The sequence below is a fragment of the Lampris incognitus genome, unplaced genomic scaffold (assembly GCF_029633865.1).
Source record: "Lampris incognitus isolate fLamInc1 unplaced genomic scaffold, fLamInc1.hap2 scaffold_82, whole genome shotgun sequence".
Classification (NCBI taxonomy): domain Eukaryota; kingdom Metazoa; phylum Chordata; class Actinopteri; order Lampriformes; family Lampridae; genus Lampris; species Lampris incognitus.
Genome location: NW_026611582.1, coordinates 432,043 through 504,131, shown reverse-complemented (window position 1 = coordinate 504,131; position 72,089 = coordinate 432,043). Strand labels below are relative to the sequence as shown.

The following is a 72,089-nucleotide window of genomic DNA, read 5'->3' as shown; positions in this document are numbered from 1 at the left end:
AGACCGATTTGTCCTGCTCCCCCATTACCCCCTCAGACCTTTAGGCCAGTGCACCTAAACATCAGCGATGAACCCAAAACACAAACGCTAACCCTAACACCTATACCAGCCAGAGCCACTGGTCTGACCCCGGGGGTCCCTTCACCCTAAACGCGAACCCGCGCCGAAAAGCCTAACCCAGGCTGACACCCTAAACCTAACCCTGATCATAACCCACACCGAAAGCCTAACCCAGGCTGACACCCTAAACCTAACCCTGATCATAACCCACACCGAAAGCCTAATCCAGGCCAGGACTAAACCGACCCGTTTTCCCTAACACTAAAACCCCCCCCCCTCCCCCGTTTTTTACTCATGTTCACCGTCCAAGTGTGCACATTCGCCCTGCTCATCGTCCGGCATTAGATCCCCACCTTTAGTTATTTTTTATTTTTTTCTGTTTCTCTCTCTTTCGTTTTTTTCCACCTAAGAAACACACAGCGGTGTTACCCCCCCCCCCCTCCTCTCTCCTCCCTGTGGCGTCTCTCGCTGCTGCGATGGCATTAGCGAGGGACGCCACCATTTCCATAGGAAGCGCCCGCCGACCGGAAATGTCTATTTTAACAGCTTAAACCGGAGTGCCCGGAAGCTTGTGTTACCCGCGGTTCGGTGAGATGGACTTGGTGTTATCCATGCTCACCGTCCGACCTTAGATTTTCCTTTTTTCCCCCCTTTGTTTTATCTATTTTTCGGTTTTTTCCAATTGAGGAGAGGAGAAAACACACACCTTTTTTTTCTCTCTCTCCTGATCCCACCTCCTCTTTCCTACGGCGTCCCTCACTGATACGAAGAGTGCAGTGGGGGACGCCTACCATTTTCATGGGGCAGGGCCCGCCCACCGGAGATGGCATCCATTTTGTGGCTTGAACCGGCGCCCCGTTCCCTCTTTCCGACGGAGTCCGGCAGAGAGCCGTTTCACCCGCTGGCCGTTGAGTTGGACTAATGGTGGCTACACACTTTTTTTTGATGGACGATTATATGGTGGACAATTATATTATTTTTTGATTTTTATATTATTTTTTGAATTTTAAAGCGTAGCCCACGCCTGATGAAGGTAAGACATACCGAAACGTCGCGACAATGGGCTACATCATAGACCGCCCTCCCCGTCTTAAGGTCTAGCAGACCGATTTGTCCTGCTCCCCCATTACCCCCTCAGACCTTTAGGCCAGTGCACCTAAACATCAGCGATGAACCCAAAACACAAACGCTAACCCTAACACCTAACCCTAACCCTAACCCTAACCCCCAACCCTAACCCCCAACCCTAACCCTAACCCTAACCCCAACCCTAACCCTAACCCTAACCCCAACCCTAACCCTAACCCTAACCCTAACCCTAACACCAGAAATAGACAATCGGCTCCCCACACACCCGCCATCCCCTACCACACCGTTTGCCCGGGTGCTGGGCACACCCCCCCTCCGCCAATCTCCATTCAGACCCACCTGCCACATAGCGAGAGCGCACCTTAAAATAACAGCCTGGCATTTTAAACCCCGTAGACCCATCATTATCCTTGGTGATTCAAACATCAATAGGATCCCCCCTCACCACAACCCCGACATACAACTCGACAGTTATCCGGGAGCCACGCTGTATACTTTTCTGAAAGTATGCGAAAAGGCACCGATTTACCCGGACACCAAAATCGCGGTATTCTCAATTGGCCTCAACAACAGGGACCGGGACGCAAAACAAACCTCCATAAAACAGCTCAGAGCACTTTATAGACAGGCCAAAATCACCTTCCCAAATGCAGACATTTACTTCCCCATTATAAATTACTCCTCACGGCTCCCGCCAACCCACCAGGACAATTTGAAAATCATTAACAACACCATAGCCACACACCTCCCCTTCCTGGCAGAAATCCCACATGACACCTTCACCACGGAAAAAGATAACCTCCACTGGACAGCGTCCACAGCCCGCAATATCTTCCAACATTGGTGCAAACAATTAAATTTAACGTCGGCCTGAAGCCTAACCGGGCACGGGACGAGCACACCCCAGAACCACGACCGGACACACACCGCAATCGGGACCTGGTCTGGAATTCAGAATCACAAATCTGTAATCTGGCAACATTGTTCACTCCCACCACACCACAACGCCATCTCCTGGAGAGGGGGCTCACCTTCATCCCACGCCCCACCAACTTTGACTGGGAGCAACTTCAAAGGGACCTACACAATTACCACAGACGATTAAAACTCAAAAATTATTTCCATCCCGACTCCCAACAACAACGACAACACAAACAATTCAGCCACCCGTCCACCTGGGAACCGGACAACACCACCCTAGACCCGGAAACACAACACCTCATCCTCCAAGATAGACTGACTCTACGCCGCTACCGTCCCCCGGCGGATGTCCCAGACAACCTACCGGGGGCCGAACGCGCAGCGCTCAAACAACTAATCCATCACCCCAACATCATTATCAAACCGGCAGACAAAGGCAGCAAAATTGTAATCATGGACAGACAACAATACTCACTGGAGGCGAACAGACAGCTAAACAACACCACCTACTATAGACCCCTGGACGATACAATACAACCCCAGACCCAAATTCAAATCCGGACCATTATTCAATCGCTACATAACAAAAAATACATTTCGGCCAAACAAAAACACTATCTATTTGGACCACAGAACCCACGACCCCGCTATTTTTATCTCCTACCAAAAATCCACAAAGAGCCACAAACTTGGACCGTTCCCTTTGAGGTTCCTCCCGGCCGCCCTATAGTCTCGGACTGCAATAGCGCCACCTACCACATTAGCCAATACATCGACCACTTCTTGGGCCCTCTCTCCACCCGACACCCCAGCTACATTAAAGACACATACCACTTCCTGGAAATCATCCGCTCCATGGCCGTCCCCGCCAACGCGTATTTATTCACAATTGACGTTGATAGCCTGTATACCAATATTAACACACAACTGGGTTTACAAGTCATCTCATCCGTTTTTTCTCGCAACCCGGACGACACACGACCGGATGCGGAAATCCTTCAACTCCTAGAGTTGTGCCTGAAAAACAACGACTTCCTATTCAATAATCAATATTATCTCCAGGTGACCGGGACGGCCATGGGCCAGAGATTCGCACCATCCTATGCCAACCTCTACATGAGTGAATGGGAGCGAGAGGCCTTGGACAAATGCCCCCTAAAACCCACCCTCTACCTTCGGTTTTTAGACGACATTTTCGGAATCTGGCCACACGACCTGGCACAATTCTCAGACTTTATCCACATTCTCAATAATCATCACCCCTCCATCAAAATCAAACACACCATAGAATCGGAACAAATCAACTTCCTGGACACCACAGTCTATTTCAGGCCACTCGACTCCACACAGAAAACACTCCAGACCAAAGTTTATTTCAAACCAACGGACACACACTCACTATTACACAAATATAGTTACCATCCAAGACACACGTTCAAAGGCATAGTCAAATCACAACTCATCCGTTTCCATCGCATTTGCTCAGACATCTCAGATTTCCACTCAGCCACCCACATTCTGTTCAAAAGCCTCCGTAAACGAGGCTACTCCAAACGCTTCCTCCGCACCATTAAAAGCAACACCTTGGCTCCTCCCGTTCCCATTCGCTCACCCCCCCATCGGCCCCAGCCCCCGCCAACCCAGGTTCCCAGATCCGAGCTGCCTCCACCCTCTTCCCCCTACCTGAACCAAGGCCGGGATCCTCTAAACCCCAGCCCTGACACCCCCTCCCACCCTTATCCTGATCTTAACCACCCCCAACCCCATCCTTATCCTAACCATAACCCCAACCCTAACCATAACCCCAACCCTAACCCTAACCATAACCCCAACCCTAACCATAACCCCAACCCTAACCCTAACCACGACCCTAACCCTAAACTTAACCATGACCCTACCCCCAGTCCTTATCCTGAACCTAACTCTTCCCCCTTCCCCAATGAAGGCCTGCATCCCAACCCCCCTGTAGCGAGAGGCAGCTCGGGCCCACAACACACCGCCACAATTAGTTCACACCTCAACCCTACCCCGCCGCGGCACTTCATACCTCTCATCTCCACCTTTTCACACAAAATAACCGGTCTCCACCATGCCATAAAGAACAGTTTCTCCAGTCTACAGTCCCAGCACCCGGCTTTCCACAACAATAAAATCATATCCGCTTACAGAAAAAACAAGAGCCTCCACAACATACTGGTCAAATCACAATTCTCCGATCACAGACCCACACCCCAATTACAATATGCACACCACTACAGAAACAGAAAATACATCCACAACCCACACACCAACACAGCTATGCCCACCTTGGGCTCATTCTCCGTCAACACCACAAACGTCGTTTACATCATCACATGCACCCTCTGCGACAAACACTACATTGGGGAAACCCGACACTCGATACATACACGACTCTCACAACACATACACAACATCATGGTAGGCAAACTTCGTACCCCCCTAATCACACACTTCCAAACGCACCCCTCCTCCCACCTCATCATCTCTGGCCTTGAAAACAACGATCACTGGACCGTGGGGCAGAGGAAGAGAGCGGAAAAACAGTGGATCCACAAGCTCCGGACGACCGCACCGGGAGGCCTCAATGATGACGTTTAATTACGCCGGCCCCTGTTTGCTCATGTCCATGCACCCGCCAACAACCATCTTTATCCATTGGGGGGACTAGTTCAGACACCGTAGGCCAGTGCAAATAAAGTCAATTACCGACACCCCAAACCCTAACCATAACCCCAACCCTAACCCTAACCACGACCCTAACCCTAAACTTAACCATGACCCTACCCCCGGTCCTTATCCTGAACCTAACTCTTCCCCCTTCCCCAATGAAGGCCTGCATCCCAACCCCCCTGTAGCGAGAGGCAGCTCGGGCCCACAACACACCGCCACAATTAGTTCACACCTCAACCCTACCCCGCCGCGGCACTTCATACCTCTCATCTCCACCTTTTCACACAAAATAACCGGTCTCCACCATGCCATAAAGAACAGTTTCTCCAGTCTACAGTCCCAGCACCCGGCTTTCCACAACAATAAAATCATATCCGCTTACAGAAAAAACAAGAGCCTCCACAACATACTGGTCAAATCACAATTCTCCGATCACAGACCCACACCCCAATTACAATATGCACACCACTACAGAAACAGAAAATACATCCACAACCCACACACCAACACAGCTATGCCCACCTTGGGCTCATTCTCCGTCAACACCACAAACGTCGTTTACATCATCACATGCACCCTCTGCGACAAACACTACATTGGGGAAACCCGACACTCGATACATACACGACTCTCACAACACATACACAACATCATGGTAGGCAAACTTCGTACCCCCCTAATCACACACTTCCAAACGCACCCCTCCTCCCACCTCATCATCTCTGGCCTTGAAAACAACGATCACTGGACCGTGGGGCAGAGGAAGAGAGCGGAAAAACAGTGGATCCACAAGCTCCGGACGACCGCACCGGGAGGCCTCAATGATGACGTTTAATTACGCCGGCCCCTGTTTGCTCATGTCCATGCACCCGCCAACAACCATCTTTATCCATTGGGGGGACTAGTTCAGACACCGTAGGCCAGTGCAAATAAAGTCAATTACCGACACCCCAAACCCCAACCCTAACCCAACCCTAAACCCTAACCGTAAACCCTAACCCCCAACCCTAACCCTAACCCTAACCCCCTAACCCTAACCCAACCCCATCCTTATCCTAACCATAACCCTAACCATAACCCCAACCCTAACCATAACCCCAACCCTAACCCTAACCACGACCCTAACCCTAAACTTAACCATGACCCTACCCCCGGTCCTTATCCTGAACCTAACTCTTCCCCCTTCCCCAATGAAGGCCTGCATCCCAACCCCCCTGTAGCGAGAGGCAGCTCGGGCCCACAACACACCGCCACAATTAGTTCACACCTCAACCCTACCCCGCCGCGGCACTTCATACCTCTCATCTCCACCTTTTCACACAAAATAACCGGTCTCCACCATGCCATAAAGAACAGTTTCTCCAGTCTACAGTCCCAGCACCCGGCTTTCCACAACAATAAAATCATATCCGCTTACAGAAAAAACAAGAGCCTCCACAACATACTGGTCAAATCACAATTCTCCGATCACAGACCCACACCCCAATTACAATATGCCCACCACTACAGAAACAGAAAATACATCCACAACCCACACACCAACACAGCTATGCCCACCTTGGGCTCATTCTCCGTCAACACCACAAACGTCGTTTACATCATCACATGCACCCTCTGCGACAAACACTACATTGGGGAAACCCGACACTCGATACATACACGACTCTCACAACACATACACAACATCAGGGAAGGCAAACTTCGTACCCCCCTAATCACACACTTCCAAACGCACTCCTCCTCCCACCTCATCATCTCTGGCCTTGAAAACAACGATCACTGGACCGTGGGACAGAGGAAGAGAGCTGAAAAACAGTGGATCCACAAGCTCCGGACGACCGCACCGGGAGGCCTCAATGATGACGTTTAATTACGCCGGCCCCTGTTTGCTCATGTCCATGCATCTGCGAGCAACCATCTTTATCCGTCGGGGGGACTAGTTCAGACACCGTAGGCCAGTGCAAATGAAGTCAATTATCGACACCCCAAACCCCAACCCTAACCCAACCCTAATCCAGCCAGTGCCACGGATCCGGACTCCCCCCTGCAATTCAGATAATCCGGAAACCGCACGTAGAAACTACCTCCACAATCTCTCGCCATATCACATCCCTTCTGTATTCATTCTCTTTCCCCACTCCATTCCACCCCACACACACATACACACACACACGAAAAAAAAAAAAAAAATTATAATATTTAATTAATACATAAATAAAAAAAATAAAAATAAGAGGGAGGGGGGGCGCTCCGTTTGCTGCCGCCTGCGGGACTCGAGCGTGGGCCGCTGGGCTGGCGGGCGGGCGCGCTGCCCATTACACCACATGGGCGTGGGAGTTCGCTCGCACACATAGTTATACATATCTAGTTTGCCCCTCTGTCCTTCCGGGATCAAGGACCAACCAGAGAGCTACATCTCGTGCCCCGCCAGAATTCAAAATACGAAGTATTGTATGATGTTGGCGCAATGGTACTGCGACCGGGCTGATTGGACACGTTTATCCCGGAAGGGGGAGGGGGCTCCCGCGTCCACACACACTATATATACACCTTGGCTCGTCCTTTCTAACTGTTCACCTCTGATGAAGCAACGACTAGTTGCGAAACGTTGGGTGTTTAACTTCAATGCGTTCTAATCTCGCTCCTGAGTTTAAATTTTTTCTGATTAAAGTTGTGCTTTCACTTCTTTGATCGGATAATTGGCTTTCAGACCCGCAACATAGTTAATTTTAAAACGACGGTGGAGGACTCTTCCCCTCGGCCACTTGCCCGGCCCGAGACATACTGTGCCGCTCACCCGGAGACATCTACGCACTCGGAGGCTTCGACGAAAGCCGGGGGACGCGACTTTGGCAGCGGGCAGGCCCAAGACGGCGACCGGGGCGCCGGGCCGACACATGCTGAGGTAAGAGCCTAACACCGGTCTAATTCCTCTTTTTTTCAGGGGCAGAACGACGCATTGGAGTTAACAGGTATGAACGGACAGCCAACACACAGAACCCACACATACGACTTCCATCCACGACCACACATGTCAATCACCACACACCCAACATATAGATCACGACGTGCGCGCGTGCACACGCACACATCGTCCCATATACAGACCAGATACCCTTACACACGCACACAATCTCTGCAACCACTCACCTACAGACCCACCCAACCATCGACCCCAGAAACTAGACACAACAGTAAACGGTATTACAGGCTCATTCAGGCCACATACCACAAACGTGTCATGGATGAGGCCATAGCCACGAAAACATTTCCCCCTGGTATGATGAGACAAGTCAACAAACTCACTGCCTTCATCAAACCAGCAGCTCCCACACAACACACACACAACAGAGTCGCAGAAAACACAATCACCTGGATGGAAAACAACATGGCCATTTTACAAGAGCATAACCGGGCCACTATTGCATCCTTCACTGACACACCCAAAGATGCCTTAGCCCTCCGGATTGCTATTGGTTGGGCTAGGAAGAAATATGGCCAAAAGCTCAAACAGGACACCATTCACACAGTAGAACACATGTTAGACATTCACCCACACAATCGTACACCAGCCGATCCACAACCCTCCCCCCCTCCTCCTCCCGTTCATCACACAATCTCGGCCACTCATCCAAGGGGGGAAAGAAGAAGACTTTCCACCCCTACCGAGGGCAACAGCCCCATACAAACTTTCACTTTACCTAGGTCCACGCAGTTCCCTCTCCGAAGAAATCGCCCGCCCCACATCAATTGCCCCAACAAACCGACACTCACCACTCACACAGACGACGGCAACCTGCCAGACAGCAGACTAGCCAAAGAAGTCGTCACAGCCCTCCTCAGTCCCACTACCCATCACAACACACACAACACCCCAAGTAACCCCAACACCCACCACCCAACCCCGTAGCGGACCGCTAAAACCACTGACCGCCCTGCGGGACATCGACGCTCAGGTCCATGCGCCACTCCAGACAATAACACCACCACACACCACCCCGGACTTTGCGACTACCACTTTGGACAGACCCCTCGGCAAGTCTAACGTGGCCTTGACGACGGAGGACTCAATTCTTCCCCTCTCTTTATCCCCCACAGGTCTCCCCGGCGGGCGGACCGGCTTGGTTGGGCAGCGAACCTCTCCCAGCCATCTCAAAAAAACACAGGGTGAAAAGGGTAAAACCACCATGATGAGCGGGACTCAGAAGGTCGATATGGCCGCAAAAAGAGCCCATTCTGAACCCTCCACCCAACAAGATGGTGGGGCCTTGCTGCCTGACCACCCCGGTCCGCGACACCAGAAATAGACAATCAACTTCCCACACACCCGCCATCCCCTACCACACCGTTTGCCCGGGTGCTGGGCACACCCCTCCGCCAGTCTCAATTCAAACCCACCTACCACATAGCGAGATCGTGCCGTAAAATAACAGACTGGAATTTTAAACCCCGTAAACCCATCATTATCCTTGGTGACTCAAACATCAGTAAGATCCCCCCTCACCACAACTCGACAGTTATCCGGGAGCCACTCTGTATAATTTTCTGAAAGTATGCGAAAAGGCACCGATTTACCCATCCACCAAAATCGCGGTATTCTCAATTGGCCTCAACAACAAGGACCAGGACCCAAAACAAACCTCAATAAAACAGCTCAGAGCACTCTACAGACAGGCCAAAATCACCTTCCCAAATGCTGACATTTACTTCCCCATTATAAACTACTCCTTAAGTCTCACGCCAATCCAGCAGGACAATTTGAAACTCATTAACAACACCATAGCCATACACTTCCCCTTCCTGGCAGAAATCCCACATGACACCTTCACCACGGAAACAGATAATATCGACTGGACAGCATCCACAGCCCGCAATATCTTCAACCATTGGTGCAAACAATTAAATTTAACATCGGCCTGAACCCTAACCGGGCACGGGACGAGTATACCCCAGAACCACGACCGGACACACACCGCAATCGGGACCTGGTCTGGAATTCAGAATCACAAATCTGTAATCTGGCAACATTGTTCACTCCCGCCACACCACAACGCCATCTCTTGGAGAGGGGGCTCACCTTCATCCCATGCCCCACCAACTTTGACTGGGAGGAATTTCAAAGGGACCTACACAATTACTACAGACGAATAAAACTCAAAAATTATTTCCATCCCGACTCCGAACAACGACAACACAAACAATTAAGCCACCCGTCCACCTGGGAATGGACAAGACCACCTTGGACCAGAAAACACAACACCTCATCCTCCAAGATAGACTGACTCTACGCTGCTACCGTCCCCCGGCGGCTGTCCCGGACAACCTACCGGGGGCCGAACGCGCAGCGCTCAAACAACTAATCCATCACCCCAACATCATTATTAAACCGGCAGACAAAGGCAGCAAAATTGTAATCATGGACAGACAACAATATTCAATGGAGGCTAACAGACAACTAAACAACACCACCTATTATAGACCCCTGGACGATACAATACAACCCCAGACCCAAATTCAAATCCGGACCATTATTCAATTACTATATGACAAAAAATACATTTCGGCCAAACAAAAATACTTTCTATTTGGACCACAGAACCCACGACCCCGCTATTTTTATCTCCTACCAAATATCCACAAAGAGCCACAAACTTGGACCGTTCCCTTTGAGGTTCCTCCCGGTCGCCCTATAGTCTCAGACTGCAATAGCGCCACCTACCACATTAGCCAATACATCGACCACTTCTTGGGCCCTCTCTTCACCCGACACCCCAGCTACGTTAAAGACACATACCACTTCCTGGAAATCATCCGTTCCATGGCTTTGCCCGCCAACGCTTATTTATTCACAATAGACGTTGACAGCCTGTACACCAACATTAACACACAACTGGGTCTACAAGTCATCTCATCCGTTTTTTCTGGCAACTCGGACGATACACGACCGGATGGAGAAATCCTTCAACTCCTCGAATTGTGCCTCAAAAACAATGATTTCCTCTTCAACAATCAGTTTTATCTCCAGGTGACCGGGACAGCCATGGGCCAGAGATTCGCACCATCCTATACATGAGTGAATGGGAGCGAGAGGCCTTGGATAAATGCCCCCTAAAACCCACCCTCTACCTCCGCTTTTTAGACGATATTTTTGGAATCTGGCCACATCACCTGACAAAATTCTCAGACTTCATCCATATTCTTAATAGTCATCATCCCTCAATCAAAGTCAAACATATCATAGAATCAGAACAAAATCAACTTCCTCGACACTACAGTTTATTTCAGGCCACTCAACACTACACAGAAAACACTCCAGACCAAAGTTTATTTCAAACCAACGGACACACACTCATTATTACATAAATATAGTTACCATCCAAGACACACTTTCAAAGGCATAGTCAAATCACAACTTATCCGTTTCCATCGCATTTGCTCCGACATCTCAGATTTTCACTCAGCCACCAATATCCTATTCATAAGCCTCCGTAAACGAGGCTATTCCAAACGCTTCCTCCGCACCATTAAAAATAACACCTTGGCTTCTCTCGTTCCCATTCGCTCACCCCCCCCACCAGCCCAGGTTCCCAGATCCGAGCTGCCTCCACCCCCTTCCCCCTACCTGAACCAAGGTCTGGATCCTCTAAACCCCAATCCTGACATCCCCTCCCACCCTCACCCTGATCTTAACCACCGTCCTGACCCCCAACCCCATCCTTATCCTAACCCTAACCCCAACCCCGGTCCTTACCCTAAACCTAACTCCTCCCCCTACCCGAATGAGGGTCTGTATCCCAACCCCCCTGTAGCGAGAGGCAGCTCGGACCCACAACACACCGCCATAATTAATTCACACCTCAACCATACCCCACCGCTGCATCTCATACCTCTCATCTCCACCTTTTCACATAAAATAACTGGTCTCCACCATGCCATAAAGAACAATTTCTCCAGTTTACAGTCTCAGCACCTGGCTTTCCACAACAACAAAATCCTCTCAGCTTACAGAAAGAACAAGAGACTCCACAACATACTTGTCAAATCCCAATTCTCAGATCCATACCTCAACCACAGTACAGTCAGCACTACAGAAACAGAAAATACATCCACAACCCACACACCAACACAGCTATGCCCACCTTAGGCTCATTCTCCAACACCACAAACGTCATCTACATCATTACATGCACCCTCTGCAATAAACACTATATTGGAGAATCTCAACACTCTATTCACACCCGACTCTCAACACATGCGCAACATTGGGGAAGACAAACTTCGGACCCCCCTAATCACACACACTTCCAAACGCACCCCTCCACCCACCTCATCATCTCTGGCCTTGAAAATAACGATCACTGGACCGTGGGGCAGAGGAAGAGAGCCAAAAAACAGTGGATCCACAAGCTTGGGACGACCTCACCGGGACGCCTCAATAATGATGATTAATTATGCCGGCCCCTGTTTGGTCATATCCATGCATCTGCGAGTATATGTAGATATATGTATGCATATATGTGTGTGTGTGTTTCTATGTATATGTGCTCAACCATCTTTACCCATTGGGGTGACTCGTTGATACTGTAGGCCAGTGCAAACAGTCATTTATTGACACCCTGAACCCCAACCCAACCCTAACCCCATAAACCCTAATCCCCTAACCCTAACCCATTGGGGGCACTAGTTCAGACACCGTAGGCCAGTGCAAACTAAGTAATTTATTGACACCCTGAACCCCAACCCTAACCCCCATGCCTAATCCCAACCCCCACCTGAACCAAGGTTTGTATCCCAACCCCCAACCCCTTGAGGATGGAGGCGGCTCAGGCCCACCACACACACACACACACACACACACACAGAATATACCATAACCCACCACAACTCATACCCCTTGTTTCCACCTTTTCACATAAGATTACAGCACTTCATGGTACAATCAAACACAACTTTGCCATATTACAGTCTCAACACCCAGCATGTTATCTGGCTGCACTGATCCCCCTTTCTTAAGATCTTAATCTTGTCTAAATCTTGGTGCAAGATGACAACCCCATAATTATTTATTTATTTATTTATTCATTCATCGATTCACCCTTTTAATTAACTGTTATTTATTGTGTCTTATTCATAAAATTTTAGGTTATTTTATTAGACTGGTTGGAGGGGATAACTTATTTTTGGTTGCTGTGGTTTTATTAGAGCACTTAACACATGGCTTTTTGAGTTATTTTATTTTTACTCTTATTTATTATTGTTATTTTTACTATGTTAGTTTGTCTTATAATAGCACTTTATCTTAATTTTTAGCACTTATAATTTTACACCTAGCACTTACTCCTCCTCCAGTTTTTAGATTTTACTCTAGTATTTAACTTTAAAACTAATAATTTTACCCGGGAGGGCCATCTCGTCCAGGGATCCGTGCAGCTCCCCCTTTTTAATCTAACTCTATTGAACCGCTCCTTCCTCTGCCCTTGTACTCTGTCTGGGGATTGAACCTTCGTCACCGGCGGGAGGGACCGCAGCCTTCTCCATCACACCATCCCTCAGATCAGTAGGCCAGTGCTAAATAAATATAATTTATAACCCACAACCCCAACCCTTACCCAAAACCTAACCCTAACGCTAAACCCTAACCCTAACCACAAACGTCATCTACATCATTACATGCACCCTCTGTAATAAACACTATATTGGAGAAACTCAACATTCTATTCACACCCGACTCTCACAACACATGCGCAACATAGGGGAAGGCAAACTTCGGACCCCCCTAGTCAAACACTTCCAAACGCACCCCTCCACCCACCTCATCATCTCTGGCCTTGAAAATAACGATCACTGGACCGTGGGGCAGAGGAAGAGAGCCCAAAAACAGTGGATCCACAAGCTCGGGACGACCACGCCGGGAGGCCTCAATGATGATTAATTGTGCCGGCCCCCGGTGTGGTCGTCCTGGACCCCACACCATAGACTTGTTGCACAGCTCTCCCTCCTTTTTAACTCTATTGTGTGTTTATTTACCTATATATACATATATACAAACACACACACATTTTTTTTTCCCTTTCCCCAATTTATTACCCATTTATCTATCCTCCCTTGAATCTACTCCTTTTATGACTGGAGGGCCGCCATGTAACCAAAATTACTCCTTTTTACTATGATATGAATGTTATTATGAATGCAGGATTTTAGAACAGAGCGTCAGGAGCCAGGCTATTTTATGGCACGGTTTTTTAATAAAAAAATTCAATATTTTTTACCAACCCTTGGTTTTATGCATTTGATTGTTTGTGTGGCACTTGTTTTCAAGCACTTATTGATATGAGCACTTACCTGCCATCCTGACCCCTCTGTTTCTTAATTATTTATAGATTTATAAGTGTAAATTTATGGCTGTGTGGGAGTGTGCATGTGTAAGTAGGTATATACACACACACACACATATATATATATATATATATATATATATATATGTGTGTGTGTGTGTGTATGTGGATGTATGTACATATATGTATGTATGTGGTTGTTGGTGTGTGTGTGTATGTATATGGGCGTGTGCGCGTGTGTCTGCATTATATGTGCATGTATACAAATGCATTTATGGCGACAGCAGTTTGTGTGCATGTATGCTTGCCCACATCCAAGGCGGCTCTCCTTACGGGAGGCCTGTGCAAACCAAACCGAGGTGGATCCCTAGACCCGTAAGATAAAAATAAATGGTGGGTGGACTGGGGTGCCTGGAGCGGGACTTGAGCCCTGGTCTACCGTGTCTGGGCCTAGCGGACTGAGCTAGACAGTCTTGCCACGGTACGGACACAACCGCCATTCCAAGTCAATCAACCATCTTTACCCATTGGGGGGCTAGTTCAGACACCCTCGGCCAGTGCAACCCAAGTCATTAATTGACACCCTGAACCCTAACCCACCGTAACCAACCCTGTCACTAACCCACCCTAACCCCGACCCTCACCCAAACCTAGAAAACCACAGCAACAACAAAATGGCGGGAGAAAAATGGCTGACCCGAAACCGAACCCTAACTAGAACCCCAATCCCAACCCGATGATGCGATGTAGCCGAACTGAGGAAACTTTAGTAGCTGCCATTGACTTAACCCTAACTAGAATCCGAACTTGATGATGCGATGGAGCCCAACTGAGGGAACATTAGCTGCCTTTGACTTAACCCTAACTCGATGATGCGATGGAGCCCAACTGCCATTGACTTAACCCTAACTAAAACCCGAACCCGATGATGCGATGGAGCCCAACTGAGAGAACATTATTAGCTGCCATTGACTTAACCTTAACCCGATGGAGCCGAACTGAGGGAACATTATTAGCTGCCATTGACTTAACCTTAACCCGATGGAGCCGAACTGAGGGAACATTATTAGCTGCCATTGACTTAACTAGCACCCGATGGAGCCGAACTGAGGGAACATTATTAGCTGCCATTGACTTAATCATAACCTGATTATGCGATGGAGCCGAACTGAGGGAACATTATTAGCTGCCATTGACTTAATCCTAACTAGAACCCGAACCCTATGACGCGATGGAGCCGAACTGAGGGAACATTAGCTGCCATTGACTTAACCCCAACGCATTTTCTCCTCAAGAGAAACATGATTTCATTAAAAACGTTGTAACTTAAAAATACCTGTTGTACATTAATTTACTTTTGTAGCTTGGTCTATAGCGGTGAATATCAGTGTCTATAACAGTCTTAAGCAGTGAATGTTATTTAATCTTGTTCTTTCACAATTTCCAACCATTTCACATTTTCTAATCATCTAACGCTTCAGAAATTAGATGATTAGAAATTGTGACATAAGATTAGGAAGGGAGTCGTTTTTATTGCTTTAAACGCATTTTCTCCTCAAGAGAATCATGATTTCATTAAAAACGTTATAATTTAAAAATACTTGTTGTACATGTCTGCAAAGACTCAGAGCCTTAAAATAAGTTTTTCAACCATGCGTTTTTTCACAATTTCGAAACATTATTTACTTTACAGACCCACGGACTTGGAGAAGAAGGGTAAGATGAGCGAGCGGGAGCGAGAGATGCCAGGGTGGTGTTTTTGATGGAGCGGAGGAAACGTTTAGAATAGCCTCTGGACCGGAGGTTGTGAAATAGAATTTTGGTGGCGGTCGTGAAAGTCTGTAACGTCGGAGCAAATGCGGTAGAAACGGATGAGTTGTGATTTGATAATTCCTTTGAATGTGTGTTTGGGGTGATCGCTGCATCTATGGAGTAAGGCGTGTGTATCAGCAGGTTTGAAGTAAACTTTAGTCTGTCGTGTTTTATGTGTTGTATGGCCTAAAAAAACTGTAGTGTCCAGGAAGTTGATGTGTTTTGAGTCTATGGTGTGTTTGACTTTGATAGAAGGGTGGTGGTTATTAAGAATATTGATAAATTCAGGAAAGTGTGAGATGTCATGGGGCCCAATACCAAAAATGTCATCCAGATATCTGAGGTAGAGGGACGGTTGTAGGGGGCATTTGGCCAAGACTTCTCGCTCCCACTCGCTCATATAAAGGTTGGCGTAGGAGGAGGCAAATCTCTGACCCATGGCTGTCCCATTGACCTGGAGGTAATATTGATTATTAAAAAGAAAGTCGTTGTTGTTGAGGCAAAGTTCTATTAGTTGTAGCAGTTCTTCATCTGGTCTGTTCTGGGTTACTATTGAATATATTTCTGAATATTTTTAGGCCTAATTGGGTGTTGATGTTTGTGTAGAGGCTGTCAATGTCTGTTGTGAAGAGATACGATTGGTTGGGGACTGCCATGGGTCCGATGATTTCTATAAAGTGGCATGTATCTCTAATGTAACTGGAGTGTTGGGTGGAGAGGGGCCCCAAAAAGTGGTCAATGTATTGTGAGACGCGATAGGTGGCGCTGTTGCAATGAGACAATCGGTCTTCCGGGAGGGACCTCAAAAGGGGATAGTCCAGGTTTGTGGTTGTTTGTGTATTTTGGGAAGTAGGTAAAAATAACGGGGTCGTGGATTGTCCGGTCCGAATAGATAGTCTTTTTGTTTAGCTGTGATGTACTTTTTGTTGTGTAATTTTTGAACAATGGTCATAACTTTGCTTTGGGTTGGTGGTTGAATTGAGTAGTCCAGTAGTTTATAGTATGTGTTGTTATTGAGTTGTCTATTGCAGGGGGTGTCAAACTCCAGGCCTCGAGGGCCGCAATGTCTACAGGTATTTGTTGCAACCATGCACTACACCACCTGATTTCACTAATTAGCTCACCTCCTGGATCAAGGAGGGAAAGCAACTAGTTTAATCAGGTGGTGTAGTGCATGGTTGCAACAAATACCTGCAGACACTGCGGCCCTCGAGGCCTGGAGTTTGACACCCCTGGTATTGGCTTCCATGAGATATTGGTGGCGAGCCATGGTAACTATTTTAGAGCCTTTATCTGCTGGTTTGATGATATTGGGGTTGTGGGTAAGTTCGGTTAGGGCCCTGCGCTCAGTCCCCGACAGGTTGTCCGAGATGTCTGCCGGGGGCCATGGTGGTGGAGGACTCTTACCTTATTGCCGCAGATGGTTGTTTTGCTGGGGGGTTCTGATCTCGGCTGTCCGGGAGTGGATGGATGATTTTCCCGGGGCCGGGGCCCAGTTCGGCACTGGCTTGTTGCCGCAGACGGTTGTTTTTTTGCTGGGTGGTTCCAATCTCGGCTGTCCGGGAGTGGATGGATGATTTTCCCGGGGCCGATCCTCCGTTCGGCACTGGCTATTCGGGCGGCTGCGGCGAAGAGCAGATGATCAGATCCTGACATTTCGCAGTCTTGCTGCTTCCTCAGGGGATACTGAGAACAGCCAACATTTGACCGTTGGGGGAGGGAGGATTAGTCCCTCCCCCAAGAGTCCATCATCCTATCCTGTGGTCATGAAATGGTGTGGTGGTGTGTTCTGATTGGGTGTGCACTTAATTTTTGGAGGGAAACTAGTTTTAGAAATCTGATTGGCTATTCTGGGTGGCGAGTGTAGATCCGTATGATGTCTGGAGGCTACTGCTATGGATGAGAGTGTGTAGCTCACTTGGGTCGGCCGGGCGCTCCCGACACGAGGGTGCCAGTTTGAATCCCAATGGCCCCAGGCAGAGGAGTCAAAACTGTCCATGGGGTCGGGGCTTTTTTTTTGTGTGTGTTCTAGGTTGTGATTGAAATAGCGGATTTAGATCAGTGGCATGGGCTGGGTTAGGTTTTGGGTAAGTTGGGGTTATAAATTATATTTCTTTAGCACTGGCCTACTGATCTGAGGGATGGTATGATGGAGAAGGCTGCGGTCCCTCCCGCCAGGAACAAGGGTTCAATCCCCAGACAGAGTACAAGGGCAGAGGAAGGAGCGGTCAAATGGGGTTAGATTAAAAGAGAAGCTGCACGGATCCCTGGACGAGAAGGCCACCCAGGGTTAAAATATAAGTTTTTAGGTTAAATAATAAGGTAAAATCTAGAAGCTGGAGGAGGAGTAAGTGCTAAAATAAAAAAGTGCTATTAAAGGACACACCAGCATAGTTAAAATAATAAAAATAAGACTAAAAACCATAAATAACTCAAAAAACCATGTCGGTGAATGTTCTGATTCATCCAGGTCATGGTTATCCACAGGAGTTGAATCAAGTGCAACTGGACTTGGTATATATCCGTGAAGACGTTAAGCCTCTCATCCAAGAGGTTTCTTCCGTTCGTGCCTTTCTGACTAGACCAAGCTAGTCTGACTGGCTGCTGATGAGACTCAGAATTTATCCTCTTGGAGTCGTTGTCAGAGCTATTGATATGCGTGGCTCTTTGTGATCCGATGTTTACCAACGCCCGTCGCCAACAGAGCCATAGATATGAGTGGCTCTTCTGTGTACCGATGTTTTGCCGCGCCCGTCGTTATCGGAGCTATTGATATTGTAGTGGGAAATGCCTGGGGATGTACTTGGAATGTTGCACTGGGCTCGTGCAGCTAGAGGACCAATCACAGGTTAGCTCGCGCTGTCACAGATGCAACTATATTAGACACCGCGGGAGAGACAAAGCGCCAGAACTGTTTAGTAACCATATCGTAGACTGTCACCTTAGCGTGGGATAGAGCAGGGAAACCTAGCGTATCCTGGGCTAGACAGTAGATACGGTGGCTAGCAGTGGTAGTGTTAGCAGCAGACTGCCTCGGTACCTGTAGCTAGCTGACTACCCCCGAGAGCTTCCCCAGAGAGACTGAGAGAGACATTCACCCGGTCACACCGGAGCCAGAGTACAGAGAGAGAGAGAGACACGCACCCCGGAGAGCAGCCATCCATCTCCCGCCCCGCCTAGAGCCCAGCCGCCCTGTTCCATCACCAGCCCTGGTCCCAAGGTGAGCTTGCTAACCCATTAGCACACGGCTAACTAGCAGGCTAGCCCTAGCATTGGCGCAGCTATCTAGCTAACGGTGGTGAAGCCCGGTTTGTCGCACCTAAAAGTCCCCGCCTCCATCCATAGTTATCCGGGCTATAAAAAAACCGCGACAAGTGGTGTCAGAAGTGGGATAAAAGGTTGGGATTCGCCATAATCTCAACACCGGAGGATCCTGCCCCGGTCACATGGCGGCATAATTCAGCCTGCACACTGTGAGCTAACCCAGCTAGCAAGAAGCCATTTTGTACTTCTTCGTGAAGTAGAACCCCAACGAAAAAAGTGAATAAGAAACTTCTTTATGAAGTGGAACCCAAACGAAAAAGTGAATAAAAAGACTCATTAGTTTCTCAACGCCATTCACACTGTGAGGATATTGTTTTTCACCGAGTTTCACCCTCAAAGTGCACAAAAGGACGTCCAGTGGCGCTAGCTAATTAGCATTGACATTCTGCAGCATTTCAAAGCAGCATTTAGCAGCTTTTTGGCGGCATCGCTATAGCTAGCTAGCAACTGAGTGAGTCAGCCATTTTGTGAAGCACTGTAATTTCTTCAGTAGTCACGTAAATCAGTGGAAAAATAAAAATGTCACAGGACAAAGAAAATGTAAAAGAACAGTCTGAGTTGAGTCTGGATGGTGCTGGTGTGGGGACAGAAGACCCCGGAGAGCACGCCTGGATGAAGCTCCTCCTGGCGCAGATGGAAACCATGAACCAGACCCAGGTTCAGATGCAACGCCAGATGGAAAACATGGAACGCCAGACCCAGGTTAAGATGCAACGCCAGATAGAGATGCAGACGGAGGCCCTCACAGCGCGTATCAATGGACTAGCAGAAGCGGTGGCTAAGCGATCTCGTCCCCCCACACCTCCCATTCAGCGCACCGATTGGGCCCGTCATCGTTCAGATATCCAAGGTGAGCCTCCCGGTTTGTCGCCCATCGCTCAAGTAGTGAAGCAAGGGGTTTCTCCTAGTAGCCCTCAAAGCGATAGTGGTGTAGGGTCGGCAGGGGCTGTGCTCGGAGAACGAACTAGCAGAACGGTGCAAGACATGAGCCTACTCTCGCAGTTCACCCCGGCCCGGGAGAACCCAGGGGCCAGACAGCGAGACGGCGCTGATCACCTGTTGCCAGCAGCTATGGCCGCAGTGGCTAACTTGAGCGACCGGCGCAACGAGGAGACGCCAGCCAGGCCGAGCAGCAAAGCGGCCCCAGCAGCCCTGCGCTATACAGGAAATGGACCCAGTGAGCCCGCACCACTTACCAGCACTCCGATCGGTCATGGTGGAAAAAATGGAGCGACTGCAGTACCACCCCCCGACGGGATGCAGGGTGGCCAAATGTCCCTGGACAGCAACGGCGGCCGAAACCTGCTGGATGACAGCGTTGGAGGGCAGGCAGGTTCCTCTAGAGGTCAACAGAGCCAGACAGGAGACCTTCAAAGTCGGAGCGGCAACCGAAGCTCACAAGGTCCCGACCGAGGACACGAAAATGACATCAAGCTCCTCGCCACTTTTGATGGTAAGGGCGACTGGGATAGTTTCGTTGGACCATTCGAACGGATGGCGAGAAAGAGGGGCTGGACCGACGAGACCTGTTTGGACGCCTTGTATCTCCGACTGAGGGACAACGCAATGTCTTTTGTCATCGCGCAGCCGGCTCCGATAAAAGATGACTACCACGCGCTCATCACCCAGTTACGCCGCCGCTACGGTAAAGAGCTGCCTGAGGGAACGGCGCGCCGTAAACTCAGCGAGGTTAAGCAGGCCAGAGAGATGACCCTCTATGAGTTTGGCGAGGAAGTGAGGAGACTTGTCACACTGGCATACCCGCAGGTTGGTGTTACACTGCAGGAGGCCTACGCTGCAGAAGCCTTTCTGCGCGGGCTGAAGAACCAAAACATCGCGTATGAAGTCCTGGGGGCAGAACCCAAAACACTAGCTGAAGCAATCAGGAAGGTTGAGGCACGCGAGTATGACTTTAAAGCGACGCTGGGGCGAGAGGTTGAAGGAAAAGGGAGAATCCGGCGAGTAGCATGGGAAGACGAGCGGCGTCGCGATAGCTCTCCAAGTCCTCCGCCGGTAGGAGACAGCATGAGCACCCCCGAGCTCAAGACCCTGGCCAGTGGCATCGACAACATTAACAAGGTGAAGTTGCACAGGCACAGCAGCCCAGACCACCTACTCCAAGTGTGTTCTAGAGTATGTCCACTGCTGGAGAAAGAGGTTCCTGCCAGCGTGCCTGGTCTCCACAGCATCCTGGGAGCCGGCAGGCAGAACCTCCTGCGTACCAACAAGAGCTGCAAGCATGTTGTGTGGAAGGGCTCAGCGCTGGCTGCTCTGCACTGTGGACGACCCCCAGAGCCTCCTATTATCTATGGGAGTCCACCCAATATCGTGGAGACGAGCAATGGGCGTCGGCTCAATGGCTCCTACCGTCTACGCCAGCTACTGCCTACAGCTGTCTACCAGCACATGAAGATGCACAAGAGGATTCTGGGACATCTCTCCTCTGTCTACTGTGTCACCTTCGACCGCGCCGGGCGACGCATTTTCACGGGCTCAGATGACTGCCTGGTGAAGATCTGGGGCACAGATGACAGGCGCCATGCTCTGTTGTCTGCTCCAGCACCAGCCATAGGGCCGCAGGAAACACCTGAAGGAGGTCCTCCCGCTGCTGACATGGAGGAGCCGGGGGCGCAGAGAACAGAGGAGTACGAAGGAGTGACAGAGCAGGAGGAGATCGATGAAGACCTTGATCTCCGGCTGGAGGACCTGTTCCACGCAAACGACGATGGAGGACCCAGCACACCAGGCTCCCCGGCTCGGTTCCAGCCGCTCCAACACACTGCTGCCAGCTACTCTTCAGGCGAGTCGACAATCACCCAACGTCATGGGACAGCAGCCTGTGCTCCGGGCGGGCAGTCCAACGCCCCTGACCCAGAAGGAGACGAAGCCGACGTCGCTGAGTCCCATCTCTCGTACACCACCAGACGGGGCCGGCCAGTCCGGAGGCCCGCCTGGCTCCTAGACTAACTTTGACGGACGTGACTAGTTGACTTGGGGGTTACTAGGCTAGTCACAAGAGTCCAGTATGGATAGCGACCACCCACATTTGTTTGACGCCCTTTGTTCCGGGCCTAGTTCATTTCGCGGGTATTCTGTCCCGTTTATCGTGTTAGATTAATCAGACTGATCTTTGTAGTCTGTTGTTCATTTATGTTGAAGGGACTCAACAGTGCTGGAGGGGGGCAGTGTAGTGGGAAATGCCTGGGGATGTACTTGGAATGTTGCACTGGGCTCGTGCAGCTAGAGGACCAATCACAGGTTAGCTCGCGCTGTCACAGACGCAACTATATTAGACACCGCGGGAGAGACAAAGCGCCAAAACTGTTTAGTAACCATATCGTAGACTGTCACCTTAGCGTGGGATAGAGCAGGGAAACCTAGCGTATCCTGGGCTAGACAGTAGATACGGTGGCTAGCAGTGGTAGTGTTAGCAGCAGACTGCCTCGGTACCTGTAGCTAGCTGACTACCCCCGAGAGCTTCCCCAGAGAGACTGAGAGAGACATTCACCCGGTCACACCGGAGCCAGAGTACAGAGAGAGAGAGAGACACGCACCCCGGAGAGCAGCCATCCATCTCCCGCCCCGCCTAGAGCTCAGCCGCCCTGTTCCATCACCAGCCCTGGTCCCGAGGTGAGCTTGCTAACCCATTAGCACACGGCTAACTAGCTAACTAGCAGGCTAGCCCTAGCATTGGCGCAGCTATCTAGCTAACGGTGGTGAAGCCCGGTTTGTCGCACCTAAAAGTCCCCGCCTCCATCCATAGTTATCCGGGCTATAGAAAAACCGCGACAATATGCTCGAAAGGATACCAAACAAAAAACAAAACAATCGCTGTCAAACTGGATAACCAAACCAACATCACATTAGCAGGAGGGTGATCAGACAGAGCAGTTCATCTGAGTTCAGTCAGACAGAGAGTTGAGGCGGGAATAACATTAGGGTTAGGATTAGGGTAAGCAAGCTGACTAAAGTTAGTTAACATTAGCTAGCTAACGACCGACTTAGTTTGAAAAAAGTTTTCATGCAAAAATAAATATTGGGTTGTTGTAGTTACAGCTCAAATAACGTCATTTGTTGGTGATAAACAGCCTAACTGAATGCAGCCAGGACTGAGGAGGAAATAGCAGGTTAAGTTAGCCAATGCTAGCTAGAGCCTACGTTAGCTTTAGGTGTAACAGTTGGCTAAATTTAATGCTCTGCTGATAGCTAGTAACCATTGGCTTGTTCTAACTAGTTCAAATTGTAACATATGACTGTCACATGACATATGGTTGCATTGTGCGTTTTTAGAGAGTTTATAATTTGCTCCATTTGTCAATATCACCAGCGAGGAACAGAGCAGAGAGGGAGCTGATGATGCCAGCATTGGCAGTGAGAGTGACAGCTAGTGGAGACGAGGCTGGCAGGTAGGCTTAAGTTACCTAAAAAGCTGATGAAGGTTATTTAATATGCTATGATACATGTCAAGTATCAGATGTCAGGTTAACTTACATTTGAGCAAAATGCCAACTCACATAATCGATTATAGGGAGGGGGCAGGTCAGACAGGCTAGGAAGCAGGCTGACACTACAGTCACCTGTGACAACGGGGCGATCAGCAAAGACTTGCCAGCAAATGAGGGACAGAGACAAGCTGCCACCATTGAGACTAGTGAAAGAGAAGCTGGCAGGTAGGTTTAGCTAAAGCTTCTCAAAGGGTTGTTAATATGCAATACATGTGTAAAGTATCAGACGTTAGGTTCATATACATTTGAGCAAGTTGCTAATTCACATAATTTAATAATTGATTATAGAGGGAGCAGAGAGCATAGAGGCAGCAAGCAAGCAGACACTTTCCCCTCCCCCTGTCACAACAGGGCAATCAGCGAAGCCTTACCCGACCCCTCAGAATGGCCTTCGCCCGGTCAAGTTAGTGACTCATTCCGTGAAATGATGACCGAGAACAGACCGGTTAAACGCCCTGATGGTCCATTTCTCAGGGCAGAGAAGATGACACTTACACATCTAATAAATATATGTATATCAATCAGGAATAATTATTATGCCACAAAAACGCAAATTAAACTGTAGTATCCTTCAATTTAACTAACAACCCATCTCCCAGAACGCCATGCCGGATTTGCATTTAAACAAGTTAAGCAGGGATTTTTGAGTTCACCGACAGATAGATGAGGCACAGTCAAGAGGTTTTTGGTTTAAAAAAAGATAACGTTTTATTAAATGACATATCGTTCAGCAGCATTTGAACACAGCAAAACATCTGAGATATTTCATATTTCCTTTCCCCAAGCCGCCTCCCTCTGGTGGATGTATTAAATCAAGAGTGCAGCACTCGGTAGCCTCCTGTTGCCTCACACAAGCAATGTAACGGGCATTATGTGGTATTAACTGTAGCCTTTTGAATACTTATTATAATGAACAATACTTATTTAACCCAGCCACTGAGGATGCACAAGCCAGTGCATCCTTAGTGCCGGTCCCAAGCCCGGACAAATGGGGAGGGTTGCGTCAGGAAGGGCATCCGGCGTAAAATCTTTGCCAAATCAAATATGCGGATCATAAATAAGACTTACATACCGGATCGGTCGAGGCCCGGGTTACCAACGACCGCCACCGGTACTGTTAACCAGCAGGGTGTCGGTGGAAACTATGCTACTGTTGGGCGAAGGAGAAAGCATGTCCAGAGGCAGCTAGAGAGGAGGAAGGGTAGGCGTGTGGAGGTGAGAGTTGGAACTTTGAATGTTGGCACTATGACTGGTAAAGGGAGAGATCTGGCTGACATGATGGAAAGAAGAAAGGTAGGCATACTGTGTGTGCAAGAGACCAGGTGGAAGGGGAGTAAGGCCAGGAGTATCGGAGGTGGGTTCAAACTCTTCTACCATGGTGTGAATGGGAGGAGAAATGGGGTAGGGGTAATTCTGAAGGAAGAGTATGTCAAGAGCGTGCTGGAGGTGAAGAGAGTGTCAGACAGAGTGATGAGTATGAAGCTGGAAATTGAATGTTTATTGCTGAATGTTATCAGCGCATATGCCCCGCAAGTTGGGTGTGAGATGGATGAAAAAGAAGAATTCTGGAATGAGTTGGACGACATGGTGGAGAGGGTACCCAAGGAGGAGAGAGTGGTGATTGGAGCGGACTTCAATGGACATGTTGGTGAAGGGAACAGAGGTGATGAGGAGGTGATGGGAAGGTATGGAGTCAAGAAGAGAAATGTGGAAGGACAGATGGTGGTCGATTTTGTGAAAAGGACGGAAATGGCTGTGGTGAATACATATTTCAAGAAGAGGGAGGAACACAGGGTGACGTACAAGAGTGGAGGAAAGTGCACACAGGTGGACTATATCTTATGTAGAAGGCGCCATCTAAAAGGGATGGGAGAGAGGAAGGAAGACAAGGAGACTTGGTGGTGGAATGAGGAAGTACAGCAAATTATACAGAGGAAAAGGTTGGCAAAGAAGAAGTGGGATAGTCAGAGAGATGAAGAAAGTAGACCGGAGTACAAGGAGATGCAGCGTAAAGCAAAGAGAGAGGTGGCAAAGGAAAAGGCATATGGTGAGTTGTATGACAGATTAGACACTAAGGAAGGAGAAAAGGACTTGTACCGATTGGCTAGACAGAGGGACCAAGCTGCAAAGGATGTGCAGCAAGTTAGGGCGATCAAGGATAGAGATGGAAATGTGCTGACAAGTGAGGAGAGTGTGCTAAGAAGGTGGAAGGAATACTTTGAGGGACTGATGAATGAAGAAAATGAGAGAGAGAGAAGGTTGGATGATGTAGGGATAGTGAATCAGGAAGTTCAGCGGATTAGCAAGGAGGAAGTGAGGGCAGCTATGAAGAGGATGAAGAATGGAAAGGCAGTTGGTCCTGATGACATACCTGTGGAGGCATGGAGATGTTTAGGAGAGATGGCAGCGGAGTTTTTAACTAGATTGTTTAACACAATCCTGGAAAGTGAGAGGATGCCTGAGGAGTGGAGAAGAAGCATACTGGTACCGATTTTCAAGAACAAGGGCGATGTGCAGAACTGTAACAACTACAGAGGTATAAAGTTGATCAGCCACAGCATGAAGATTTGGGAAAGAGTAATAGAAGCTAGGTTAAGAGGAGAGGTGACGATCAGCGAGCAGCAGTATGGTTTCATGCCACGAAAGAGCACCACAGATGTGATGTTTGCTTTGAGAATGTTGATTGAGAAGTATAGAGAAGGCCAGAAAGAGTTGCATTGTGTCTTTGTAGATTTAGAGAAAGCTTATGACAGAGTGCCGAGAGAGGAGGTGTGGTATTGTATGAGGAAGTCAGGAGTTGCAGAGAAGTATGTAGGAGTGGTGCAGGATACGTATGAGGGAAGTGTGACAATGGTGAGGTGTGCGGTTGGAATGACAGATGGGTTCAAGGTGGAGGTGGGATTACATCAAGGATCGGCTCTTAGCCCTTTCTTGTTTGCAATGGTGATGGACAGGTTGACGGACAAGATCAGGCAGGAGTCTCCATGGACGATGATGTTCGCGGATGACATTGTGATCTGTAGCGAGAGTAGGGTGCAGGTTGAGGAGAGCCTGGAGAGGTGGAGGTATGCACTGGAGAGAAGAGGAATGAAAGTCAGTAGGAGCAAGACGGAATACCTATGCGTGAATGAGAGAGAGGACAGTGGAATGGTCAGGATGCAAGGAGTGGAGGTGACAAAGGCATTTGAGTTTAAATACTTGGGGTCAACTGTCCAAAGTAACGGGGAGTGCAGTAGAGAGGTGAAGAAGAGAGTGCAGGCAGGTTGGAGTGGGTGGAGAAGTGATTTGCGACAGAAGGGTATCAGCAAGAGTTAAAGGGAAAGTTTACAAGATGGTTGTGAGACCAGCTATGTTATATGGTTTGGAGACAGTGGCACTGACGAAAAGACAGGAGGCGGAGCTGGAGGTGGCAGAGTTGAAGATGCTAAGATTTTCACTGGGAGTAACGAAGAAGGACAGGATTAGGAGCGATTATATTAGAGGGACCGCTCAGGTTGGACGGTTTGGGGACAAAGCAAGAGAGGCAAGATTGAGATGGCTTGGACATGTGTGGAGGAGAGATGCCGAGTATATTGGGAGAAGGATGCTGAATATGGAGCTGCCAGGGAAGAGGAGAAGAGGAAGGCCAAAGAGGAGGTTTATGGATGTGGTGAGGGAAGACATGCAGGTGGCTGGTGTGACAGAGGAAGACGCAGAAGACAGGAAGAAATGGAAACGGATGATCCGCTGTGGCGACCCCTAACGGGAGCAGCCGAAAGTAGTAGTAGATTGCACTCTGTGCATGCTCCGTCCGTGTTCACCAGCTGTCTGTTATATTACATTTACTTTTCATGTTGGTGGGGCCCAAAACGGAGGCAAGGCCTAGTGCCCATTAACATCATGATCCAGCCCTGACTACTAAACGGGGAATGAGTTGACTGCGACTGGCTAATGTACTCTAATAAAACAAAGTTTGCTGCTTTGCGTGCAAACTTTTTGGAGGATCCAAACAACACGATAGTCGCTTAGTTGGTGGGTATAGCAACATCTGTCAGAAGTGTTAAAAAAAACAAAACATGACAGAACCCGATCATATAGATGCTCACCTTGCGTGGAAGGAATTACTAGAATCTCGGTTACGACTGGGAAAATGTATCGACAGTCAACTTCAAAATGCCATCACAGCGGAGAAGGCATGCTGGAAAACTATACTGACTAGAGTGTTAGACTGCATTCTTTTTCTTGCAGAGGAAAATTTGGCATTAAAAGGCAAGAATACTGAACTGGGAAACCCCAGAAATGGAAATTTCCTTGGACTGATTGAACTTTTAGCTCGATATGACCCTACGTTGGCTGAACAAGTCCGTAAAATTGCGACATCAAAGGGTGCTGCTGTGTCATATTTGAGTTGGTGCACGCAAAAGTAGTTTTTCCAGCCCATGTCTGACTGTTATTGATAAGATTTGTGAGAAAATAAGAGCAGCCAACTATTACGCTGCTTAATTTGACTGCACTCCTGATATTTCAAAACGGGAACAAGCTTCTATAATAATCACACGTCAATATAAACGAAAGAGGCAAAAATAGGAGTCATTTGTTGGATTCAGGACTGTTAAGTAACTGAAAACTATCCATTATATTTATCATATGCCATGTTATGTGCACACGCACGCACGCACACTTTGCTATCCAATATAGGTTTCTCTCACAGCTGGGGAACACAGTGTTGTTAAATAAAGGAGGGGGGCACATCTTTTTTAGGACCTCGGTTTGGTTTGGACCCAAGTACAGAAAACATCAGACGGAAACCAGGCTTCAAAACAAGCCAGTCTTTGACTTGACAAACTAAATCAAGAACAAACAATCCAGTCTTTACGACTTGACAAACTAAACCAAGAACAAAATAATCCAGTCTTTATGACTTGAGAAACTAAATCAGGAACAAACAATCCAGTTTTTATGACTTGAGAAACTAAATCAGCATCCCCCAAAAATAGTTCAGGGGACGCTGGTTTTTGTTAAAATTTGTAGGTCCCGGATTGGATTATTTGTTCAGGCACTATTTGAGGATGTGCAGTGAGGGCAGCTTGTTGCTGGTGGGTATATTGTAAAATATCACAGCAACAAAGACTTAACTTTTCATGGTAGCCAAGCTAACAAAGGCAATGACATTTCTGATGGAAAGTACCGAGCTTCTCGGGAGTGAAAGATTGGCATAAAGTTAACAGATGGCTCCATGTTGCCGTAGGTTTTGGGTTAGGGCGTTTACCTGCTCAGGCAGATAGTCCAGTTTTCACGTGACGTCACATTCATACGCCCACCTGGCGGGCAAAATACTTCCCAAAACGGCAGCATTATTGATCCATCCAGAACAAAAATACATACAACTGTCTGCAGTTTTGCAAGCTTTCATCCTGGTGGCAGTGTAAGGAGAGGGATTCTCCACAAGATACACTGCTCAAAAAAATAAAGGGAACACATAAGCAATTCAATGTAGCTCCAAGTCAATCACACTTTTGAGATATCAACCTGTCCAGTTAGGAAGCAACACTGATTTGTGAATCAATTTCACCTGTTGGTAAATTGTCTAATTTCCACCAGGTGGAAATTAGACAATTTGCAAGACAACCCCTATAAAAGGAATGGATTTGCAGGTGGTGGCCACAGACCATTTGCCTGTCCTCATCTTTTCTGGCCGATCTTTGGTTAGTTTTTCATTTTGCTAGTGCCCTCACCACTAGAGGTGGCATGAGGCGGTATCTGCAACCTACAGAAGTTACTCAGGTAGTGCAGCTCATCCAGGATGGCACATCAATGCGTGCTGTGGCAAGAAGATTTGATGTGTCTCCCAGCACAGTGTCCAGAGCATGGAAGAGGTACCAGGAGACAGGCCAGTACACCAGGAGACGTGGAGGGGGCTGCAGGAGGACAACAACCCCGCAGCAGGACCGCTATCTGGTCCTTTGTGCAAGGAGGAACAGGAGGAGCACTGCCGGAGCCCTACAAAACGACCTTCAACAGGCCACTAATGTGCAGGTTTCTGCTCAAACAGTGAGAAACAGAATGCATGAGGATGGTATGAGGGCCCGACGTCCACAATTGGGGCCTGTGCTCACAGCCCAACACCGTGCAGCCCGATTGACCTTTGCCAGAGAACATCTTGGTTGGCAGATTCGCCATTGGCGCCCTGTGCTCTTCACAGATGAGAGCAGGTTCACACTGAACACATGTGACAGACGTGAGAGAGTCTGGAGACGCTGTGGAGAACGTTCTGCTGCCTGCAACATCCTCCAGCATGACCGATTTGGCGGTGGGTCAGTGATGGTCTGGGGAGGCATATCCTTGGAGGGCCGAAAAGACCTCTACGTGCTAGCCAGAGGTACCATGACTGCCATTAGGTACCGGGATGAGATCCTCAAACCCATTGTCAGACCATATGCTGGTGCAGTGGGCCCTGGGTTCCTGCTCATGCATGACAATGCTCGTCCTCATGTGGCCAGAGTGTGTCAGCAGTTCCTGTATGTCGAGGGCATTGATGCTATGGACTGGCCTGCACGTTCCCCAGACCTGAATCCAATCGAGCACCTCTGGGACATCATGTCTCGTACCATCCGCCAACGCGATGTCGCACCACAGACTGTCCAGGAGTTGACCGATGCCCTGATCCAGGTCTGGGAGGAGATCCCCCAGGAGACCATCCGTCGTCTCATCAGGAGCATGCCCAGACATTGTAGGGAGTGCATACAGACACGCGGAGGCCACACACACACACACACACACACACACACACACACACTACTGAGTCTCATTTTGAATCGTCTTGAAGAATTTCCACAGAAGTTGGATCAGCCTATGTTCTCATTTTCCACTTTGATTTTGAGTATGATTCTGAATCCAGACCTTAATGGGCTAATGCTTTTGATTTCCATTGATCATTCTTAGGTTATTTTGCTCTAAACACATTCCTCTGTCTAATAAATAAAGATTTTCAGCTGAAATATTTCATTCATCGAGGTCTATATTGTGTTTTTAGGTGTTCCCTTTATTTTTTTGAGCAGTGTATATGTAAACATCACCAAATTGGAGCTCTGGCAGGGACTTTGCAATTTTTAGAACCTGAAATACTGCAGCGGGTGCTGTATATGGATTGCAAGAGCCTAAAACTTGTAGTCTGTAAATATATGTTTTTCTTCTTTCGTAAGGCGATCTAAACAGTTGTTGCTTGGAACAGCTGGAAAATGGACAGGTCTGTGCTGCTGCTCTACAGTTTCCACTGTTGGAACTTTGTTTTGCCCACATCAGTCACGTGAATGAAAACTATGAATAATACCACAGCAACAGAGTAACTCTTCGCAGTAGCCAAGCAAACTACAACAATGGCATTTCTGATGGAAAGTACAGAGCTTCTCGAAATTAAGGTTTTGGATAGAATTAACGGATGGCTCTTTCTGCATGTATTGGTTAGGGTAAAGGATTTATCTGCTCAGGCAGGAAATACCACAGAAATTACCACAGCAACAGAGATTAGCTCTTCGCAGTAGCCAATCTACGGCAAAGGCATTTCTGATGGAAAGTACCGAGCTTCTCGTAGTGACAGTTATGGATAAAATTAACAGATGGCTCTTTCAAGAAGTTTGGGTTGGGGTTTATGTTAGGGTAAAGGTTTTACCTGCTCAGGCTGAATGCCAGAGCCAACGCATGTCAACCGAGTGCCTTCGCCACCACCCACGTGCTGGCTTACAGATACCCCCAGGTTTAGGTATATGGATAGAGTTTGATGGGTTAAGTATAAGGTCAATTTGGATGTTTATTCTTTACAATCGATCTCCCGTTGTCTTGTATCTTGATTAGTTTTTCCTGTTTTAAACTTGAAGAGTTGTTGGTGGGTTTTGGAGCAATACAAATATTTTTTTTTGGTTGAATTGAACTTTTCTGCAATTTAATTATTTAGGGTTAGGACTAAGTTTTAGATAAAATTAACTGATGAATTTCTGCATTTTTACCACTCAGAACATGTTCCTTCCCTTGATGTTCCCATAAAAGGAACACTGAACGGTCACCAAAAGCATAGCGCGTGTGATTAAACCACTTCTCTGTACCAGCTTCGTGCGCAGGAAGAAGCACCCCAGCTCATCATCGTGGGTGGCGGGACTCACTTTAGAAAAGCATTTCTCAAGATAAGAACTAAACAAATTATCCCCAAGATTAGGATAAGGTTTGGCTAAACTTAACGGGTGGCTCTATATCTTTCGGCTAGGGTATGGGGTTTTAATCTGCTCTGGTAGACAATCCTACAGAGAATGCCACAGCAATTAGAGACCAACTCTTCATGGCAGCCAAGCTAACTACAACAATGGTATTTCTGATGGAAAGTACAGAGCTTCTCAGAGTAATACTTTTGCATAAAATTAACAGACAGTGCTTTCTACATATTTCGGTTGAGGTAGGGTTTGGGTTTTATCTGCTCAGTCAGACAATCCCACAAAAAGAAAACCACAACAGAGAATAACTCTTAGCTGTAGCCAAGATATCCATGGCAAAGTCATTTCAGATAGAAAGTACAGAGCTTTTCAGAGTAAAACGTTTAGATAAAATTAAGGGTTGGCTCTTTCTACAACTTTTGGTTGGGGTGACGCCAAGTGTTTTACCTGTTCAGGCAGACAATCCCACAGCAACAGAGACCAACTCTCCGCAGTAGCCAAACTAACCACGGCAATGGCATTTCTGATGGAAAGTACCAAGCTTCTAGGAGTGATAGCTTTGGATAATATTAACATATGCTCTTTCTACATGTATGGTTTGGTTAGGGTTTTACCTGCTCAGGCAGACAATCCCACAGAGTACCACAGCAACAGAGACTAACTTCATGGTAGCAAAGCTAACCTCGGCATTTCTGATGGAAAGTACGGAGCGTCTCAGAGTGATAGTTTCGGATAATATTAACATATGCTCTTTCTACATGTTTCGGTTTGGTAAGGGTTTTACCTGCTCAGGCAGAAAATCCTACAGAGAATGCCACTTCAAGAGAGAGTAACTTCGCAATACACAAGCTATCTAAGAGTAAAATTTTTGGATAAAATTAAGGGTTGGCTTTTTCTAAGCTTCTGGTTAGGGTACAGTTACAATAAGGGCTTTATCTGCTTAGGCAATCAATCCCACAGCAACCGAGACCAACTCTTCGTGGTAGCCAAGCCAACCACGGCATTAGCATTTCTGAAGGAAAGAACCGAGTTTCTTCGAGTGAAAAGGTTTTGATAAAATTAACAGGTTTTCTATCTACGCATTTCGGTTAGCAACATCTTTTTATCTGCTCAGGCAAACAATCGCACAGAGAATACCACAGCAACAGAGATTAACTCGTCACGATAGCCAAGCCAACCACGGCAGTGCCATTTCTGATGGAAGTACTGAGCTTCTGGGAGTTAAAGTTGTTGATAAAATTAACGGATGGCCCTTTCTACATGTTTTGCTTAGGATAAGCGTTTTATCAGCTCAGGCAGGCAATCGCACAGAATATGGCTTCACCGTAGCCAAACTAACCATGGCATTTCTGATGGAAAATACCAAGCTTCTAGTGGGAGTTTTAGATACTATTAACGCTGTTAGGGTTTGTGGAAGACCCAAAGCGCACGACACCAAGCAGAGAAAGAGTTGGCCGGAAGTGGCGTACTTTATTAACGGTTCATACAAAGGTCCAACGGGACAACATACACGGCAACGAAAAGAGTCCGGCGAGTCGCTTTGCGGGTAGTCACCAACAAACAGAGAAAATCTCACAGGTAATCCAAATTGCGGACACAGCAGGATGATTCTGCAGGGAAAAAAACTCCGGAGAAAATAGCAAATTCACGGGTTGAGAGAAACTCGGAGAGAATAAACAGAGAAGTGTAACCACTTCAACAAGGATGTTACGGCACGAACTGGCAACGGGCTCCGGGAGACGAGCAAACTTAAGCCCAGCCCTGACGACTAAGCCCAGCCCTGACGAGCTGCAGGCGCGGGATGGGCAAGCCGTAACAAACGCACACAGTAAAATTCTGAGTGTTAATTTAATTGAGAGTGTATAAATGGAACCGAAAGGATCCATTTGTACACTCCGAGTTAAAATTAACACTCCATTTTTTACTGTGTATGCTTTTTCTACATGTTTCGGCTTGGTTAGGGTAAGGATTTTACCTGCTCAGGCAGACAATCCCACAGAGACTACCACAGCAACAGAGACCAACTCCTCATGGTAGCCAAGCCAATCATGGCAATGGCATTACTGATGGAAAGCACCGAGCTTCTCCGAATGAAGGTTTTTGATAAAGTTAACGGATGGCTCTTTCTACATGTTTCAGTTAGGTTAGGGTAAGTGTTTTACCTGCTCGGGCAGACAATTCAACAGAGAATACCACAGCAACAAGACCAACTCTTCGCAGTAACCAAGCCAACCACTGCAATGGCATTTCTGATGGAAAGTACAGAGCTTCATGGATTAATAGTTTCGGATAAAATTAACAGATGACTCTTCCTACATGTTTCGGTTGGGATAGGGTAAGGGTTTTACCTACTCAGGCAGAACATCCTACAAAGAATACTACTGCAACAGGTAATAACTTCGCGATAGGCAAGGTAATCACGGCAATGGCATTTCAGATGGAAAGCACAGAGCTTCTCGGAGTAAAACTAAGGGTTGGCTCTTTCTACATCTATGGTTAGGGTAGGGTTATGGTAAGGGTTTTTTCTGCTCAGGCAGACAAACCCACAGAAGATACCACAACAGAGACCAACTCTTCATGGTAGCCAAGCTAATCACGACAGTGGCGTTTCCGATGTAAAGTACTGAGCTTCACAAGTGAAAAATTTGGATAAAAATCAACGGATCGCTCTTTCTACATGTTTCGCTTAAGGTAAGGGTTTTATCAACTCAGGCAGACAATCGCACAGAGAATACCACAGCGAGACTAACTCTTCGCAGTAGCCAAGCTAACCATGGCAATTCTAATAGAAATTACCAAGCTTCTTGTAATGATAGTTTCGGATAATATTAACAGATGCTCTTTCTACAAGTTTCAGTTTGGTTAGGACAAGTGTTTTACCTGCTCAGGCAGACAATCCCACAGCAACAGAGACTAATTCTTCATCGTAGCCAAGCTAACCATGGCAATGAGGCTGAAATGTACCGAGCTTCTCAGCATAATGGTTTTAGAGAAAATAAACAGACAGCTCTTTCTACATGTTTCGGTTGACTTAGGGTAAGTGTTTTACCTGCTCAGGCAGACAATACCACAGCAACAGAGACTAATTCTTCATAGCAGCAGAGCTCACCATGGCAATGGCATTTCTGATGGAAAATACCGAGCTTCTCAGAGTAAAACTTTTGAATAATATTACAGGAGGGTCTTTCTACGTTTCGGTTGGGGTTAAGTACCATCTGCTCGGGCGGACAATCCCACAGAATCAGTGACTAACTTTTCACGGTCGCCAAACTAACCACAGCAACGTCATTTGTGAGGGAGAGTACCAAGCATCTCGTAGTGAAAGTTTTGGATCAAATTAACGGATGGTTCTTTCTACATGTTTCGGTAGGGTTTGGGTTAGAGTAAAGTTTTACCTGTTCAGGTGGACAGTGCCCAAGCGCTGGCTTGGAGAAACCCTCAGGATTAGGATTATGGAGAGAGTTTGATGGGTTAATGGTAGGCTCAATTTGAATGTTTTTTCTTCTTTACGATTGATCTCCCACTGTCTTGTATCTTGATTAGTTTACCCCGTTTAAACTTGAAAAATTGATGGTGGGGGTTGGAGCATTATAAATGATTTTTTTTAAGTTCACTGCTATGGCAGTTTGTTTTTAGGGGTAGGTTTAAATAAAATTGATGGCTCTCTTCATTTTACCACTCAGAGCATGCTTCATTCCACAAAAGCACAGAGCTTGTGATTAAACCACTTCTCTATACCTGCTTTATGCTCAGGAAGAAGCATCACAGCTCATCATCGTGGGTGGCAGGACTCACTTTAGAAACATCTCAAGTTAAAAAGTACAAAAATGATTCCTGAAATGGCACATCACGTTCTTCATAAATTTTATGTCCCTTAAAATTCTGTTAACCTCTTTCAATGTTGTATTATGTAAATTGCGTGAACACAACATCCATTGCACGCTGTCCGTGTTGGGAGAGAGATCCCTCCTCTGTTGTTCTCTCTGAGGTTTCTTCCTATTTTTTCTCCCTGTTAAAGGGTTTTTTAGGGAGTTGTTCCTTATCCGATGAGAGGGTCTAAGGACAGGATGTTGTGTTGCGGTTAAGCCCACTGAGATACATTTGTAATATTGGGCTATACAAATAAAATTGATTTGATAGTAGGATCAGGTTTGGATAAACTTAATGGGTGGCTCTATTTCTTTTGATTAGGGTAAGGGTTTTATCTGCTCCGAAAGACAATCCTACAGGAGAATACCACAGCAATAGAGACTAACTCTTCACAGTAGCCAAGCTAACCACGATAATGGTATTTATAATGGAAAGCACCGAGCTTCTCAGAGTGAGTTTTAGATAAAATTAATTGACGGATCTTTCCACACCTTTGGGTTGGGGTAGGCTTTTATCTGCTCAGGCAGACAATCCAACAAAGAACACTACAGCAACAGAGACTAACTCTTCGCAGTAGGCAAGCGAACCATGGCAATGGCATTTCTGATGGATAATACTGAGCTTCTCAGAGTGAAAGTTTAGAGTTGAATGCCCGGGCCAGCGCGTGTCACCAGAGTGCCAGTGCTGGCTTGGAGATACTCCCAGAATTAGAGTTAGGGATATGGATAGAGTCTGATGAATTAAGGATAGGGTAAATTTGGATGTTTCTTTTTTACAATTCACCTCCCATTGTCTGCCATCTTGATTAGTTTACCCTGCTTTAAGCTTGAAAAGTTGTTGGTGGGGTTTAGAGCAATATAAGCTTCTTTTTTGAAGTTGTCTTCTATTGCACTTTAATGTTTTTAGGGTAAGGACTAAGGGTTTAGGTCTGGATAAAACTGGTGGATTTCTGAATTTTCCCCGCTTTTTAACCCCTCAGAATGCGCCCCTTCCTCGAAGCTCCCATAAAAGGAGCACTCAACGGTCATAAAAGCAGAGTTTGTCATTAAACAACTTCTCTGTACCCGCTTTGTGCTCAGGAAGATTCACGACAGCCCATAATCGTGGCTGGCGGGAATCACATTTCAAGTTGAGAACGGCAGAAATGATCGCTGAAAATAGTCTTCTGAGCTTTTGGTTAGGATTACGTTTGGATAAGCTTAACGGATGGATCTTACGGTTAGGGCTGGGGTTTGATCTGGTAGGGCGGGCAATCCTACAGCAGAGACTGGCTGCCTGAGCAAAAAAAAAAAAAAAAAACCTCTTACCTTAGTTCTACCCCAAGTCTAAGAGAAATGTAGAATAAGCTATCCGTTAATTTTATCAAAACCTTTCACACCGAGAAGCTCTGTACGTTCCATCAGAAACACCACTGCAGTGGTTAGCTTGGCAACCGCCAAGACAGTCTCTGTTACTATGGTATTCTTTGTGGGATTAATTCTTAGCAGGAGTCAAGCTAACCACGGCAATGGCATTTCTGATGGGAAATACTGAGTGTCTTGGAGCTTTAGGTTTGTATACAATTAATGGATGGCTCTTTCTACATTTTTAAGGGTTGGGATAGGTTTAGTATAAGGGTTTTATGTGCACAGGCACACAGTCACTGTTGCTGTGGTATTCTCTGTGGGACTGGTGCTTTTGAGCAGGAAAAACCCTCACCATAACCCTACGCCAACCCTGACCGAAAGATGTAGAACGAGATAGCTGTTAATTTTATCCAAAACTTTCATTCCGAGAAGCTCAATTACTTTCCATCGGAAATGTCATTGCCGTTGATAGCCTGGTTACGTTAAGTTAGTCTCTACTGCTGTGGAATTAACTCTTGGCAGTAGCCAAGCTAACCACGGCAATAGCATTTCTCATGTCAAGTACCAAGCTTCTCAGAGTGAAAGTTTTGGATAAATTTAGCAGATGGCTCTTTCTACATCTTTTGGTTAGGGCTTTATCTGCTAAGGAAGACAATCCCAAAGAGAATACCGCAGCAACAGAGACTGTCTGCCTGAGCAGATAAAACCCTTACCCCAATACTAACCGAAAGATATAGGATGAGCCTTCCATACATTTCATCTGAGAAGCTCAGTACTTTCCATCAGAAATGCTATTGCAGGGGTTAACTTGGCTATCGCTAAGAGTTAATCCCATAGAGAATACCACAGCAACAGAGACCAACTTAGCAGTAGCCAAGCTTACAACGACATTTCTGATGCAAAGTACCGAGTTTCTCAGAATGAACGTTTTGAATAAAATTAACGGATGTCTCGTTCTACATCTTTTGGTCAGGGTTGGCATAGGGTTAAGGTGAGAGTTTTTCCTTCTCAGAAGTACAATCCCACAGCAACAGACTGTCTGCCTGAGCAGATAAAACCCTTATACTAAACCTATCCCAACCCATACTTTCCATCAGAAATGCCATTGCTGTGGTTAGCTTGACAACTGCCAAGACAGCCCCTGTTGCTATGGTATTCTCGGTGGGATTAACTCTTAGCGGGAGCCAAACTACCCACGGAAATGGCATTTCTGATCGAAGCACCCAGCTTCTCAGAGTGAAAGGTTATGGTTGAATGCCTGTACCAACGCATGCCACCCGAGTGCCTCCGTTACTGCCCAAGTGCTGGCTTGGAGATACTCCCAGGATTAGGGTTTGAGTTTGATGGGTTAGGGTCAATTTGAATGTTTCTTTTTTACTATCAATCTGCTGTTGTCTTCTATCTCGATTAGTTTATCCTGCTTTAAACTTGGAAAGTTGTTGGCATTATAACTGATTTTTTTTTAAAAAGTTGTCTGCAATTGCAGTGTAGTGTTTTTAGGGTTAGGATTAAGGTTTAGGGCTTGGATTTGATAAAATTGGCTAGTGGCTCTGCATTTAAAAAAAATTAACTCTGATCCACTCCTTTCCTTGATGCCCCCATAAAGGAACATTGCACAGACACCAAAAGCACAGAGTTTGTGATTAAACCACTTCTCTGTACTAGCTTCCTGCTCAACAAGAGCCACCGCAGCTCATCATCGTGGGTGGCAGGACTCACACTTTAGCAACACATTTCTCAAGAATTACAGAAATTATTAATTAAAGCAGGGGCGACAAACTCTGGCCTCGAGGGCCACAGGTATTTGTTGCAACCGTGCACTACACCACCTGATTTAACTAATTAGTTCACCTCCTGAATCAAGGAGTGAAAGGAACTAGTTTAAAATCAGGTGGTGTAGTGCATGGTTGCAACAAATACCTACAGACACTGCGACCCTCGAGTTTGACACCCCTGCATTAAAGTATAGTCTTATACATCTATTGGTTAGGGTTACGATTAGGGTTAGCTTTTGATAAACTTAACGGATGGATCTTCCGGTTAGGGTTTTATCTGCCAAGGCAGACAATCCCACAGAGAATACCACAGCAACAGAGACTGTCTGCCTGAGCAAATAAAACCCCAACCGAAAGATGTAGAATGAGCCATCCGATAATTTTACACAAAACGTTCATACCCAGAAGCTCGGCACTTTCCATCACAAATGCCATTGCCGTGGTTAGCTTGGCAACCACCAAGACAGTCTCTGTTGCTATGGTGTTCTTTGTGGGATTAAATCTTAGCGGGAGTCAAGCAAACCACGGCAATGGCATTTCTGATGGAGAGTACCGAGCATCTCCGAGCTTTATGTTTAGATGTAATTAACGGATGGCTTTTTCTGCATCTTTCTGTTAAAGTTGGGATACGTTTCGTGTAAGGGTTTTAGGTTAGGGCTGGGGGGTTTATCTGCTCAGGCAGACAATCCCGCAAATAATACCACAGGAAATTAGACTAACGCTTCACGGTAGCCTAGCTAACCACAGCACTTGCATTTCTGATGTCAAGTACCGAACTTCTCGGAGTGAAGTTTTGGATAAACTTAACAGATGGCTCTTTCTACATCTTTTGGTTAGGGTTTTATCTAATGCAGACAATCCCACAGAAACTAAGGTCTGCATGAGCAGATAAAACCTGTACCCTAACCCTACCCCAACCGAAAGATGTAATAAGATCAATCTATTAATTTTATGCAAACCTTTCACTCCGAGTAGCCCAGTACTTTTCACCAGATATGCCATTGCCGTGGTTAGCTTGGCTTTCGCGAAAAGTTAGTCTCTGTGGTCATCAAAGTGGGATTGTCTGCCTGAGCAGATAAAACTATTTCCCTAACCATACCCTTCCCTAACCAAAAGATGTAGAAAAACCCATCCATTAATTTTATCCAAACCTTTCACTCTGAAAAGCTCGATACTTTCTATTAGAAATGCCATTGCCGTGGTAAACTTGGCTACCGCAAAGTTAGTCTCTGTTGCTGTGGTATTCTCTGTGGGATCCTCAGCCTGAGCAGCCTAACCCCACCCGAACCCTAAGCAAAAGATGTAGAAAGAGCAATCCGTTACGTTTATCCAAACCTTTCACTCCGAGAAGCGCGGTAATTTCCATCAGAAATGCCACTGCCGGGGTAAGCTTGGCTACCGTGAAATTAGTCTGTTGCTGTGGGATTGTCTACCTGAGCAGGCAAAACCCTTACCCTCATTTCCTCGTCGTTTCCTCTATCCACTGCACTGCTGACAATACTGCAAGCATTTCTGCCGTGTATACCGATATTTCCTCATTGATCCTTTCCCCCTACTTTAATATGAAATTCTGGAACAATAAACTCTACTCTATTTACTGAACTCTTTGATGCATCCATATAAATCTGATGTAACTGTGGTAATTATCAATATAAGCCTGTGTTTTATGTGAATCATAATTCAAATCCTTACATCTGTCTTCTAGCAATGCGGTCGCTGGTCCTAGCTTGCAGAGCAGTACGAACCGGGCTGAGTCTGCGGAGTCCATAATGTGGCCAGTTTATAGGTTCACAATGACAAAGGACCCACAAAGCAGACTGACACAGGCAGCAAAAGCTCCAAAAAGGTTTAACCGGGCAAAAAGGGTCGCTACACGGCAACCAGTCAGCTCAGGCAGAGGCGTCAGGCTCATCACCGGGGTAAAGACGAACTGGCAGCATGAGGGAGAAACGCATGGCTTAAATACACACATGGGGGAGATGATGACACACAGGTGCAACACATTAGGGCGGGGCCGGTAATCACACAGGAGGGAAACTTGACAGGAAGTGGCATCTGAAAACGAGACACACGTGAATACCACAATAAAACAGGAAACACTGGGGAATATGAAAAACTCATAAAACATGAGCTAGGATGTGGAGCGGGTCATGACGGTCTGAAATGTTGCTTTGGATGTGCTGTGACAGTTGCAGACCACAATGATCCTGTACTGCTTGATAACTTTGGATTTGTAATGCGATGCTTTAAAACAGGTAATGTACCAGTGGTGTAAGATCAAATGCCCTTGTTACGTCTCCACGTCCGCTAACTCCTGCGCCGCCGCGTTATGTTAATGTGTTACGTTGACTTCCGCTAACTCCTGCGCCGCGTTCCAAGAGTAGCTGGCTGCAGACAAAATGGCGGACCTCCGCAAGAGGCACCCCCGCAGTTGACAGGACCATCGCGTGACCTCCGCAGTTGACAGGAGCATGCGCAAGAGGCAGTTGACAGGAGCATGCCCAAGAGGCACCTCCGCAGTTGACAGGAGCATGCGCAGGAGGCACAACAATAGCGATACGTTGGCTAGATAACGTTAGCCAACAATGTTAGCAATTGCGTTACGTTAGCTAGATGTCTAACAACACTAGCGAATGCCAGCTAACGTTTGCTATGGATGGTTAGAATGTGGGCTATTTTTCTAACGACTCGACCCTCATTAATCAGTTATTATCGGATACAGAAAGTCACTGCCTGAATGTGTAACAATTATGGTAAGATTTACAGAAGCCCATTGAGGGCAAAATAACCTCTAGACTCAATGGCAAACAGATGCCCCTTTGAGCAAACACTGTGAGCACAATACACAGGCTCTGATAACATGGTGCCTTATCTAACCACAGTTTAAACACACCCATAAAACCTGCCATTATCTACTGCGGGGACAAATGAGACTGAAGGGGCTATCTACCGAAACTTACAAACACACACAAACTCACTTTGTAGTATAGGGCCCAGGTGAAGTAGTAGTTAAGTCAACATAGGCTTTTAGTATTCAATGTCTAAACGTAAAATACCTTCAAAACCTATCAAGCTGATCCCGAATGTGATGTGTACTCAATTGAGAAATTTGGCATTTCCTCTCATACAAGTCAAATCTTACAATTACCAGTGCCGTTGTGCACACAGTCTAAGCTACATATGACAATGAGACCATTTGTTTTAGCCATCATAACAGTGGGATATCCCACTCTATTAAGGATTAATATGCATGTACAAACAATAAATTGGGTTAAATATAACAATAATCTTTATTAATGTGACATTGTGCGCAACATTTGACATCTTCACATGGTAAACATCTGTGACCAGGGGCTTGGTGGGGGTCCCCGGGGTGGTGGGCTGGATGGAGGGCCCCTGAGGCAGACGCACATTTCTAACCATTACATTCATGTTGTCTATCCATGTAAATAAACCAGTACACATATTTGTACATGTTGTTATCAAAGCACCTCAGTATTGTGTAAAGAGACTAAACTTAACCAAGGCTACTGTGAAAGAGCACGTTCACGTATGCGATGCGAATAACGGTCAATGAACAGGCTTGTTGAACTAGTTAATGTCAAAGAATAAAATTAACACACTAAACAATACATTTACACATGCAAGTCACCCCTGCCTTTATGCTCGGCCTCGATCCACTGTCTCTTGATAATATGGTTAAATATAACAATAATCTTTATTCATGTGACATTGTGCGCAACATTTGACATCTTCACATGGTAAACATCTGTGACCAGGGGCTTGGTGGGGGTCCCCGGGGTGGAGGGCCCCCAAGGCAGACGCACATTTCTTTTTTCTTTTCTTTTCTTTTTTAAGCAATTTATTTTATTATTTTTCAGTGTTATCATCGGGTTCAGCATTTTACAGAATGTGGTTGAGGTTTTACATAATAATAATGTAAACTACTAATAAGACACGTTAGTCCCTAGCTAACGGGTCTGACCCTTTAGCCGAGCGGTTAGTGATGTCGCCTTGTGGTGCAGTACACTCCGTTCGAATCCCGCACCGGGCAAGAAAATAACCGGTTACAATAACAATAATAATAAACATAAATAAAATAAAAATAAAATAAAATAGAAATAAAAATATAAATGCTCGGCGTCGATCTACTGCTTCTTCTGCATCTTGATAATATCATTAAATTCTTGCACTTCACTAAAGAATACATTGGGAAAAGAAAAGAGAGAAAAGGAGAGAAGAAATACAATCGATGGGACATGAGAAGTCATGGTGTATCATGAATATTAACACAGCTAGGGGGTGTTAGGAACAAAGTGGTAGACTGATTTCAGACATTTGTACCTTTCATCATACAATGGTCCCGCGTTAAATCTTCTCTTTGCCTCAGCTAGAGAGAGGTTGTCCACTGCCACAAGAGCGTGGACAATGGCCTGGTAGAGATAGATAACCTCCAGTTAAAAGGGCTCCCATATTTACAACACAATACAAATTAGTGGTGGGGCGAGCATAACCCATTCACTAAATCGCGGAATGCCCTTTAACAGTTATAATACAGGCTTTGATGACTGGATAAACAGACAAGTATTGAAATCAATGTAACTAAGATCAGATGGTTGAGTTGAAATCAATGTAACTAAGATTAGATGGTGGAGTTAAACCTCACCTCAGGCATCAGCACATCCAACACGAAGCTGACTCTCTGGAACTCTGTCGTTGGGACATAAGGTGCACATTTTGTTGCTCCTTTGAGGACCAAGTTGATGTGCTTAAAAACTTCATCAATTTGGTCGTCCTCTTCCAGGTAGGTGAAGACCCTGTCTGGTTTCGTAGACCTGAAGTTCACCAGCCACTTGGAGCTGCCTTCACCTGTGATTATTTCCTACAGAAACAAAGACCATGTCAAATAAATGCACTGCAGAAGATCAGGCTTTGATCATCTTTTGTTATGCTCGCGCACCAGAACCCGACCCGTGTGGCGAAACCCAAGGCAGACAGATACAGGATGACTTCGAAATCCAAAAAGGGCGGTGTTATGGTGGGAGGGGAATGTATGGTGCAAAAAACGTTCCGTTAGTGGGATGTGTGAATAAACTATGTGTGGTGTCCCGTGGTTTGCGTGTATAACTATGTGTGAGTGTTCTTAGCCTATGTGTGGTGCGGTATGTAAATGACAAGGAGGTGTTGAAATAATGTGCGTGCACCTGGCGAGAAAGTCCAGTCCGTGATCCATGAGGGGTTGTCCGAGGAAGTCCGGCTCCGAGATCCGGGAAGTCGAGTCCGAAAGGAGGGATTCCAGGTAGAGGGACAAGAGGGGAGATCGCAGGAAAGGTCAGGGGAAAAACGTGAAGGTCGCTGGGGACGAGGGAGACGCGGGGAGCCGTGGAAGTCGCGGAGGGAGAGTCTTGGGAGGAAACAGAGACACGAAGATAAGACACTGGGGAATAAACAGAATGCAAAGAACGCTGGAGGGCTTGTCAGAACTTTACCGCAGGGTTCAGTACGTCGAAGCCCGGAGTGGTGTTCTGGGAGACTTCTTGTAGAGGGCTGCCTGATTGCCACAGGTGTGCCTGATGGATGATGGCAAACACTTGGTGCAGTGCAGCTCTCGTCTCCTCAGAGCGCGAGCCGAGCGCTCGGATGTTTCCGGCACGTCCGAGCTGGGGGAGTGGCTTGAACGTGCCGGGGAGGCAGCTCGGGGCGGTGTAACCACAACATCTTTTTTGCAATTAGAATTGTTTTTATGTCCAAGCATTATTATTATTGGTATCATACCCAGTGTTGTAGTACTCGAGTCCAGGACTCGGACTCGAGTCCGACTCGAGTCCTGATTTTCATGACTCGTGACTCGACTTGGACTTGAGCACTGATGACTCGACTCGGACTCGAGGTTCAGTGACTCGACTACAACACTGATCATACCAGTAGCCGTTTGTCCGACCCCTTCAGCTTCGTGATGAAGTCCACCAATCTTTCATTGGCAGACCTGCGAGCTTCTCTTGCACGTTTTGCATCTTTGCTGTAGTGGTCATCAAGTAATGTAAAGGAACCTGTTGTGGTTACACCGCCCCGAGCTGCCTCCCCGGCACGTTCAAGCCACTCCCCCAGCTCGGACGTGCCGGAAACATCCGAGCGCTCGGGTCGCGCTCTGAGGAGACGAGCGCTGCACTGCACCAGGTGTTTGCCATCATCCATCAGGCACACCTGTGGCAATCAGGCAGCCCTCTACAAGAAGCCTCCCAGAACGTCTCTCAGTGCTTCGACGTACTGAACCCTGCGGTAAAGTTCTGACAAGCCCTCCAGCGTTCCTTGCATTCTGTTTATTCCCCAGTGTTGTGGTTGCACCGCCTCGAGCTGCCTCCCCGGCACGTTCAAGCCACTCCCCCAGCCCGGACGTGCCGGAAACATCCGAGCGCTCGGCTCGCGCTCGGAGGAGACGAGCGCTGCACTGCACCAGGTGCAGGTGCGATCTCACCCACCAGGTGCGATCTCCCCCCTTGTCCCTCTATCTGGACCCCTCCTTTCGGACTCGACTTCCCGGATCTCGGACCTGGACTTTCTCGGACAACCCCTCTTGGATCACGGACTGGACTTTCTCGCCAGGTGCACGCACATTTTTTCAACACCCCCTGGTCATTTACATACCGCACCATACATAGGCTAAAAAAACTCACACATAGTTATACACGCAAACCACGGGACACCACACATAGTTTATTTACACATCCCACTAACAGAACGCCTTTTTTCACCATACATTCCCCTCCCACAATAAAACCCCCCTTTGTAGATTTTGAAGTCATCTCGCGTCTGTCTGTCTTGGGTTTCGCCACACGGGTCAGGTTCTGGTGCGCGAGCATAACAGAACGTCGAAGCCATTATGGACCCAGGCAAACCCAAGGAGCGGACGGTCCCTGTGACGCTCCAGAGCCCTGTCCCCCTAGAGGCAGTAGTAAGAAGTCACAGTTGCCAACTTGCCTCTCTCCGCTCAGAGCTTACTACTGCCTTCACCCGTGTCACCGGAGAGATCAGCGATCTTCAGTCCGGCTCCCAGGCCGCGACGAGCGCGTTAGATGCCCTCACCGCGCAGATCGCTGCACTCTCCACAGCGGTCTCCAGGATGAGTGACCACCCTGCCCTGGCCTCGGTCTCTGCCCCCAGCTCGGCCTCCGGTTTCCCCGTTTCTGGTCCCGACGTTCCCCCTCCTCCGAGTCGACCCCCACTGGACCCCCGGTGCGAGCCTAACCTCCCCTGCCCCAAGGCCTTCGGTGGGGAGTTCGAGCTGTGCAGGGGTTTCCTTGGTCAGTGTGAGCTCCTGTTCAAACACCAGCCAGCTAGGTATAGGACAGGAGAGACCAAGGTAGCCCTTGTCATGTCCCTCCTCACCGGCAAAGCCCTCAGCTGGGCCATAGCGGCGGTAGGCCATACCGAGCAGCTCGCCTCGGACTATGGTGCCTTCCGCCGCGAGTTCAATCTGGTGTTCGACCACCCAGCTGACGGGCAGGACGCTGCCGGCCGCCTCCATTCCATCCAACAGGGAGCCAGGTCGGTGGCAGATTATTCCTTGGAGGTAAGGATACTCTCGACAGACAGTGGGTGGGATGACACTGCGCTCAAGAGCGCGTACAGGAGGAGGCTGAGCGAGCCCATCAAAGATCTCATCGTTCGGGACCGCCCTGCCTCCTTCAACGAGCTCGTCACCCTCGCCCTCCAGATGGACGAACGGCTGCGGGAGCGGCGCCAGGAACGCGCACCGCGCGCTGGCCCCTCCCATAGACCAACCCCCGTCCGTCCTACCGGTGCCTTCCCTGGGTCAGCGTCCCGTGGGCTCTCTCCACCCTCACATTCCCCCTCGCAACCCTGGGTGGCTTCTGGATCCAGGCCGGAGGAGGAGCCCATGCAGTTGGGTCGGTCACGGCTCCCGCTGGAGGTTAGGGAGCAGAGGATGCATGGCCACCTCTGCCTCTACTGCGGGAGGTCGGGCCACTATATCAAGGCCTGCCCGACTCGCCCAAAAAGACCCGGCTCACTAGTGAGGGGTGTCCTAGTGAGCCTGACGACCCTTCCTCAGCCCCATCCCAAGAAGGAGCACAACCACCTTTTTCCGGTCACTCTCACCTGAGGTAACCACTCACTGTCTGTTGGTGCACTCCTGGATTCGGCGGCGGACGAGTGTTTGATGGACATCTCGCTGGCCCGGCAGGCCGGCAATTCCACTCGTCCCCCTAGACACACCCCTCACAGCCCAAGCCCTAGATGGTCGTTCACTTGGTAAGATCACACACAGCACTGCTTCCCTCACCCTCACGCTTTCGGGTAATCACGTGGAAGCTATCCGTTTCTTGGTTTTGCACGCCCCCACAGCGCCCCTGGTGTTAGGAAGACCGTGGTTGGAATGGCACGATCCCTACATCTCTTGGTCTACAGGGCGGATTTTGGGTTGGAGCGTTGCGTGTCATGCCAACTGCCTTCGCTCCGCCCACTCCCCGTCCAGCGGCCTCAGACCCGTGCCTCCTCCCACGGATCTCACTGGTGTTCCTTCCATTTATCACGATTTAGCCCCTGTATTTAGTAAAGACAGTGCACTTTCCCTCCCCCCTCACCGTCCCTATGATTGTGCCATAGATCTCTTTCCCGGGGCCGCCCTTCCCACCGGTCGGTTGTATAACCTATCTGTCCCGGAGAAGGAGGCTATGCGCAATTATATCACAGAGTCCCTGGCCTCAGGAATCATAAGGCCCTCGTCTTCCCCGGTGGCGGCGGGCTTCCTTTTTGTGGCAAAGAAGGAGGGCAGCCTGAGGCCTTGCATAGATTATCGAATGCTAAATAATATCACGGTGAAAAATAAATATCCACTCCCCCTTATGAGTTCCACGTTCGAGCCACTCACTCACGCCACGGTGTTCACGAAGCTGGACCTGCGCAGCCCGTACCACCTGGTGCGCATCCGGGAAGGGGATGAATGGAAGACGGCCTTCAACACCCACCTAGGGTTATTTCGAGTACCTCGTTATGCCCTTCGGCCTCACCAACGCCCCGGCCGTCTTCCAGGCATTGGTCAACGACGTGCTCCGGGACATGCTGAACACGTTCGCGGTGGTGTACCTGGATGACATCCTCGTGTTCTCCAGGACTGAGGAGGAACACCACCAGCATGTCCGCCTGGTCCTCCAACGGCTGCTGGAGAACAGGCTCTTCGTGAAAGCCGAGAAGTGCGTGTTCCACTCCGCCTCCGTGGAGTTCCTTGGCCACATCGTGGAGAAGGGGCTCGTCCGCACTGACCCCAGGAAGACCCGAGCAGTGGAGGAGTGGGCACGGCCCACCAACAGGACGCAACTCCAGCGCTTCCTGGGGTTTGCAAACTTCTACCGGCGCTTCATCTGGGGGTTCAGCCGTGTGGCCGCCCCCCTCACTGCACTCACCTCCAACCTCCGCCCCTTCTTCTGGACCTCGGAGGCAAAAGCCGCCTTCTTGGCCCTGAAGAGGCTGTTCACAACGGCTCCGGTGCTCGCCCACCCGGACCCGTGCAGGCAGTTCATCGTGGAGGTGGACACATCGGACACGGGCATGGGAGCCGTCCTCTCCCAGCGGTCGGAGGAGGACCAGAAGATCCACCCGTGCGCCTTCTTCTCCCGGCGTTTCAGTCCTGCGGAGAAGAATTACGACATCGGCAACAGGGAGTTGCTGGCCGTCCACGCCGCCCTAGAGGAGTGGAGACACTGGCTGAAGGGAGCAGGGCAGCCGTTCATCGTATGGTCCGATCACAAGAACCTGACCTACGTACGGACGGCTAAGAGGCTCAACCCCAGGTAGGCGCGCTGGGCTCTCTTCTTCAGCCGGTTCGACTTCACCCTCACCTACCGCCCGGGCACCAAGAACGTCAGGGCAGACGCCCTCTCCCGTCTGTTTCCCGTGGGGTCCCCTGACGCCCAAGACACCATCCTTCCCCCGGCCCGGGTGGTGGGTGTCGTCACCTGGGCCATCGAATCAGTGGTGAGAAGGGCCCAGCGCGCCCAGCCCGACCCAGGCAATGGACCCCGGAACCGGCTATTTGTGCCTCCCTCTGTCCGGCCCCAGGTGCTGGAGTGGGGCCACTCCAGCCATCTTGCCTGCCACCCCGGTGTCTACCGAACGGGGGCCTTCATCCGCAGGGGTTTCTGGTGGCCCACCATGGAGGTAGACACCAGAGAGTTCGTGGCAGCCTGCACCACCTGCGCCCGCAGCAAGGCTCTCCATCGCCCTCCAGCAGGTCTCCTGCGCCCCCTTCCTGTCCCCGGCCGACCTTGGTCCCACATTGCCTTGGACTTTGTAACTGGCCTCCCCGTGTCCCAAGGCAATGACACCATTCTGACCATTGTCGACCGGTTTTCCAAGGCCGTCCACTTTGTTGCCCTCACCAAACTCCCCTCTGCAGCCGAGACGGCGGACCGTCTCGTCTCCCACGTCGTCCGACCCCATGGGATTCCCCTGGACATTGTCTCTGACCGTGGTCCCCAGTTCACTTCGAAGGTATGGCAGGCCTTCTGTAAGGGGATTGGGGCCACGGTCAGCCTCTCCTCCGGGTATCACCCCCAGACCAATGGGCAGGCAGAGCGGGCCAATCAAGCCCTGGAGGCGGCTTTGCGTTGCGTTACCACCAGCAGCCCCGCCTCCTTGAGCAAGTACCTGCCCTGGGTGGAGTACTCGCTCAACTCCATGGAGAGTTCGGCTACCGGTTTGTCCCCCTTCGAGTGTTCCCTGGGCTATCAACCCCCTCTGTTCCCCCATCAGGAGTTGGAGGTGGCGGTCCCGTCCACGAGGGCCCATCTCCGCCGATGTCGGCACGTTTGGAAGACCGCCCGGGCCGCTATGTTGCGAGCTGCAGAGCGGGCCCGGCGCAGCGCCAACCGGCGGAGTGCCGGCCCCAGCTTATCGACCTGGCCAGAGGGTATGGCTCTTGGCCCGGGACCTGCCCCTCCCTACCCTCAACCGGAAGCTGGCTCCCCGCTACGTCGGTCCCTACACCATCGACCGCATCGTCAACCCTTCGGCGGTGCGTCTCCATCTCCCTACTCACTCAAGATCCATCCCGTCTTCCATGTCTCGCGCCTCAAACCGGTAGCCACCAGCCCCCTGTCTCCCCCTGTCCAAGCTCCTCCACCCCCCAGGGTCCTCGACGGTGGTGACATGGTCTGGGATGTCGACCAGCTACTCGCCGTACGCCGCCGGGGGCGTGGGTACCAATACCTGGTGGACTGGGTTGGCTATGGGCCCGAGGACCGCAGCTGGGTTCCCCGGTCCTACCTGGCCGACCCCGCACTCCTGGAGGAGTTCTATCGGGCCCACCCCAACGCCATCGGACGGTCGCCCGGTGTCTCCCGTAGGAGGGGGGGGTCCTGTTGTGGTTACACCGCCCCGAGCTGCCTCCCCGGCACGTTCAAGCCACTCCCCCAGCTCGGACGTGCCGGAAACATCCGAGCGCTCGGCTCGCGCTCTGAGGAGACGAGCGCTGCACTGCACCAGGTGTTTGCCATCATCCATCAGGCACACCTGTGGCAATCAGGCAGCCTTCTACAATTAGCCTCCCAGAACGTCTCTCAGTGCCTCGACGTACTGAACCCTGCGGTAAAGTTCTGACAAGCCCTCCAGCGTTCCTTGCATTCTGTTTATTCCCCAGTGTCTTATCTTCGTGTCTCTGTTTCCTCCCAAGACTCTCCCTCCGCGATTTCCACGGCTCCCTCGTCCCCAGCGACCTTCACGTTTCTCCCCGGACCTCTTCTGCGATCTCCCCCCTTGTCCCTCTATCTGGACCCCTCCTTTCGGACTCGACTTCCCGGATCTCGGACCTGGACTTTCTCGGACAACCCCTCTTGGATCACGGACTGGACTTTCTCGCCAGGTGCACGCACATTTTTTCAACACCTCCTGGTCATTTACATACCGCACCACACATTGGCTAAAAACACTCACACATAGTTATACACGCAAACCACGGGACACCACACATAGTTTATTCACACATCCCACTAACAGAACGCCATTTTTCACCATACATTTCCCTCCCACAATAAAACCTCCCGTTGTGGATTTTGAAGTCATCTCGTGTCTGTCTGTCTTGGGTTTCGCCACACGGGTCAGGTTCTGGTGCGCGAGCATAACATCTTCCCCATCTTTACCTGGACGAGTGTCCCCCAGCCTTCCAGGGGGAGGTTGTGTGGGCCGGCCAGTCCCCCTCTAGGCCGACACTTGGTTCGTTTCCCGGTTCAGAAGACGCGACTTGTAATGAATGAAAGGTCACGTGTTTAACTTGACCTACTCACGGGTGTACGTGTAGTGCGTGTGACGTATACAGGAAGTGAGACGAGGAAGTTAGAAGCGCATGTTATGAAGGATGTATGTCGAATGAACGCTAGTAAAAGCTACACAGTTAAGAACCTACGAAGTCGGCTCGTTCTTGAATTATTCTTATGTCAGTAAGACAAGGCGTCTACGGACATTACATGGTGTCAGAATAGTCTGTGTATCGGAACACGAGCGGTCATGCCGAAGTTTAATCCGCCGAGTGAATTCAAGTTTTACTGCCCCGTTGAATGGCCGGAGTGGAAACAACGGTTTTCGCGCTTCAGGCTCGCGACAAAGCTGGATAAAGACGACGGGGAGATTCAAGTGAGTTCGCTGATTTATGCAATGGGCAGCGAGGCTGAAAAGATATTCAGCTCGTTTGACTTCGCGGCGGAGGGTGATAAAGTGGACTATGATATCGTACTGAAAAAGTTCGACGACTACTTTATTCCCCGCCGTAACATCATACATGAGAGGGCGTGCTTCTATCAACGTAGCCAGCAGCCAGGAGAGACAGCGGAGATGTACATCCGGACATTGTATGAGCTGTCTGAACACTGTGAGTTTGGGGACAAGAGGGATGAACATATCAGAGATCGTCTGGTAGTGGGCATAAAAGATAAGGTGCTCTCCCGTCAGTTCCAGCTCACAGCGGACCTTACTCTGGTGAAAGTCATTGAACAAGTGCGCCAGGCGGAGGCAATAACAAAGCAGCTCAGCCTCCAAGCTAACCAACCAGAGGCCCAGCTGGCTAACGTCAATGTTGTCCGATGGCGGGACGAACGCCAAAACAAAAAGGGTGGACAGCGTCATGGTGGCAGCAGACCTGCAACCAACAAAGTAGATGAATGCGGGAGGTGCGGCAAGACGCAGCACACCGATGAGCGGAAGTGTCCTGCAATGAACAGTAAGTGCAACAAGTGTCATAAAAAGGGACATTGGGAGCGTGTATGTCACTCTAAAGCGGTGAGAGAAGTCACTGAAGAGGTTAAACAGCTGTACTTTCTGGGAGAAGTTGGCAAAGAGAGCAGTCAGGAAGATTGGACTGTTAGTTTAACAATAAGTGATGTACCAATAACCTTCAAAATTGACACGGGGGCTGACGCTACTGTTATCAACCAAGGGACATTTAAAAAGCTGAAGCCAAACATAAAACTGGGACCTCCTGACACATGCTTCATAAGCCCAGGTGGAAACATCAGCTGCATAGGACAGTTTCTGTTGTGGTTTGTAGAACGAACCCAATAGCGACAACACAAGACAAAGTAAAGCACCAACCTGGCAGGACTCGTAGAGGAGAGCCGGCCGGGCCTGGACAGAAGGGGGAGGCGCTTCAGGCGGAACTTGAGAATAGCTTCTTAAAAATGGGAAAACGTAAACTGCCCCCTTAATCCGAAAAGGAAAAAAACGTAAACTGCTCCCTTAAAGTCCGAAAGGGAAAAAACGTAAACTGCTCCTTTAAAGTCCGAAAGGGAAAAAACGTAAACTGCTCCTTTAAAGTCCGAAAGGGAAAAAAACACAAACTGCTCCTTTAAAGTCCGAAAGGGAAAAAAACACAAACTGCTCCTTTAAGGTAGAAGTCCAACCGAGTAATAAGATCCACAGTGAGAGAGGAGAAATTAGAATATCAAAAACTTGATCTCAACTAGAAAATCACGATGGGAAAATCCAATGGGAAAACACAAAGAGAGTTCTTCTCCGAACAAGCTCTCAAGGAGAACTGACACAAGGGAATAATCAAACAAGCAAAAACACGGAGAATACTACAATCTGTACTCCACCGGGAGACACAGAAATGTCACAAAACTCGAGACGAAGAATTTACTCACGGGACTGTTCAGGACGAACTCGCGACGAGTTCTGGAAAGCAAACAAACTTATACTAGAGTGGTTAACGAGTAGGTAGGCTGCAGGTGTTTCAGACGCGCCCTTCCCCCGCTCTCATTGCTGGTTGCCAGGTTGGTCAACAGACCGAGCCCTAACAGTTTCAAGCCACAACCAACTACAAGGAGAAACAATACTCCTTTCCAGTGTATGTGATCAAGGGGAGAGGCAGCTGTCTGCTGAGTCGTCCAGAGGCAGTGGAGATGGGTCTAGTGAAGCGGATGAATGAGGTCAGTGGAGTTTTCGGTTCAAGTGGACTGCTGAAAACAGACCCAGTGAAAATAGCTCTGGTGGAGGGTGCCCAGCCATACGCGGTGCATACAGCCAGACGGATACCGCTGCCACTTGTACCACTGGTTAAGAAAGAACTGCAGCGCATGGAAAATGAGGGCATTATTGAAAAAGTGACTCAGCCCACAGAATGGTGCGCCGCTATGGTGCCGGTGCTTAAACCGAACAAGAAAGAGGTTCGCTGCTGCGCTGACCTCAGGAGGCTGAATCGAGCGGTGAAACGTGAGAAATATGTGCTGCCCACTATGGAGGAAATAATGCCAAGGCTCGCAGGGTCAAAGTTCTTCACAACGTTGGATGCAGCAAGTGGGTTTTACCAGATCCCCTTGCATGAAGACAGCAGGGGGCTCACCACTTTCATCACCCCATTTGGGAGGTATGCTTTCTGCCGCCTTCCATTTGGTATAACGAGTGCTCCAGAGATTTTCCAGAGAAAGATGGCGGAAACTCTGACCGGGCTAGAGGGCACAGAGGTGTACATGGATGACATCCTTATACATGGAGAGACTGAGGAAATCCATGACAGGCGCCTAGCAGAGGCGCTGGGGGTCATTGAAACAGCAGGTCTCAAACTGAACCAAGCGAAATGCAAGTTCAAACAGAAACAAGTCCGCTTCCTTGGTCATATCACCAACGAGGCAGGCATCAGACCTGACCCGGACAAAGTGGCCGGAATAGAGAACTTTCCTCAGCCCCAGAACGTGACGGAACTCAAGAGGTTCCTCGGGATGGTGAACTATTTGGCAAAATACGTCCCAGAGCTGTCCACTGTAGGTCAGCCGCTTTATGGACTGCTTAAAGCAACGACAGAGTGGCTGTGGGGACCTGCACAGAACACAGCATTCCAAGACCTTAAAGCAGCACTCGCCACCGCCCCGGTACTCACCTTTTACGACGTCACTAAGGCTACGGTGGTGTCAGCAGATGCCAGCAGCTACGGGCTGGGAGGCGTTCTGCTCCAGCAGCATGGGGAACACTGGAAGCCCGTGGCCTACTGCTCCCGACGGCTGAGTGACGCAGAGACAAGGTACGCACAGATCGAGAAAGAGTGCTTAGCCAGCGTCTGGGCATGTGAAAGGTTCGAGAAGTACTTGTTTGGGCTTGACAATTTCAGACTTGTCACCGATCATAAACCACTAGTGCCTCTCATGAACAGCAAAGACTTGGATAATGTGCCCATTAGGTGCCAGAGACTGTTAATGAGGCTGATGCGTTTCAATGCAGTGGCTGAATACGCACCAGGCAAGACTTTAGCTGTGGCTGATGCACTCTCCAGAGGCCCAGAGCAGTGCTACGGAGATGGTGCTTCTCATGATGATGTTGCAGCGCATATTGATGCCATCGTGTGCCAGGTGCCTGCCACACCTCAAAGGATGCAGGAGATAAAACAGAGCACGGATGGGGATCTGCAGCTCCAGACAGTGTTGGGCTTCATCAGACACGGCTGGCCTGAGTATGTCGATAAAGTGCCGGAGACAGTCAGAGACTTTTATCAGGTGAGAGGGGAGTTATCTGCGGTAGATGGTTTAGTCATCAGAGGCAGTCGTATCGTCATTCCCACAGAGATGAGGGAGGTGATCTTAGACAGAATACACGACGGGCACCAGGGGATAGTTAAGTGCAGAGAGAGAGCTAGCCAGTCAGTGTGGTGGCCCAAAATGACAGAGCACATTACAACAAAGATACAGCAATGTCAATTCTGCAGAGAACACAAGAACACACAGAGAAAAGAGCCTTTAATGTCAAGTGAGCTCCCATCCAGACCATGGCAGAAAGTTGGCATAGACCTGTGTGAGTACAAAAAGCAAAACTACTTGATAGTGTCTGACTATTATTCCAGGTTTTTGGAGATCCTAAATCTACCAACAACTACTAGCAGTCAGGTTGTAGCTAGGCTGAAGGCTACATTTGCACGTTTTGGTATCCCTGAAATTGTAGTTAGTGATAATGGGCCACAGCTAGTTTCAGAAGAGATGAGGAGGTTCAGTGAGGATTATGATTTCATCCATGTGACTTCAAGCCCACACTACCCCCAGAGTAATGGACAGGCAGAGAGGGCTGTTCAGATAGCCAAAAGCATATTAAGGCAGGAAGACCCTCTCCTCGCCCTGTTGACATACAGAGCTACACCCTCTTCTTCCACTGGAGCCAGTCCAGCGGAATTGCTCATGGGTAGGAGACTCAGAACCACCTTACCCACATTGCAGCATAACCTGAAACCGGCCTGGCCTAAAGAGGAACTGATCAAAACCGCTGACGCCGCAGCCAAATCGAGGCAGGCTTTCTACTACAACCGCAGGAACGGCGTGCGGACACTGCACCCACTGAACTCGGGTGACGCAGTACTCACCAAACCTGATGGACAGAAAACATGGACAATGCCAGCAGTTGTTCACAGTCAGAGCTCCACTCCCAGATCCTACATAGTGGAGACAGCTCAAGGTGAACATTACAGAAGGAACAGGCGCCACCTGTTGGCCACACCTAAAACACTCACCTTTGTCAGCAGGGATCCTGACCATGTCACTCCAGGGGAGAGTGGAAACACGGATGAGTCCCGAGCAGCAGAAATGCCAACTTCCACACCATATGTTACTCGCTCTGGCAGGGTGAGCAAGCCAGCAATCCGGCTGGATTTGTGAGGCGTATGGACTTGTGTACTGTGGGGGATTTTTTATTTTTTTTGTGAAAAGGGGGGTGATATACAGGTTAGAAAATCATCTTAGAGGGGGAGATGTAATGAATGAAAGGTCACGTGTTTAACTTGACCTACTCACGGGTGTACGTGCAGTGCGTGTGACGTATACAGGAAGTGAGACGAGGAAGTTAGAAGCGCATGTTATGAAGGTTGTATGTCGGATGAACGCTAGTAAAAGCTACACAGTTAAGAACCTACGAAGTCGGCTCGTTCTTGAATTATTCTTATGTCAGTAAGACAAGGCGTCTACGGACATTACACGACTACTTGGGTGACAGGCCTCCGTACTCGTTGGTAAAAGCGTGTGTTTGTCTTCTGACACTGCCTTCTTTGGTGCCCACAGCCCCGGCACAGAAATGTCTCTGCTCGTCGTGTTGCCTGGACGAATGTGCGTGGCCCCTCTTCACTTTCCTGCAGTGCCCGCACATGATGGTGCAGTGTTGGGGCCGCTCCTTTTTCCGCCATAATGGCCTCCACCTCCTCTGCCCTACGCAGCGCCTCTTCAATGGTGAGTGGCTTTGCAAGCCGCACCTGTTGCCTGAGGTGAGGTGGCTGTAAAGCCCGTAGGAAGGAATCCAGGCTCAGGCATTGGATGGCAGATTGGGGTATATCAAGATACGCATGGCTAACCAGGCGTTGAATGTCAGCCACCAGGTTACCCAACTTCTCCTGGCCTTGTCTCTGTCTTGAATGGAGTTGATCCCGGAGGCTAATCAACGATTGGGTGTTGCCAAACCGGCGACCCAGGGCAGTGGTTAGCGCCCCCAGTGATATCTCTCCAGCCGCCAGGTGCCTGCCTTGCTTCTCCCTCCAGGGCTACTGCTAGGTTGACTACTTGTTGATTTTCTGTCCATCTCATCACCCTAGCAATCGGGTTGAACTGAGCAAGGAATCCTTCCCAGCTGGAGCTCCCGTCGTAGTGCCCCAACTTCACGGAGGGAGTGTTTGGGCTTGGCCAGGGGTCGGGTACAGTTGGTGAGGTTTGTACTGGAACCATATCTGCAAGGTGTGTTCCACTCTCCAGTAGTGGCAAATGGGGCAGTGTGTAACTTGGGTTGAAGTTCCCTCTGTAGATCTTGTCCAGCTTGCTGCTGATGTTTCCCCCTGGTGACATACTCTCCAGTCGTGCCCAACTTGCTCCCGATGGCCGCCGCTGGTGGCTGTCTCTCCACGGGTCATGTCCAACTTGCTTCTGGTGGCTTCCCCGTGGCTTGAAGCGCCTGCTGTTTTTCGTCGCACAGTCGGGGCAGGCCGCGGCGGGGACTCCTCATTGGACTCGCTCTGAAAGAGAAGACATTTTCCATTTCCTTGGGACTCCGCCCCTCGGACATTACCCAGCGCGTCTACCGCACTCAGGGGTGGGCACGGGTCTCCCCCTTCCTGAGGCCGCACTGCGCTACTCCCATCTGGCAGACAGAGCAGACCTCTGATCTCCTTTTCGAGAGCAGCGATTTCCATGCGCTCACCGGCCGACTTTCGGTTACGCCCTTCGGCCAACGTTTGCTCTCTAAAGAAGTCCATCCCACTTCTGACACCAATGTGACGTGTTTAAATAATGGACTTCTTAGCCAACCTTTCGGAGATAACAAGTAAGCTTTTAATGACCGCAAGTCAAAACAGACAAGTTTTTATGGGTCTTAGCTCCCCCCCTTTTCTTGGCCTCCGAAGCGACCTTATCTATTCGCCAACTCTTTACCCTCATGGTGGGAAATAGCATGTTGTCTAATACAACTTCTCTCATAACGTCCCCATTACCTTCCACCACATCACCGCTATCTGAAACACATATGTTGTGGTGACCCACATCTATATAGCGAGAGACATTCACCTAAGAGGACGTTGTACCTTTAAGGGAAGAGGCGAGGGGTCAGATAATGCACTTCCGCTTCCGGTTCACAGTTCAGTGTCGTTGTCGAATGTATGACATGCTAAGTTGGAGCTAGTAAACTACCTCGACTACGTCTACTCTCACGTCTCCTGTCTCGTTGTTTTCTAATTCCACATTGATGACCCCGACGTGGTCGAACTACTAATACGAGTATGTCTGACAATGAAGACGCCGGGAATAATGCTGCCGCGGTACCCGCTTCCGACGCCGGTGCTAACAACATGGCTATTGCTAACGCTAGCATTTACGCCGCTACTGTGAAGCTACCCGACTTTTGGCAGCATAATCCACGGCCGTGGTTTCAACATGTGGAAGCCCAGTTCCAGCTGAGAGGGATAACGCAGGATGCAACGCAGTACTTCCACGTAGTGGCGGCGTTAGACGCATCGACAACGGCGCGAGCAATGACGCTGTTGGAAACTCCGCCAGCTGCTGGCAAGTACGATGCTATAAAGACATTCCTCCTGAAACTATTTGAACTGTCGGAGCTGGAGAAGGCAGACCGTTTACTGTCCCTGAATGGCCTCGGCGACGGCAAACCGTCTGAGTTAATGGAAAAAATGCTGTTTGTGCTGGGATCGGCTGATCCGGCCTTTCTTTTCACACACATTTTTCTGAGGCAGCTCCCCGCACCTGTACGCACAGCACTGGCCAGTTCTCCTCTCGCCGCCTCCAAGGACTACCGTTCTCTGGCTGCTGAAGCAGACAGGGTTTTCCTGGCCAACCGGCAACAGTTTGTGCATGCCCTGCTACCCCACAAGACCGCCCCACCACCACCTGTGTACGACTGTATGGACACCTTTGCTGCGGTGACAGCCTGCCGCCAACCTGACGACGGCCTCTGTTATTACCATGCCAGGTTTGGGGCAAAAGCAAAACAGTGTCGCAAACCCTGCAGTTACAGGGTTCAGGGAAACGCCAAGGCCGGCGCTCGTTAATGGCTATGGGCGCCGGCCGTGACTGCAAGCTGCTGTTCATCAGAGACTCCTTGTCGGGCCGGCGGCTGCTGGTTGACTCTTGCGCTCAACGCAGCGTACTACCAGCACAAGCTGTGGACACGATGACCGACAGTCACGGCCCCCAGATGGACGCCGCCAACGGCACGTCCATTCGGACGTACGGTATCAGACATGTGGACGTGTGTTTTGGCGGCCGACGTTTCGGCTGGGACTTTGTGATGGCTGCTGTATCCACCCCGCTCCTAGGTGCGGATTTCCTCTGTGCTTTCAAACTGCTGGTGGATGTTAAAAACTGTCGCTTGATTGATGCCGTCTCTTTTGCGTCATACCCCTGCACGGTTGGGGGGGGGGGCTGGAGCGCTGTGCCTCGCTAACACACTCTCCACCGTGGATCCATACCAACGCCTGCTCGCCAATTTCCCCGAGCTCACCACACCCACCTTCTCGTCGGCGGTGGCCAAGCACGGCGTGGAACATCATATCACCACAGTGGGCCCCCCAGTTTACGCCCGGGCCCGACGCCTCGACTCGGCCAAGCTCGCAATAGCCAGGGAGGAGTTTTCGACTATGGAGCGCCTCGGCATTGTCCGCCGTTCTGACAGCCCCCGGGCTTCCCCTCTTCACATGGTTACTAAGGCCGACGGGGGTTGGCGCCCGTGCGGGGACTACCGTCGCCTAAACAATGCCACAACCCCCGACCGGTACCCCATACCGCACATACAAGATTTCTCTACCCACCTGGCGGGCGCTGCCATCTATTCCAAAATCGACTTAGTGCGGGGGTATCACCAAGTGCCGGTCCACCCACTGGATGTCCCAAAAACGGCTGTCATCACACCCTTTGGGCTCTTTGAGTTCTTACGTATGCCTTTCGGTCTTAAAGGGGCGGCGCAGACGTTTCAGCGCCTTATGGATTCTGTGCTCCGCGACATGCCATTTTTGTTTGTGTACCCAGACGACATCCTCGTGGCCAGCGCGTCGGCGGAGGAACACATGACGCACCTCAGACAGCTGTTCGACAGGCTCAGCGAACACGGCCTCATCATCAACCCAGCTAAGTGTCAGTTCGGGGAGTCGTCCATCACCTTCCTCGGGCACCACATCACTCCACAGGGGGCCGTTCCCCTCCCTGCCAGGGTTGAGGCTGTCACCATGTTCCCCCGCCCCCGCACTGTACAGTCGCTGCAGGAATTCCTGGGCATGGTGAACTTTTATAACCGTTTCCTGCCCCGTGCCGCCCACATCATGCGTCCCCTGTATGAGGCCCTGCGGGGTAAGAAGTCTAAGGACGAGCTGGACTGGTCTTCGGGGATGGACGAGGCTTTTGTGGCCGCCAAGACCGCGCTGGCCAATGCTGCGCTGCTAGCTCACCCGTCGCCTACCACCCCCATAGCCCTTACAACGGATGCCTCCGACTACGCCGTGGGGGCCGTGTGTGAGCAGTGGGTGGATGGTGGGGGGGCTGGCAGCCGTGGGCGTTCTTCAGTAAACAACTCCGTGAGAGCGAGCGCAAATACAGCACCTTTGATAGGGAACTACTGGGTCTCTTCCTCGCAACCAGACACTTTAGGTTCCTATTGGAGGGCCGACAGTTCACCGCTTTCGTGGACCACAAACCGCTGACGTTCTGTATGGCCAAAACCTCAGAACCGTGGTCTGGGCGTCAGCAGCGCCATCTCGCGGCGGTTTCCGAGTTTACCACGGACATACAACACGTGTCGGGCAAGGATAACTTCGTCGCCGACTGCCTTTCACGGGCAGTTGTTAACGCCGTTCACTTGGGACTCGACTACGCCGCTATGGCAGCGGACCAACCCAAGGACGCGACCGTTCAAGACTACCGGTCGACCCCTACGGCGCTACGGCTGGAGGACGTGACGTTCGACGCGGCCAACACCACCCTGCTCTGTGACATCTCCACCGGTCAACCGCGCCCCCTGGTGCCTGCTTCCTGGCGGCGCCGAGTTTTCGACACCGTCCACGGCCTTTCCCACCCGGGAGTGAAGGCCTCGACCGAGCTGGTGAGCGTCAAGTTCGTTTGGCCTGGGCTCCGTAAGGATGTTAGAGCCTGGGCCGGCTTGTGTGTGGCGTGCCAACGCGCCAAGGTGCACTGCCATACCAAGGCCCCTTTGGCGCCGTTTGTGGTTCCAGAGAGGCGGTTTGACCACGTCAATGTTGACCTGGTGGGTCCCCTGCCCCCCTGCGGGTTCCGGGGGAGTTTCTTCCGGATGCTACGGCTCCCTGGTCGGCCGCCTCTCACCTCAGTGCGCAGTAGAAACACTCTAGTAGAATTCGCCACACTAGCAAATCCACTTCAACGAGGATGTTACGGCATGAACTGGTAACGGGCTCCGGGAGAGCAAAGGTTTACTTACTGTACTGCCAGTGGCTGGGTTAAACAGACGGAACCGTAAACAAAAGAATATATTACCCCCCCCCCAAAAAAATAAATACAACTAAAAAAGACCAGGTAATTTATTTTTAAGTTTTATTCTCTTTGAAATTCGATTTGTTTTGACCCAAACCTGAGTTCTTTACGTGTGCGAGAGAGAGAGAACAGCAGCAGATGATATGGCTGCCGTCACCGCCACTGCTCTCCAGCGGCAACATTTCTAGGGAGACGAGCCAAGGCTTCGCGCGCCCCTGGTACCCCCAACTCTGCACTTTTTTTTTACAGTACACCCCCCCCATGGGGAGATGTACTGCAAAGAATCAAATCAAATTTATTTGTACAGCCCAACATCACAAATTTGCCTCAGTGGGCTTAACAGCAACACAACATCCTGTCCTTAGACCCTCTCATCGGATGAGGAAAAACTCCCTAAAAACCCCTTTAACGGGGAGAAAAAGTAGGAAGAAACCTCAGGGAGAGCAACAGAGGAGGGATCTCTCTCCCAAGACGGACAGCGTGCAATGGATGTTGTGTTCACGCAGTTTACACAATACAACATTGAAAGAGAACAGAATTATAATGGACATAACATTTATGAACATGATGCCAAGCAGTGTCCACATGGCATTGAGACAGAAAACCAACCCGCCATCCAGTACAGGTTGTGAAGCACTCAACTTAAAGGCTGTGGTGGACACGTATTGGGGACAGAATTCAACCCAGGAACTAAGGGTTAAGTCATGGTTGCCCAGCCAGTTTTCTGGTTATTCTTGCCACCTCCGCTCAGTCGAGCTGTGGTTTTGTTGTCTCTCTGATTTACTGTGGATTAAAGAAAGTTGCCTACACGGCTAAAGTGTGAACCTACGGTCTTCTCCGTTCCTTCGGCTCTACACTGGTGACCCCGACGTCGGTTTTCGGATAAGTTTTCTGAAACCACACACATTATGGCTACGAACGCCGTTGCAATTAAGCTACCCGAGTTTTGGGAGTCTTGCGCGGCTACATGGTTCGCGCAGGCTGGGGTGCGCTACGGCTTCCAGGATAAGCGCTTTCATAACCAACCCACCGGCCGATGGTAAATACGCGGCACTTAAACATCTCCTCCTTGAAACTTTTGAACTGTCAACAACGGAGAGAGCACGTCGCCTCTTTGCAATTCATGGCTTGGGAGATAGCAAACCATCGGAGCTCATGAGCAGGATATTAAACCTACTGGGTCAAGAAAAGCCATGTTTCCTGTTTATGCGCAACATGCCGCCCCACGTCCAGACTGCGCTCGCTAACTCCACCATCACTGATCCCCGTGAGCTGGCAAAGGAGGCTGACCGATTCTTCGTCGCTACACAACGTTCCTCCCATGCCGGGGTGCTGGCTCCTACCTTCTCTGGCCCCCCGCCGACATCGCGGGTGTGGCATGACGGTGGCGCCACAGCGTCAGACCGCTACAAGCCCTCTGGACTCTGTATGTACCACGCTCGACGTGGTGCGAAAGCTAAACGGTGCCGTTCCCCCTGCAACTACAGGCCGACGGGAAACGAGAGGGCCAACACACTCGGTAGTGGCCATGAGTGTTGGCGATACGAGCAGGCTACTCTTCATCCTCGACACCATCTCCGGTCGGCGATTTCTCTGTGACACGGGCGCACAGAGAAGCGTGCTCCCTGCTACTGACGTCTACATCATGGGCGGGGCCCCCAGTTGGCGACGGCTGACGGCAGCCCTATCCACACCTACGGCGTGCGGTCTGTAGAACTGTGTTTTGGTGGACAACGTTCCACGTGGGAGTTCGCCATGGCCAATGTAACGCTTCCCCTCCTCGGAGCTGTTTTTTGTGCGTTTACGGTTTGCTAGTGGACATTCAGAACAGCCGTCTGGTCGATGCCTTAACCTTCTCCTCCTTCACATGTACGCGGGGGGAAGCGGCCTATGCAGGTCTAGCCAACTCTCAGACAAACTCGCCATTGGCAAGTCTGAGTTCGAGCACCTGGAACGGATGGGGATCATCCGCCGCTAAGCCTGATGGAGGTTGGCGCCCATGCGGGGACTACCGCCGACTAAATGACGCCACCACACCCGACCGCTATCCTGTCCCGCATATCCAGGACTTTTCTGCAAACCTGTCTGGCAAACGCGTCTTCTCGTGGTTATCATCAAGTTCCCGTGCACCCCTCGGACATCCCCAAGACAGCGGTGACTACCCCATTCGGCCTATTTGAATTCCTACGAATGCCATTCGGACTCAAAAACGCGGCCCAGTCCTTTCAGCGGCTGATGGATTCAGTGCTCCGTGGCCTTCCTTTGCTCTTCGTCTATTTGGACGACATACTCATCGCCAGCGCCTCCGAGGAAGAACACCTGTCCCATCTTCACGCCCTCTTCACACGCCTCAGCCAGCATGGGCTGATCGTCAACCCGGCGAAGTGCCGGTTCGGGCTGACGGCCATTGATTTCCTCGGGCACCGCATCACAGGGGACGGGGCGGTCCCCCTGCCCTCAAAGGTGGAAGCGGTGGCGGCCTTTCCGCGCACCCAAACAGCTCGTGCGCTCAGGGAGTTCATCGGGATGGTGACATTCTACCACCGCTTCATTCCCCGAGCCGCCTTTATCATCCGGCCACTGTACGAGGCGCTGAAAGGCAAGTCCCCAACCACGCGGTCGACTGGACAGCAGAGCGGGACAGTGCGTTCACCGAGACTAAAGCTGCGCTCTCCCAGGCTACCCTGATAGCGCATCCTTCACCTACAGCATCGGACTATGCTGTTGGTGCGGTTCACGAGCAGTAGGTGGGGGGGGGGGCTTGGCAGCCTTTGGCCTTTTTCAGTCGCCAGCTTACACCCCGAGAGCGCAAGTATAGTACTTTTGACAGGGAACTCCTCGGTCTCTGGCTCGCCGTCCGGCATTTCCCGTTCCTGCTAGAGGGCCGCGAGTTTACTGCGTACGTGGACCACAAGCCTCTCACGTTTGCCATGTCCAAGACGGCCGAGCCATGGTCCGCTCGCCAGCAGCGACAACTCTCCTACATTTCGGAATTCACTACCGACATCCAGCACGTCGCTGGTAAGTCTAACCAGGTAGCTGACTGCCTCTCTAGGGCAGTGATTGGAGCGGTCCACCTAGGCCTGGACTATGCACAGATGGCCGCTGACCAGGCCACGGACCCGAGCATCCTCCGTCTCCGGACCTCCGACACGGGGCTCCGCCTGCAGGACGTTCCTTTCAGCGACACGGGTGTCACCCTCCTGTGTGACGTCTCCACAGGATAGCCCAGGCCCATCGTCCGGGACAGCTGGAGACGCCCCGTGTTTGAAGCTGTGCACGGCCTCTCTCATCCAGGCGGTAAGCCATCCGTGCGCCTGACCTCTGCTACGTTTGTGTGGGAGGGACTTAAGAGAGACGTGAAAGCGTGGGCCGACTCGTGTGTTGCCTGTCGGCGGGCTAACATACACCGCCACATTAAGGCGCCGCTTGAACGCTTCGCAGTGCCGGAGAGACGATTTCACCATGTCCACGTCGACCTGGTTGGTCCCCTACCCCCCTCCCATGGGTTCACCTACCTCTTCACTGTGGTGGACAGGACTACGCGCTGGCCTGAAGCTGTTCCCCTGGCATCCACGACGTCTGCTGATGTGGCCCGGGCTTTTATTGGGTCGTGGGTCTCACGTTTCGGTACGCCTTCCCACCTTTCATATGACCGCGGGCGGGCCGCAGTTTACCTCAGAGCTATGGAGTGCTGTGGGTGAGGCGCTGGGCGTCAAGCTTCACCGCACTACCGCCTACCACCCTCAGGCGAACGGCCTATGTGAGCGCTTCCACCGGTCCATGAAGGCTGCGCTTCGGGCTACTCTCAAGGATTGCAACTGGGTCGACAAGCTCCCATGGGTCATGCTGGGCCTGCGGACCGCCCCGAAGGAAGACCTACAGGCCTCCTCTGCGGAGCTGGTGTACGGCACGCCGCTGTGAGTCCCAGGCCATTTCATGCCCAACGCAACGCGTCCCTGGTCAGCTGTGGACCAACGAGCCTCCTTGCTGGACGGGGTCAGAGCTTTCACACGCGTCCCTACCGCCCTACACGGCGCTCCGGTGTCCCAGGTGCCCCCAGGTCTGCAGTCAGCGGACTACGTGTTCATCCGTCACGACGCACACCGCCCCCCTCTGCAACCCCCTTATGACGGCCCCTTCCGCATCCTGGAACGGGGAACTAAGCACCTGGTGGTGCATTTTGGGGGCACGGCCGTGCATGTTTCAGTGGACCGAGTTAAACCCGCACACCTGGACTTGATGCAGCCGTTGGAGTTAGCCCAACCTCCTCGTCGCGGTCGTCCCCCGGCTCCGACTCCTCCCCCCGTGGAGGCCCGCGCTGCCTCCTCTGCTTCTCCTCAGGCCGACCTCCACAGGCCCGCGTCAATGCCTCCCAGAGACACTCCGGCCCCTGTTACCCGGAGCAGCCGCGGACGGCCTGTCGTCCCCCCGGGGGGAATGAAAGTACAACACTGGTCCCCAAACATAGAGCAAACACCACCGTTCCTCCCGAATCAGCCTCTTCTAGCCGGGTATGTGATCGTCCGGCCGGGTTCCTCTATGACCTAGGGGAGAGGTCACCAGCACTTTCACCCTGTTCCAAGCTAACAGTGTGTTTGGTGTTTCGCTGGAATCTGGTCTCTCTTCTTGGGGGGACGTTGCCTCCTGGTGGCCCTCTTGTATAGCGTCTAGGGTCCGTCCGGGCTCCTCCGCGACAGCACACTGGCTCCAGTGGTACCAGACGTCTCCTTTCCCTTTCAGCCGGACTGCGTGAGACGTCCTCTCTACCGCCTCGTAGGGTCCGGTCCACCGGGGCTCCGCCCACTTCCGCGTAATGGCTCACAACAGGATCCACCGCGCCTGGGGGAGGGTGGATTCCGGTGCCGGCGTGCGTCTTTCGCCAACCTGTCGGGAGAAATCTGAAACCAAAGTCTGTAATTCTTTAAAACATGTTCTTTTAGTTCCCCCTCATTGACTCTAGTCCCTCCATCGAGGCCGCCCCTGGCCCCGGAAACTGTCGCCCCGTCATTAAATCATATGGGGTGAACCCGGTCCCCTGATTGATTGATGACCTAATCGTCATTAGTGCCAAGGGAAGGGCCTCAACCCAATTCATTTTAGTTTGAGCACAAATTTTAGCCAGTTTTTGTTTGAGGTTTTGATTCATTCTTTCTACCTTGCCCTGGGACTGTGGATGGTATACGGTCCCAAAAGGCGTGTTTCAGTCCTAATAGGCTCTCGACCTTTCTGAGGTCGGCCCCCTTGAAATGAGATCCGTTGTCAGAGCGGATTTTGGTGGAAAATCCATGTCGAGGTATGTAGTGGTTAATCAAGCATTTTATAACAGTGGCGCTATCTTCCTTTTTTGCCGGCCATGCCTCCGGCCACCCTGTCAATTGATCCACACACACCAACAAATACTGGTGTCCTTTCACCCTCTTGGCTTCCCCTATATCCATATAATCCAATACCACCTCTTGTCCTGGACAAGAGATAAGGGGAAATCCCCCCATTTCAGGTTTTATGGTGGGGCGAGGATTATACTGAGTGCAAATGGGGCAACTCTTGACGTGGTATTTAGTCATGTCGGTCAAAAAAGGATGCCACCAATGGCAAAGATTTCCATTCATCTGAACAGCCCCTACATGCCCTATTCCGTGGGCCTCCTGAAGGGCCTTCCTTCTAATCCCTGGTGGCAGGACTATTCGGCCATCGGGTCCTCTCCACAACCCCCCACATTCCGCTGCTCCGCGCTGTACCCACACTGCTTGCTCGTGTATCCCTGCCTTCCCTTGAAAATATTTTATGGTCTCCTAGTCCCATATGTCACTAACTTCCTCTAACTGTGGTTGCTTTATCTTGCTCTTTTCTGCTTTTCTGCTTTGTTTCTGGCTGAGTTGGTTTCGACGTTTTCGGCATAGTCTGTAACATTTCGAAAAACCAGAGGGCCAATTAATTTTTCTTTGCCAATTTCTTTCTTTCTTCGGGCAGAGTCCTGTATGCTCTTAACATTAGGGCTTTGTGCAGGACCCTGCCTAATGTGTAATGGGGTAGTTTTTGCCAGCCATCTGTCACTGCTTCAATTTTATCAGACATTTTCAAGACACACTTCGTTCACATACACTGACGCGCCAACCAAGTGGACTCTAGGTCCGGGGGAGGGCGGGGAACTCAGCCACGGAAGAGGTTGGGGCCCCGTCGGGTCACCCAATGTCACCCGCCAGTTTTTTGATCACCTTGAGCGAGAACGATACAGCAGGCTTCTACCCAAACGGGGCGGCTGTACCTTCATGTAGCCGGGTGGTAAATCTGTTAAATATGTTAAATGATTTTCCACTTAAATTTAGTATAGTTTAACTGTTAATATATGTAATTGTTACACTGTCAAGCCATGTAAAATGTCATTTGATGTATTTAAATTGTGAGGCAGATTGTGAGTGTATTTTTATAGTTTTGGTTGTCATTGCATGTTTTGACCAGTAAGTGGCAGTGGCGGGCTTTTATGTAACTCCGCGCAAGTTATCCAAGTGCATCTTGGGTATTCTTTCTTTTTTTCTTGTGTGGAGCGCCTGAAGATTGCGGTGTGACGGTGCTCTGACTCCGTAGTAAGTAAGGGTAAATATCTTGTGAAATATACCTGTAACATTATTCCAAACAATATTGTATGTCGGTAATTTGACAAGATGGTTTGATTTAGACGCTACTGGAGTTGATGTTCGGTGATTCTGGGCGCGAGCCGTCGACCGCTGTTCGCCATTGCAGGCATGACAAGGTAATGTTGGCGTGAATAAAGCCACACCATGCCATTGTATTTGTGATGTAAAGGTTTTATATGCATTTTAATTCTGTTTAAAGGTAACTGACAGAGTGAGAAGTTGCGCGATCTTCTGGAAGTTCCACATGTCTTTGTTAAACCCTGTTTAACGTACATAGTCCACTGCCGTATTTTGCACCGTATTTTGTATTTATTATTTCCCTTTTTAAAATCTTTTCTGTTAAACTTGCCACATCTGTGAACATTTATGAGCTGTTTGCTCGAAAGACACAGGAATGTATGCACTCAGTAAAACGATCTGCATTCGAAGGTTCAAACAATAAAATTAAAGCTACAAGAACCCCGGAAGTAATTGTGTCCTGTGTGGTATCTAATTCCACGGGCTACATTCACTTCAAATCTCACTCAGGTATCACTCCCCGAGTGTCCCCTTTACTCTGGAGGCGCTATACAGTGTTCTAGGTCCCTGATCTTATCTCTTATCCCTTATATTCTTCTAGGCCTTCCCCATTTGACAAGCAAACACACTGGTTTCAGAGCCTGGTATGTGTTTAAAACTTCCACACAGGCAAAAAAGTCTCGTAAACCAGGAAACCACCCCACAGTTTGTGAAAAACAACAAATCTTTCCCTGTGTCCTTATTCTTTCTCTGACTTATTTCTTCCTAACTTTGCGACAACTCTACCTTTTTACAGGAAAGAAAAAGACGGTCCCAGACTCGTTCTTTTGATTACGTCTTATTTTGTCCAAATGATTTTGCTGTACAAGTAAGTTTTTCCTTGTGTTAATTTATCCAATTCATTCAACCATATGCCCCCTCCCTCAGTTATCGGGGGCATCTTATCCAATAGGGCTTGTACGTCACCCAAATTCCATGGTTTATATCGGCACCCCTGACCCCTATGCGACTGCACGAGTGGACACTGCAATCGGGACCTAGCCCGCGTCTGTGGAGGGGGCACTGCCCACCCCCTCTCTCCCTTGGGATGACAACAACTCTGCTTCTCTCATTGCTTCAGCGGCGGAGGTTAGTAAAGCCCCCGCCACACACTCCTCTCTCTCTCTACTTCCCTCTGTGACATCAACCCACATGTCTGTCTCTTTTTCCCTGCCTTTACTCCCTTTTCCTTACACATTTTTTCCTGCTTCCACAAATACCTTCCCAACGGAACGGCGTCCTCCGCCTTTCTCTCTCCCAATATAATAGCTTCTTCTAACCTCCTTTGTTCTTTCTCCCTTCTACCTTTTACGTCTCCTGTCTATCTTTTAGGGACTCTAACCCTTGACTCTATTTGACCTAACTGTTAGGGACTCTAACCCTTTACTCTATTTGACGTGTACCTCCTTTGGGGGTCCTCAATTCCCCGGGAGAGTCTTTCCCAGCCTTAACCTCACCCCCTCGTCAGAGAGTGAGTGGGTGCGCCACTACCTAGGATCTTAGACAGAGGACTCCAACCTCTTCTATCTCCTTTTTACTCTTACCGTAGGGGACTCCAACCCCTCCTCTTTTGTTAAACTGGCCGCCTTCTCCTTCCCGAGCTTAGTACAATTTAGTAATTCAGTTCAATATGCAGATTTCGTTAAAACAGGTTCTGCTTACCTTATTCGTATTGTGGGTCGACCCCAAGCTCGGGAGGTGTCGGCGGGCAGCCACACTGTTCAATTAGGACCGCTTCTTCACATCCCGGACTGAGCCCCCAATTTGTCGAGGTTAAACATTCGTGGTCCTCGTCCCCGGGTTTGTTGATGTGAAGAAAACAGCCACTACGTCTTAGGAGATTAAAATGAGTTTATTGAGTACAGATCTGGAGACACACTCTGCCAATCCGTTGTGTGTGTGTCTGACTTCTTTGTGTGTCCTGGTGGGTTATATAGACCCCCCTGCTTCTCCGTTACGACACCTCTGGTCTTGATTAACCTACTGACCTTAGCAGGGGGTCCTCCTCGTACCAGACACGGTGTCTCTCCCAAGGCCCCGGGGGAGGGCAACCCCTTCCCCTACCCACATTCTTGTGGGAGACCTGTAATATATTTGTCTACATGAATGTGTCTTCTTCACCCTCTGTTCTGGTTACATACATTGGTTACATACATTGGTTACATACAAGGTAATACAAAATACACTCGGATTATATTTAATATCAATCAACATCAGCCAGTTTTCTGATGATTCTTGCCGCCTCCGCTCAGTCGAGCTGTGGTTTTGTTGTCTCTCTGATTTACCATTGATTAAAGGAAGTTGCCTACACGGCTTAAGTGTGAACCTACGATGTTCTCCGTTCCTTCGGCTCTACAAGCCCAGCCCTGACGAGCTGATGGGCCACGGCACGAGGTGGGCGAGCCGTAACATAGGGTGAAGCCATAGGAAACTCTGGTGGAGGCCCGCAGTGGTCTATGACGTGAAATTCGGTCGTCCGACCTGGGTATAGAGGTGAATGACTAATCGAACAGTCTAATAGCTGGTTACCTCCGAAGTTTCCCTCAGGATATCTGGCGCTCTGAAACCGTAGTTTTATCTGGTAAAGCCAATGATTAGAGGTGTTGGGGCCAAAACGATCTCAACCTTTTCTCAAACTTTAAATGGGTAAGAAGCCCGACTCGCTGGCTTGGAGCCGGGCGTGGAATGCGAGCGCCCAGTGGGCCACTTTTGGTAAGCAGAACTGGCGCTGCGGGATGAACCGAACGCCGGGTTAAGGCGCCCGATGCCGACGCTCACCAGACCCCAGAAAAGGTGTTGGTTGATATAGACAGCAGGACGGTGGCCAAAAAACAATGCTGCAAGAGGGCAAACCACACAAACCTTGGGCCACCCTCTCCCTGACCAACCGTGACCATGGAAGTCGGAATACGCTAAGGAGTGTGTAACAACTCACCTGCCGAATCAACTAGCCCTGAAAATGGATGGCGCTGGAGCGTCGGGCCCATACCCGGTCGTCGCTGGCAGCCGGAACCTCGAGGGCTAGGCCGCGACCACTATAGGGCGCGGATCCGTGGGTGCAAATCTTGGTGGTGGTAGCAAATATTGAAACGAGCCTTTGAAAACCCGGGGGAGAAGGTGTAAATCTCGCGCCAGACCGTACCCATATCCACAGCAGGTCTCCAAGGAGAACAGCCTCTGGCACTTTCTTCCACAAGTAGAATATCAGTCAATGGGCAGGTTTATAAATACAGAAAAAAAACAGATTTGTGTGCAAGAGCTGGATGCAGTACACTGACGGATCTCAGGCTACGATCTGGCAGGGTGGAAGTGCTGGTCTTTTATAGCAGCTTGGCTTGATTATGGATTGGGTTGCAGCTGGTGAGGCTCTGCTCACCTATCTCCACTCACACACAAACACCTTGTTGCTCGCGTCCCCTCCTCCAGCAGGCACCTTGCCAGAACCACTCTGTCCTGATGTGGTACAGTTTTTTTCTGGACATGCTCTGATGAGATGTCTCTCTCTTCCACAATGAAAACATCTGATGTTGTTGGATTTTACAAAAAAAACGTAGTCAAACTCATCCACTCTCAGTTTGAAGGTTACGTTCAGCTCCTCACTCCTGTTGTTCAGGATCATGTGTTATGAGACGTTGACTAAACCGGAGCTAGCTATCAAAGACAACCAGAATCATTTAGACGCCACAATTGTTGAGCAGGAACTTCTTAAGAACCTGCAGAACCTGCAGGCCCTCCAATGTGATGATGACAATGAATGCGTTTTCCCTCCCTGATCATCAGTCCTGCATTTTGGGCATGGCGAGGGGGGAGCGGACTGCTTCTTTCCCTGAGTACACCAGTGCTGGGTAGTTTCAGCTCTTGTGGGAAGAAGCAGTTTTACTCCAGCTGTGTGAAGGTACTCAACCTTCACTTTGGCTGAAGTTAAGAAGTCAAGGTGGACTGACGTTTTTGCTTCAGACTGTACCCCTAAAGGTAGGTGGGGGGTCCTGTATAAGCCTCCTGTTGATAAACAGATGG

General features: G+C 49.7%; 4 pseudogenes; all 4 read right to left on the bottom strand.

The window, feature by feature from the left end:
- Positions 1-31,717: 31,717 nt before the first annotated feature.
- LOC130134075 (small nucleolar RNA U3) lies at positions 31,718-31,916 on the bottom strand (annotated as a pseudogene).
- A 3,675-nt stretch (positions 31,917-35,591) lies between these two features.
- On the bottom strand, positions 35,592-35,765 carry LOC130134076 (small nucleolar RNA U3; annotated as a pseudogene).
- A 992-nt stretch (positions 35,766-36,757) lies between these two features.
- LOC130134077 (small nucleolar RNA U3) lies at positions 36,758-36,952 on the bottom strand (annotated as a pseudogene).
- A 1,757-nt stretch (positions 36,953-38,709) lies between these two features.
- Positions 38,710-38,893, bottom strand: LOC130134078 (small nucleolar RNA U3; annotated as a pseudogene).
- Positions 38,894-72,089: the final 33,196 nt, after the last annotated feature.